Genomic DNA, 72089 nt, shown 5'->3' with positions numbered 1-72089 from the left:
ACTACCTTAGGATGGTCAATTTCTGATATTAAGGGTATTAGTCCAACAATTTTCATGCATAAAATTTTGATGGAAGAGTCATATACTCCTTATGTCGATCATTAGAGGTGGTTGAATCCCACCATGAAAGAAGTAGTGAAAAAGGAGGTTTTAAAATTTTTAAATGCTGGTGTAATTTATGCTATTTCTGACAGTAGTTGGGTGTCTCATGTTCAAGTGGTGCCTAAGAAAGGTGAGATTGCTGTAGTAAAAAATGAAAATAATGAGTTAATCTCCACACGAACAGTAACTGGCTGGCGAGTTTGTATAGATTATAGGAAGTTGAACAAAGCTACTCGTAAGAATCATTTTCCACTTCTTTTCATTTGCTATTACTGTTTCTTAGATGGTTATTCATGGTTAATCAAATTGCTATAGCACTGGAGGATCAGGAGAAAACTAATTTTATGTGTCCTTATGGCACGTTTTCCTTCAGGAGGTTGTCTTTTGGTCTTTGTAATGCACCGGCGACTTTTCAACGGTGTATGATGGCGATTTTTGCGGATATGGTGGAGGACATGATGCAAGTCTTTATAGATTATTTTTCTATATTTGGTTCATCTTTTGATCACTGTTTTCATAATCTGTCCCTTGTTTTGCAGAGATGTCAAGAAAAAAACATGGTTCTCAATTGGGAGAAATGTCACTTTATGGTTCAAGAAGGCATTGTCCTTGGACATAAAGTGTCATTACAGGGATTAGAGGTGGATAGGGCCAAAATGGTTGCAATTGAAAAGCTTCCACCTCCAAAGAATATCAAGGGGATCGAAAGTTTTTTAGGCCATGCGGGGTTTTATTGGAGATTCATCAAAGATTTTTCCAAAATCATTAAACCCCTATGTAATTTTCTTGAAAAAGATTCCAGTTTTATATTTGATAATGACTGTTTGCAGCCTTTGAGAAGATCAAGACGGCGTTAATCACAACACCTATCATGATCGTTCCGGATTGGAAAGAATCATTCGAGCTGATGTGCGATGCTAGCAACTATGCAGTGGGGGCTGTCTTGGGCCAGCGGAGAGAGAAATTGTTTAGAGCCATTTATTATGCAAGTCATACCATGGATGCTCCACAGCAAAACTATACCATCACAGAAAATGAGATGCTAGCAGTAGTTTGCTTTTGATAAATTTAGACCATATTTAATTGGAACTAAAGTTGTTCTGTACACTGATCATGCAGCGATTCGCTACCTGTTTGCCAAGAAGGATGCTAAGTCATGCTTGATAAGGTGGATTTTGCTTCTACAAGAATTTGATTTTGAGATCAAGGATAAAAAAGGAAGCGAAAATCAGGTTGTGGACCACTTGTCGAGACTGGAGCTAGAAGAAGTTAAGGAGGAGGAGAGCATAAAAGAAGTGTTTTCGGATGAACAGAACTTTCAGGTGAGTTCTTCCATTCCATGGTTTGTTGATAACGCAATTTTTTTGTCTTGTGGTGCTATGCCTTCAGATTTGAATAACCATCAAAAGAAGAAATTCTTCCATGACATCAAGTTCTTTCTGTGGGATGACCCTTATGTGTTCAAAATATGCAATGATCAAGTGATTAGGAGATGTGTGGCGGGTCAAGAAGCATAAGAAATCCTAGAACAATGCCATTCAGCGCCATATGGATGACATTTTGGAGCAACACGGACTGCTGCCAAGGTATTAAAATCTGGTTTTTATTGGCCTAATTTGTTTAAAGATAGTTACACCTTAGTGAAATCATGTGATAAGTGTCAATAACTGGGAATATCTCTAGAAAAACATGAACTACCCCTCACAAATATTTTATAAGTCGAATTATTTGATGTGTGAGGCATTGATTTTATGGGTCCATTTCCCCCTTCTTTTGGTTACACTTATATTTTACTAATAGTAGATTATGGCGAAATGGGTGGAAGCAATTGTCACATCTACTAATGACGCTCGTGTTGTAGTAAAGTTATGCAAAAAAACATTTTTACGAGGTTCGGGACTCCACGAGCAATAATCAGTGATGAAGATACGCACTTTTGCAATAAAATTTTTAATACCTTGCTCACTAAGTATGGTGTTAGGCATAAGGTGGTGTGCGCATACATTCCACAAACCAACGGTTAGGCTGAGATCTCTAACCGGGAAATCAAAAAAATTTTGGAGAAAACGGTTAAGAAAAATCGTATAGATTGGGCTATCAAGCTAGATGATGCACTATGGGCCTACCGCACTGCATTCAAAACACCTATTGGGATGTCGCCCTATAGGTTGATGTTTGGTAAGGCGTGTCATTTGCCATTGGAGTTGGAGCACAAAGCATTTTGGGCTGTCAAGAAGCTGAACATGGTTCTTGAAGTATCTGGAGAGCTGCGAAAATTGCAATTAAATGAGTTGGACGAATTCCGGAATAAAGCATATAAGAATGCCAAGATATACAAAGAGTAAACAAATAAGTGGCATGGCAAACACATTTTGCGCAGAAAATTTGAATCGGGTTAAAAAATTTTTGTTGTTTACTTCTCGTTTGAAATTATTTCCAAGAAAGCTGAAATCGCGATGGTCTGGGCCATTTATCGTGAAGACTATTTATCCGCATGGTGCCATTGAGCTGAGATGTACATATGGACGAACTTTCAAGGTGAATGGGCAGAGATTCAAGCATTACTTAGGCAACGAAGTACAACATGCGGAGAGCACAGTGCTCAAAGATCCTAACTAAATCTGGTGAAAGTCAGGCTGACGACTCTAAACCAAGCGCTTTTTGGGAGGCAACCCAAAAATTTTAGTTTTTACATCTTTATTTTTGTTCATTTATTAATTTTTGTTGTTAAGTTTAGTATTCATATTTTTGTGTGTAAGGTCCTGAAAATATTAAGTTACTAATTACGAAATTTGAGATTTAAATTCTGGAATTGGAAAAATATTCAATTTAGAAATTATGGAAATTAGAGATGTAATTTTCGAGCCGAAAGTATTTAATTTGAAAATTTACGGATTTGAGAATTAAATTTCGTGATTCTTAAATTAAAAGAATAAAATATTTGAATTGATTATTTATGGGATTTAAGATTTAAATGTTGAGTTTGGAATTAAAAGGATTTGATTGGAAGCCAAAAATGGAGTAAGGATTGATTTTCAATTATTGAGAGATTTATGGACCAAAGTGCAAAATTGGTAGTGCAAGTGGGGAAACCATACGTGGCCATATATGCATGATATATCAAGTTTTGTATTCATTCCACAGTAGATAATCGAGAAGAAGAAACAAAGAAGAAAAGAAATCGATTTCTTTATTCAAACTCCGATTAAACTCGATCCGGCCGATAGAATTTCAAATTGATCGTATATTTGCGATCACGGCTTCGAGTGCTACACTTTGACGTAAGTTTGGCTAAATTCTATCGTGTTTGAATTTTAAGATTTTGTTAGAATTAAGACTTGATTATATAAACGTGTTCTAGTATATACGACGATAGGATATTTACGTTGGATCGCGAAAAGATCGTCGTTTGAACATGTTTTCGATTTATTGAAGATTTTCAGAGAATTATGAAATTTATATGCTACTGATTTCGTGTGATAAGAATGAAAATGAGTTTGATATTTAGTTTAGATGATTGATAAGATATTGTTTAGATTTTGGAATTAGCGAATTCGAACCGTTACGCCGTCGGTTATTGTTTGACGAATTCTAAAAATTATGGACTGAAATTATTGTAACTAGGCAGAGAATGTAAAGTTACAAATGAGTTAACGTGGAAGAATAGATGAGGTTTCAGCTTTTAGATTTATCAAGTTCGAATCATTCGACGCCGGCTTTCGGTTATTTGAACAAGCTTTGATGTTGTTGTAACGAAATGAGATTGAATGATATTGGAATATTGTTATTGAATTGAGGTGTATGAATAATTCATTTTAAGATTTAAGTTGAAATGTATCTAAGTCGAGTCGACGAGTCCGGAAGTGACTTGAAATGAGCTTCAAGTTGGACACAACTAGATCTTGGAATAGCAAGAAGGTTTGAGCAGATTTTTGTGGAAGCTTGTGTGATCAGAAGTTACAAGAGTTTTGAGAAGTAGAGATCAAGATCAAGGTATGATTCGACATTAACCTTGACAGGTAGAATAACTCGAGAACGTGGTGGTTTTCGAGTTTATTAAATCACATACATGCATGATTAGTTGTTTTACTTAATCTTATATGATCTATAAAAATTACTTGACTTAGTTGATTTGGTTGGTTGATATATGAGTTGTTTGATTCAAACATGATTTTCTTTTTAAGATTGATGATTGATATTTATTTGAGATTAATGAGTATAGATTATTTTGAATTGTTGAGTTGTGGTAGATTGGTTATAGAGTTGATAGTAAACCTCTTGAGCCACAATTCTTTCGAAACCTTGAAAACATAATCGAAAATAAAATATTGGACGTGGTGAACTTGTATATGAGAGGCTAGAGATCTGATTTGATTTCTTTTTGCCACGGTTCTCAATATAGTGTTCATAGTCCAGGGAATATGAGATTATTACCACCTCGAGCGGGAACGTAGGTAGGAGGTTTGATTTTGGGCCTTATTATATTCCCGGGATCCCAACGAGATGATTTTTGAAAATATCGATTTTGTGAGACTTGAATCCTTTAACCCTCGACTTGTCTTTGGGTCTTTATGTTATGAAATGAATTTTCTTTGAAAGATATTTGACAGGTAAGGGTATAAGGACATGGTGATTGTGATAGTAGATTTCTTATTTGAATTATATTTACTTGATTTATATATATATATGTCTTTCATACTGAGATTTATTCTCACCGGAGTTATCCGGCTGTTGTTTTGCTTGTATGTGTACATTGCATCAGGTTGAAGAGTAAGCGAGTCAGACTTGACATGGAAGCGAGAGATTGAGAGATTAGAGTGGAGACTCGGGTGATAGAAGAAGTTTATTTTCTTTTGTAATGCCAAGCATGTTAGATTTGGAATCCAATGTGGATATGTTGAATTCATTGGTTTAGTTTATCCTTTCATGTTTTGATGTTTGTATTAAAGGCTTGAGACTAAACTTTAATCTAGATGTTTATGTTGTTGCTACATTTGAAATTTAGTTGAGTCACTTTTGTAGATTCTACATGTAAAGTTGAGTTGGTTTATATGAAGAAATGGAACTTATCTTGTTGTAGCATCATGCTCTCTTGGTTATGAAGATGCTTGTATTATTTATGTCATTAGCTTTGATATTATCTTAGAGGAGTTGGCATGAACATGTTCGTATTCTTTTGGATAGGATTATGTTAGCATTGGCATAACTTGTTAGATGTTCTAAATGGCTTGGAAAGGCTTGGACAGCAGCAACCAAGTGCTACATTTTTTCTGGACGATTGGCCCGCGCTCGGGCGAGCATGCAGCTCGCACGCACGCGAGCCAACCTACAGGGCTGCTGGCCCGTTGGCCTATGCTCGCGCGCGCGCGGCGCAACCTTGTTAAAAAAAAAAATTAGGCGCTTTGGATGCTTGCTTGATTGCTTGGTTTTAATTCATGAACTTGGATTAACCGTTTTGATTTGAGAGATTAGTGTCTGGGTCCCCACATTGTGTGCCTTCGAGTTTAATTTCAATAATTTTTTGATGGATTTTTCAGGAATTTCGAGAGCCTGTTCGTGACCACGACAAACACCCCCCCCCCCCCCCTTATTTAAGAGCGCCCGCTGATGAGTGCATTTTGTATGCATTATTTTGTGATATTTTTATGTTTATTGTGCATGCGTTCATGTTATTTTATTTATGTTTTCATGCATTTTAGCTTCACATCATTCCCTTGGTTTATTTACACAAGATGACGGAAACTCGGCGTTTTTGGTGAAGAAGAACGCTATTGCGATGTCCCGAAGGAAGATGAGTTGCTGCACATTATGTGATATGTGAATAATTGGGAGTGTTCGTGCGTTGGAGAAAGTTTTATGTTGTGCATATAAGAATGAAGAGGAGCAGCAGCTGCACCAGCCTTGAAGAATGAAGATGCGCAGATGAGTTGCGCTGTTGTTGAAGATATAGCGCGATTGCACTAGCTTGGTATGCGTTGTTGGCTGAGGAAATAGCGCGATTGCGCTGAAGAGGGGCGCAAGATGATGTGTTGTTGGAGTGAAACATGCGCGATAGTGCATCAAAATGGAGCTATCGCGATTTGGCATGTGCATGAGTTTTTCTCGAGGCAGAAAGTTACTCGCTCGAGCGAGAAAGATGGGAAACAAGATTTTTCGGAACAGAAGTGTACTCGCTCTAGCACACTTTGTGTCCGCTCGAGCGAGAATGACGGGAAGAGTTTTATTTTTGGAAAATTCCTTGGCCGAGTAGTATTCAATATTTTGAATATTTGGGCATATAAATAGATCTTTTAGCATTAGATTAAGGGTTCCGGACGCAGAGACCGCAACAGGGAGGCGGCTACAGGCTCCAAGCTTGGGAGAAGATTTCTACACTTTTTCTTCTTCTGTTCTTCTTTATTTTTATTTATTGAATTATAATTTTAATTATTGAGTAGTTTGTTTTCAACCAAGACGGTGTGATTGGGCCGGACAAATTTATGTAGAAAATTTGGATGTTTGTTTGGGATTTTTCAGACTTGATTTTATTTTATTGATTGTTATATTTATATTTGTCTTGTGGATAGTCTGATCAACTATTTTCTTGCATGTTAATCGGTTCCATGTCGACAGAGGAGGGATTGATTTTGATCACTTTAATAATCAACACATGGTAAAACCGATTAGAAATAGAATTCGGTTTCAGTGTGCGGTTTTGGGTAAAAACTGAATTTTCACAAATATTTAATGCACTCAAATTTAATTAGAATTATGAAAATTTAATCCGTCAATATTTGAGTAGGTTTGATTGTTCTAGAAATAGACCTTTGAACAAGTTAGGAGAATTTCCGTAATATAAGATTAAATCTGAGTCCTGAATCAGCTACATGTTACATGATTTTTCGGTACCTGCGTGTGTCTTGGTTGTCTCAATTTAATTATATTTATCTTTTAGTTATTTTAATTCTTATTATTTTAGTAATTAAATTTCTATTTAATTCGTTGCTTCCTTCTTTATTATTTTTGTCTAGATTAAGTAAAATAATTAATTCTTGAGAATTGACTACAGTCTCTGTGGGATCTATACCTGGACTCTCTATCCATTTTACTATTACTTGACCTAGTGCACTTGCTAGTAAATATCAAATTAAGTGGTCAAATATTTGGCGTCGTTGCCGGGGACTGTTTGGTTAATATTAGGATAGATTATTTTCTTGATACTAGACATATTTTTTTCTCTCTTTTCGTTCTTTTGCTTATTTTTTTAATTTTATTTTCTTTTTTTGTGAGGTACTTGGATATGGATCATCGATAGGTGTTCACAAGGTTTGGCCAACAATACTTGGAGTCTTTCTATGCTGCTTGGGGGAGATTAATGATTTGGCAAACAGATTTCGATGCCATGATTTTTTAAACTACACTCTAGTTCAAATTTTTTATGGTGGTTTGGATGCGAAACAAGGAGTTGGGTAGATTATGGAGCTTTTTCAATTGGCAGTCACTTGTTTCACAGAGATTACGACAGTGTTATGCACTTGTTAAATGATATGGCAGATTTCGACTACCATTGGCATTCAAACCAACCACCTGAGCATCAAGAAGATTGTATAGGGAGTTTTGAAGATCATGTGGCTCAGTTGGAGAACATTGTGCAACAACAGACAGAGATAAATCTAGGCATGTGATCCTGCAGCAGTAATTGAACTAGAGCAAGAAGAAATATTTTTTGAAGAATCTTCATGGGACGAGGAGCCTAAAATGAAAGTGGAGGAGGAAGAAACATACAAGGAGACAGATATGACATCGTCAATGTACTTTACATGCACACCATTAGAAGTTATGTTCTTTCCATTGACGTGAACTCCACAGTATTCCATCCTCTATGAGCTTCAGCCTAGATTTGGAGTCTCCTTCCATACTAATCAGTTCACGCCGAGTATTGTTGGACCGACGAGCTTCCCATGTCACTATCACGCCAAGATTGAGGGCGTACACATTCAAGACCCATACATAGAATCGTATGATTCTTACTATGGGCGGCAACCGCTCTTTGATGGTTGCTTCTGCATAGTCGGGCAATAGAATATAACTTTAACGCTGACTGGGAGACAACCCAGTGTTCTTTACTTTGCTTTTTAGTTTCTTTTTGCTTAGTTTTATTTTTATCTTTATCTTTATTTGTTCTTCTTTCACATTACAGTTTTCCGTGACTGACTGATATACCCAGTCTGCTACTATCACCCCAAAAGATGCTGCCGAGGAGGAAGATGAAGAGGATTCTTATGACCAAGGGAGTGTTGTTTTTGTTTTCATTGTGTTTATGCTTGTTTTTCATTTGTTCGTTTTGCATTCTGTTTATTGTTCTGAAGCATTGAGGGCAATGCTTTAAATACGTATTGGGGGGTGTTGTTTAGTTATGTTTTGTTTCGTTAATCATTGTGTTTTTTTGCATCCATTTGGTTTAGTTCATTGCATATAGTTCGTAATCATGCATGTCATTATATTTTGTGTTTGTGTTGTGTGAATAAGTAGAATGTTGAATGTTGGCCGATGATGATAGAGTTGTGAAAAAAAAAATTGTTTTTTTGAAATGGTTGCTTTCGATTGAACATGAGAAACTGTCGGTTGAATCGTGAATCATTTTAAGCACACATGTTAGACTGATGTATTGTAGCGACGTAATTGATGAAGTTGTGTTTGCTTGACCATTTAACGACAATAGGTGTTTGTTGATCATGATAGTATCTTTGGATTCCTGGTGATTGTCTGACATTGCATGTATGATCTTGGGCGCACCTATAAATTTTTTAAAAAAATTCTTTGAAATAATAACTTAACTCCATCCGGGTTACGAGCAGGATTAAAATCCTAATCCTTTGTTCGTAGCTAAGTATGCGGATTCCATGGGGTTAAAAATTTGAAAATTTTAAAAATAACAATTCCATCCGGGCTTGGAAAATGATTGAAATTCTACTCATTCTTCCATAGCTAAGTTTGCGGGCTAAATGAGATTGTGGCTCCATCCGGGCTATAGACGAGGGGATTGAAATTCGAATCCTATCTTACTTATAGCTAAGTTTGCGGGTAATTATGGGGGCTTAAGAAACAGGGTGCAAAATTCGGTGGTGCGTAATTTATCTCAAGAGGGTCCATGTTTTTGTTTGGGATTATTGGGATGAGAGAGTGCTGGAGTGTGACACTTGCATTGAGTTGTCATAGGTCGCCAAGAATTCTTAGGATAGATTATTTTGAAGTTGCATGAAACTTGAATGACATGGCCCACACACACGTTTACGTTAAACTGGCAGTGTATTGTGGACAATCAGAAGTTTGTGGTTTTTAGTTGTTGAAGTTCGAACTTATCTGAGGCTATGTTGTTCATGATTCATTCTTACTTATGTTGTTGTTTTAATATTGTTTTTGCATATCTTTCTCAAGGGCGAGCAAGAGTTAAGTATGGGGGTGTTGATGAGTGCATTTTATATGTATTATATTGTGATATTTTTATGTTTATTGTGCATGCGTTCATGTTATTTTATTTATATTTTTGTGCATTTTAGCTTCACATCATTTCCTTGGTTTATTTACAGAAGATGACGGAAACTTGGCGTTTTTGGTGAAGAAGAACGCTATTGCGATGTCCCGAAGGAAGATGAGTTGTTGTGCATTATGTGAGATGTGAAGAATTGGGAGTGTTCGTGCGTTGGAGAAAGTTTGTTGTTGTGCGTATAAGAATGAAGAGGAGCAGCAGCTGCACCAGCCTTGAAGAATGAAGATGCGCAGATGAGCTGCGCTGTTGTTGAAGATATAGCGTGATTGCGCTAGCTTGGTATGCACTGTTGGCTTAGGAAATAGCGCGATTGCACTTAATAAGGGCGCAAAATGATGCGATGTTGGAGTGAAATGTGCGTGATATCTCATCAAAATGGAGCTATCGAGCGTTGGCCTGTGCATGATTTTTTTCTCGAGGCAGAAAGTTACTCGCTCGAGCGCACTTTGCGATCGCTCGAGCGGGAAAGACGCGAAGCAAGATTTTTCGAAACAGAAGTGTACTCTCTCGAGCGAACTTTGTGTCCGCTCGAGTGAGAATGACGGGCAGAGTTTTATTTTTGGAAAATTCCTTGGCCGAGTAGGATTCAATCTTTTGAATATTTGGGAATATAAATAGATCTTTTAGCATCAGATTAAGGGTTCCGGATGCAGAGATCGCAACAGAGAGGCGGCTACAGGATCCAAGCTTGGAAGAAGATTTCTACACTTTTTCTTCTTCTGTTCTTCTTTATTTTTATTTATTGAATTATAATTTCAAATATTGAGTAGTTTGTTTTCAACCAAGACGGTGTGATTGGGCTGGACAAATTTATGTAGAAAATTTGGATGTTTGTTTGGGATTTTTCAGACTTGATTTTATTTTATTGATTGTTAGATTTATATTTGTCTTGTGGATAGTCTGATCAAATTTTTGCTTGCATGTTAATCGGTTTCAAGTCGACAGATGAGGGATTGATTTTGATCACTTTAATAATCAACACCTGGTAAAACCGACTAGAAATAGAATTCAGTTTCAGTGTGCGATTTTAGGTAAAAACTGAATTTTCACAAATATTTAATGCACTCAAATTTGATTAGAATTACGAAAAATTAATCCGTCAATATTTGAGTAGGTTTGATTGTTCTAGAAATAGACCTTTAAACAAGTTAGGAGAATTCCTATAATATAAGATTAAATCTGAGTCCTGAATCGGCTACATGTTACATGATTTGTTCGGTACCTGCGTGTGTTTTAGTTGTCTCAATTTAATTATATTTATCTTTCAGCTATTTTAATTCTTATTATTTTTAGTAATTAAATTTCTATTTAATTCGTTGCTTCCTTCTTTATTATTTTTGTCTAGATTAAGTAAAATAATTAATTCTTGAGAATTGACTACAGTCTTTGTGGGATCGATACTTGGACTCTCTGTGCACTTTACTATTACTTGACCTAGTGAACTTGCTAGTAAATACCGAATTAAGTGGTCACTCGCGCACTTCCTAAGCCAACACAGCAGGATAATTCGAAGCAGCTGCGCGCGCACCCCATCCAAAGTAAGCGCCCGCGCCTTGAAGTCCCATCAATTTCTCAAATGCGTATCTTAAGTGCGCCCGCCCAGACATACACCGCGCGCGCCCCGTTTGTAAGCCTTGTTTCACTCAATATGAAATGCTTCTGCGCGCGCGCCCCATACCCACTGTGCGCCAGTGCGTCTTTGCCATAGCCCAGATCTTAAAGTGCGTACTCTTTGCATGGCCGCTCCATCTAAAGCGTGCTCGCCCCGCTCACTTTTATACCACATACTCGTTTCTTCTTCACTTTCCTTTCTCACAATTGTCCCAATTCCTTTCTACCCCAATTCCCTTCAACCCGATTCCTGCATCTTCATGCCTCTTTTTCTTCTTCTAATCCTTCTATAACTAAAATTCGTCCATCGCATATCACCCTAACATACATATATTTTCCATCTTCCTACCTATCTTCAAGTGTCGGGGCGTTTCTTCGAATTCTGTAGGGCTACTCAAATTTTTGGTTAGTTAAAACGGTGGAGTGTTGCTTCATTCATATTCCTATCACGATCTTGAGTAAGTTTCTTCGTTGTTAAGATTTCCAAGTTCATGTTTTGTGGTGCTTGCATGGGTTTTGAATTTCTTGTCAGTGGAAGGTGTTGTTGTGTTGTGTTGTGTTGAGTACAAAATCGTGGAGTGGTGATTGAATTTGGAGTATTTTTGTAGTTTAGTTCAAGTTTTGGGGAGAATTTGTGCGGTTTCGTTCTCAATATTTGTTGTTATTGGAAGTGCATCCTACGTGTTCGACTAATGGCTCCTAAGAAGAAGTTGAAATCTGGTGCTTCTACGTCTGCATCTATTCCTACTCATGAAGACCAGCGCTTTTGGAATGCTACGGCTGAAGAACATTACCAAAGGTGGCTAAGCAATAATATCTTACCAGAGAGGGGTTTTGACATGTCCATGGGGTTTGAGCCGGGCCAGTTCTTGAATTTTATAGGCCGAACTGTTATAGCGCGTCAGTGGCATAAGTTTGTTAAGCAACCACAAGATGCGGTTGTTCCTTTGGTAAGAGAATTTTATTCGAATCTGAAAGTGAAACATGTGCAATTCAAAGTCCTAGTTCGTGGGAAGTTGGTACCATTTGACGCTCACTCCATTAATACCCTTTATGACCTTCCGCCAGTGTTTCATAATGAATATGTGGAATATCAAGATAATGAAGTGGATTATGTGGCGATTCTGCGTCGAATTTGTGTTCCGGGAGCTGAGTGGCGGTTGGGTCGTGAACAAATTCCCTCGAAATTGAAAAAGACTGTTTTGATTGAGGAAGCTAAGCTTTGGTATAATTTTTTCTGTGCTCGACTAAAACCAACAGATCATGAACATGAGGTTACAAGAGAACGAGCCATTTTAGTGTACTGTATCCTGGAGGGCAAATCGATTGACTTGGGTCTCATTTTCCAAGAAACAATCCAAAACGTGGTGGCTGGCCATACTAGTGGTGGTTTTGCATTGCCAGCTCTACTGACTGATCTATGTGAAGAGGCGGGGGTGGAATGGAGCCCGAACGAGGAATTACAGAAACCTACAACTGCCATTGTTTGCAATGAACCATTCCGTATGGTACCTACGCCTGAGTAGCGAGAGCGAGAAGAAAGGAGAGAGTTTAATGCAAGAGCTGTGACACGGAGAGGACTTGCACCCCAGCCTCGGGCTTCCACTGCTGCGCCTGATCGTGTTGCTATTTTGGAGGAGGAGTTAAGGAACCATCGACAGGAGTTTCACGCATTTCATTAGATGTCAGGCGTGTTTATGAATTATGTGATGGATTTCACAACTGCTCTACCCCACCATTTTCCCGATGTTGCTAGCTCTACGTATCCATTCAATCCGAGACCACGGTGGCCCCCGGTGTTTGGCTCTAAAGACCCTTCTGATCAGCCACATCCAGAGCATGATGATGAGGATGGTGGCGACCACTAACGGTTGCTACCCGAGATACATGTCCTTTATTTTTCTTGTCATATCATTGAAGACAATGAATGTACTTAAGTTTGGGGGGAGATTGGTTTTTGGTTTTTGTTTACAAATTTGATGAAAAGTTTTGCTGTTTTGTTGTATTGCATTTGTTTGCTTGGGATTTGATATGTTTTAGTGGTTGGCTTTTGTAATGGAAGTGATTGTTGTTGGTTGTTATTGAGTTGTTGTGTTGTGTACAATTGAGTTTAAGTCGTTGAGTAAGTGCTGTAAGAAATTAAGAATGAAGTGGAACGTGGCCAATGATGATAAAAAAAAATTTGTTTTGTAATGGAAATCCTTGAATATCTGCTTTTCTGACAAATTTTTGAACTGATGGAACCAATTAGACGATTGAACTCTTATATACTCTGTGATTTATGCTTGAATCTGAATTTTGAAACATACAAACATAGAGATGATTGAGGCATTTTTTGGAATCTTTGGGCCCGATTTTTGTTGAGAAATTATTTTTCCTTAGTTTCCCTGTTGAGCCTACACGTATATGAGTACATGAGATACAAAATTTGAAATTTGTTGAACATCATCATTTACTGTTGATGATTGTTATTTCTGCACTGATTGAAATTCTTATGATTTAATTGTGGATTGAGATATGTCTAGAACTATTTCGGACACCCTTCGACGCGAAATACGGGCATAACTGTGATTAGGAATGATTTAGGCAATTTTTTTAAAAATCGTTTGTGTCTTTCAAGCTACTCACTGAATTAACTGTTCCTAGTACCTTGTTTGAGCCTTATTGAAAAACGGATGGCATGCGTGCAAACATATGATAAACCCCCATTCGGCATCGTTTCAAGGTCCTATATTTACTACCTATGAATAGCCTAAACATTATTTCCTACTTTTAAGGGAGTAATTTGAATGTTAGAATTTTATATGCTCCTAGTTTATATTTGTGAATATGGAATGGTATGGTGGAAGAATTGAAAAGAAAATGGATAGTAGTGAAAAAAAAAAAAAAGAAACATGATGAAAAAATAAAGAAAATATGAAAAATCAATGGGGTTAAGAAAAGGTGTGACGTCGAATGAAAAGGAGTGCAAAATAGAGATAGAGCATAATTTACTCCCTCTTTTGAATTCTTATTCCTTCGTTTGTAGCCATGAGTCAGGCCTGACATTATAAGTTGATTAAGTCTTATTGACCGAGTCATAGTCGCCCAATATACTAGTGGAAAGGGGGTGCAAGAGTCTAGCCTATGGATTGTCGATTGACATTTTTAATGAGTATAAATTGTTGATCAAAATACGCACACACTATTTTTCCTTGAATTAACCTGATTGTGAGTGTTTTTGATTTAATATCCTTAACTTTGATACTATGCTACCTTGAAAAGTACTCATGCTCTATGAATGTTTGAATTGAATTTGGAGAAGAGTATTTTGAAACGTAAGTTGCGGAGTTTACAAGTTTATGAGATTGAGATATTTTTCTTGATAAACAATTTTCAAGTGTTAGTAGGTTAGATATGATTGGATTTGAATTTTTGAAATAACGCTGAGGCCATTGATCTATAATACTTCTTGATGATTCTTGTTGCTTGCATATATGTTATAAATTTTTGGAGTTTGTGTTGGTTTGTTTTGTTCGGGACGAACGAAAGTCTAAGTTTGAGGGAATTTGATAAGTGCATTTTATGCACTTAATTTGTTGATGATTTTACTTGACTTTTGTGATTTATTTGGGAGATATTGCGTGAGTTTTTTGTTGTTTTTGTGATTGTAGAAAGAATGGAGTTTGAGGGGTTTAAGTGGAATTAAGCCCAAAAGATTGGAGAAAAAAATGGAAATCAAGAGTTGAAAAATATAAGAAAATGGACAAATTCGAGAACAAGGCGCGGCCGCGCAGTTCAATGGGGCGCCCGCACTTTCAATGGAAAAGATGAAGAAAAGTGCGAGAGCTAAGCGCGCCCGCGCGATCCGAGAATTTTTGAAGAATGAATCAGCGTGAGTAAAGCGTGCTCACACAGTTTATTGCGCGCTCGCGCCGTCGCGTGATGTAGAATTTTAGTGTCCGAGTTTTTATTGAAACTTTTGGGATTTTCTTGGGCTTATTTTGGACGATCTTTAGGCCATATAAAATGAGTTTTTCTGAGCCGAATGCTCATCTATCAGCCGCCACACACATCAAACTTTGGAGAGAACAACATTGTGAGATTTTTGGAGATTAATTGTGATCGTGAATTGAAGAATTCCTTGGAACGAAGACGGAGGCTTTTCAACCGGACACGGAAGAAAGACTACAGCTTTCTTACTCTATCTTTATTTGTCTTTTAGTTGTTGAATTATGTTTGGATTATTAAACATGATTTGGTTTTCTTTGAATTTTACTATGAACTAAATTTTTTTAGTCTAGAGGTTGATGTAGCCTGGTTGAGACATGTTCATGAATCTTTGATTTTATTGAATTAAATTTCTCTAGATTAATTGTGTTTCAAATTTTGAAAGTCTTTTCAATTTACTGGTCATAAGTTGATTTGTTAAATTTATATGAAATACGGCACTCGGTTGAGGGGATTTTAAATAGGATCAATAAAAACCACATTATTAATTTTTTATATAACTCGGGAGAGTATATAACTTTAATAGATCCTTAAAAGAACATCGTTTTACATATATCACTACAACTAGATTTTTAATAGGGATATTAGAATTCAAATATAGTTGATACACTCTATTTGTTGCTCGAAAGTGGGAAATAGAATAATCTAAGTGTTCTTGGTTATTAATTGAAAGAAATTCATGAAAATAGACTAATTAGGAATGAATATTGTCGAGACCAGGTGAAATCAAAACCTCTAGACCATTCCTCTCTGATTAATAATCTCGTAAGAATTGTGTGTGTGTGTGTGCTTGATAAAATCTTCTATTTCTTTAATGTTTCAGAAAATCTCTAAAATTTGATTTTTTAAATAAAATTATGACTATTTTAATTACAAGTACTGAATATTTTCACGTTACTCCTCGTGGGATTGACACTCTATTTATCATTATATTAAAACTTTATAACTGTGCGCTAGCGAGCGTAAATTTCACAACAAGTTTTTGGCGCCGCTGACGGGGAGTAAATTGTTGATTTTGTTTAGTCTTGTTACCAATTAGTCTAAATTTTAATTTAGATTTTTTCTTTATTTTATTTTTAAGTTACTAATTAATTTTAATTCTTCTTACTTGCAGTTCATGCGACGATCTCAAAGCGCGAATTCTCTACTTTTTGATCCAGAGATTGAACGAACTGCCCGTGCTTTGAGAAGAGCAAGGAGATAAGAAGAACGCAAAACATGGCTGAAGAAAATCAAGCTCCCTTGGTGCCAATCAGAGATCATTTCAGGCCGACGATCTAGGCTCACTATTCTGGAATCGCTCGAGGGATGATAAATGCCAACAACTTCGAATTGAAGCCGGCGTTGATCAACATGGTTCAATAGAACCAATTCAATGGAAGCGACACAGCTGATCCTCATCTACACCTACGGACTTTCTTGGAGATAACTGATACGGTAAAGATGAATGGTGTTTCTGAGGATATTATATGCTTACTCTTGTTTCCTTTTTCTATCAAGGATCAAGCTAGAAGTTGGCTACAATCACTACCATTGGGAAGCATTACTACATGGGAAGAAATGGCGGTCAAGTTTCTTGCAAAATACTTTCCATCCGCCAAATCTACCCAATTGAATATTGAGATCAGCACCTTCAGGAAGATGGATTCTGAGCAACTTTACGAAGCCTGGGAAAGGTATAAGGATTTACTTAGATATTGTCCAAACCATAATTTTGCATATTGGGAAGAAATCGAGCTTTTCTACAATGGTTTGAACACGCCTACAAGGATGTCGGTGGATTCTGCAGCTGGAGGAACAATCTTTGCAAAGGACCATATTCAAGCTTATGACATGATGGAACAGATGACCATCAACAGTTTCAATGGCCATCGGAGCGAATGGGAGTTAAGAAGCTTGCTGGAGTATATAGCGTTGATCCTCTCACATCAATAACTGCACAATTATCTGCGTTGACTACACAAGTTGTTGTGTTAAATAAGGTGAGTGTAGCAGATCCATCAGTTGTGTCGGTTGCCATAGAAGAATCTCATCCACCTGAAGAAGCTCAGTATATCAATCCCAAAGGCTATGGAAATTATCGAGGTAATCCTCCCCCTAATACTTATCATCCTGGATTACGTAACCATGAAATTTTTCCTATTCCAACAACAAAAATGTGTTGAATCCCCCTCCGGGATTCAATACAAACAAGGGTGAAGGGAAGGCGCCTTTGTAGGATGTTGTCTCTACATTTGTCAATGAATCTAGCAAAAGGATGTCGAGAACTGAGACTCGACTTGGCAGCATGGAGACGCATATGTGTAGTTTGAGGGCTATGATGAAATCCATGGAAACACGGATTGGGCAACTTAAAAATGCTTTCAAGGATTAGAATCGAGGGCAGTTTCCTAGCAATACTGAAGTGAACCCAAAAGAGCAATGCAAAGCGGTGGAGTTAAGGAGTGGTAAGAAACTAGTGGCTGAAGAAAGAAAAAATGAGCACGAAAAAGTTAAGGAAACTGAAGATCCAGTGGTTGAGGAGAAATTTGTTGAATAGAAGAAGAAGGAACCTGAATCAAAACCGATGTACAAGCCACAGCTTCCTTACCCACAGCGGTTCAAAAATAAGTCACTTGATGAGAAGTTTTCCAATTTCATAGACATCTTCATGAAGATATACATCAATATTCCTTTTTCAGATGCTTTGGAACAAATGCCTAACTATGCTAAGTTCATCAAAGATGTGATGTCCAAGAAGAGGAGATTGCAAGACAATGAAGTGGTGAACCTGATACAAGAGTGTGGCGCAATCTTGCAGAAAAAATTGGCACAAAAGCTTAAGGATCCATGGAGTTTTACTATTCTTTGTTTTATTGGTGGTTCTAAAGTAAATAGAGTTTTATGTGATCTAGGAGCAAGTATAAATTTGATGTCTTTTTCTGTGTACAGGACTTTGGAGCTTGGGGAAGTCAAGGCGACTACCATTACATTACAGCTGGCTGACCTAAGTATCACGTATCCACGGGGTATTGTGTAGGATGTTTTGGTGAAGGTAGACAAGTTCATATTTCTAGTAGACTTTGTGATATTGGACATGGATGAGGATGAAGAAACTCTCTTGATTTTTGGGAGACCCTTTTTTGCCACTACAATAGCGCTAATCAATGTCCATAAGGGCGAGCTCACATTTAGATTTGGTGGTGAAGCTGTAATCTTCAACATTTATCACACCATGAGGGGACCAAACGAGCTGGTAAGTACATGTAAAGCATTGAAGTTATCGATTCTCATAATTCTATTTCATGTGCAGATATTAATGATCCATTAGAAAGATGTTTGGTTGCGGATGAGGCATTTTATAATGAAGAAGATTGGGAGAGACGTGAACAAGAAGCATTTCTCGAGGGAGCTCTAAAAAAATGGTGAGTCCTAAGGAATCTGAAGCATTGGAAAATAGTGCACCAAAGGTATCTGCTGAAACTCAAGATCTTAAATAATTGCCTACACATTTATGTCATGCATTCCTTGGTGAGAATTCCTCATGTCCTGTCATTATTTCTTCTCATCTGTTTGAGGTAGAAAAAGATAAGTTGTTGAGAGTCTTGAGAAATTTTAAAATTTCCTTAGGATGGTCAATTTCTGATATTAAGGGTATTAGTCCAACAATTTTCATGCATAAAATTTTGATGGAAGAGTCCTATACTCCTTATGTCGATCATCAGAGGCGGTTGAATCCCACCATGAAAGAAGTAGTGAAAAAGGACGTTTTGAAATTGTTAAATGCTGGTGTAATTTATGTTATTTCTGACAGTAGTTGGGTGTCTCCTGTTCAAGTGATGCCTAAGAAAGGTGGGATTACTGTAGTAACAAATGAAAATAATGAGTTATTCTCCACACGAACAGTAACTGGCTGGAGAGTTTGTATAGATTATAGGAAGTTGAACAAAGCTACTCGTAAGGATCATTTTCCACTTCTTTTCATTTGCTATTACTGTTTCTTAGATGGTTATTCATGGTTAATCAAATTTCTATAGCACCGGAGGATCATGAGAAAACTAATTTTATGTGTCCTTATGGCACGTTTTCCTTCAGGAGGTTGCCTTTTGGTCTTTGTAATGCACCGGCGACTTTTCAACGGTGTATAATGGCCATTTTTGCGGATATGGTGGAGGACATGATGGAAGTCTTTATAGATGATTTTTCTGTATTTGGTTCATCTTTTGATCACTGTTTGCATAATTTGTCCCTTGTTTTGCAGAGATGTCAAGAAAAAAACTTAGTTCTCAATTGGGAGAAATGTCACTTTATGGTTCAAGAAGGCATTGTCCTTGGACATAAAGTGTCATTACAGGGATTAGAGATGGATAGGGCCAAAATGGTTGCAATTGAAAAGCTTCCACCTCCAAAGAATATCAAGGGGATCGGAAGTTTTTTAGGCCATGCGTGGTTTTATTGGAGATTCATCAAAGATTTTTTCAAAATCACTAAACCCATATGTAATTTGCTTGAAAAAGATTCCAATTTTATATTTGATAATAACTGTTTGCAGCCTTTGAAAAGATCAAGACGGCGTTAATCACAGCACCTATCATGATCGTTCCGGATTGGAAAGAACCGTTCGAGCTGATGTGCGATGCTAGTGACTATGTAGTGGGGGCTGTCTTGGGCCAGCGGAGAGAGAAGTTGTTTAGAGCCATTTATTACGCAAGTCATACCATGGATGCTGCACAACAAAACTACACCACCACAGAAAAGAAGATGCTAGCAGTAGTTTTCTTTTGATAAATTTAGACCATATTTAATTGGAACTAAAGTTGTTTTGTACACTGATCATGCAGCAATTCGCTACCTGTTTGTCGAGACCATGTGAAATCAAAACCTCTAGACCATTCCTTTTTGATTGATAATCTCGTAAGAATTGCATGTGCGTGTGCTTGATAAAATCTTTTATTTCTTTAATGTTTCAGCAAATCTCTAAAATTTGATTTTCTAAATAAAATTAGGACTATTTTAATTACCAGTACTGAATATTTTTACGTTACTCCTCGTGGGATCGACACTTTATTTATCATTATATTAAAACTTGACAACCGTTCGCTTGCGAGCGTAAATTTCACAACATTCGGCCTCTTTCCCATGAGAATTTCATAAGAAGTCATAGTAAAACAAATCCTCGAGTATACTCTATTTGAAATGTGACATGTTGTGTTTAAGGCTTTTGCCCAAAAATGTTTTGAGATGTTTTTAGAACTTAACATCACCCTAGCCATTTCTTGCAAAGTTTTATTCTTTTTTTCCATAATGTCATTCTGTTGTGGGATTTTAGGAGCAGAGAATTCATGAGAGAGATACTTTTTTATCACACAAACTTGCAAAAGAAGAGTTTTCAAACACTTACCATGATCAATGTGAATTCTGACTACCGTAAGATTGTGTAGATTAACAATCCTTGTGAGAAATTTCTTAAAGGCATCAAAGGTATCTGATTTTTCTCTCAAAAAGCATACCCAAGTATATCGTGAAAAATCATCAACACAAAAAAAAGAGTATTTCTTACCTCCAAAGCTTTCCACATCTATTGGACTCATCAAGTTTATATGTACAACCTCAAAACCAATGTTTTTGGAACCGGACCGGACCGGCCGGTTCGACCGGGAACCGGTCGGTTCTCCGGTCCGGACCAACTCCAAAAACCGGAAAAACGGTCCAACCGGTCAAAACCGGTCAAGAACCGTTTGGACCGGTCAAGAACCGGAAAACCGGTTCAACCGGTTGAACCGGTTTTCCGATTTTTTTTTAAAAAAAAAAATTTAAGATTTTTTTTATTTTTAAAACTTTAAATTTATTATTTATATATATATATATATACATTATTATTTAGAATTTTTACTTTATTTAAAAAATTATTTTAATAATTATTTTTTTTAAAAAACTAATTTATTATTTAAATAATTTATAATTATAATTGTTATTTTGAATATATTTAAATGTTTATTTAGTTTTCAAAATATGTTAAATATATATTTTTTTGTCTATTTATATAATTTTTGAGTTTTTAAAATTTAAAATATATTATTTATTATATTAAATTATATAAACGGTTTTCCGGTTCGACCGCTCGGTTAAAACGGTCCGACCGGTTGGACCGTTTTTTCCAGGTAAACCGGTTCGATCACCGGTCCGGTTATAAAAACACTGCTCAAAACAACCTGTTGTCTCAGATTGACAACATCTAATGCAACACCCTGGTTTGCTTCCCCTTTTGACATGTCTCACACACAAATGGAATTCCATATTTTAAATTAGGAAAACCTCTAACGGCATCAAGCTTACTTAAATTCTTCATCGCCTTGAAATTTTCATGACCCAGCTTTTGATGCCATAGGTTGAATGCATTAACCTTTGTATGTCTACAAGCCATCTTCTCACCAAGTTGGTAGCAATTATCAGATGACCTTGTACCTGTCATGACAAACATTTTAGAATTATCAAAAACTTTGCACAATTTCTTATCAAACTGCACATTCAAATTATCATCACAAAGCTGACTTATTCTTATTAAATTTTCATTTGGTCCTTCAACATGTAGCACGTTGTGAAGTTTAGGTAATCCAGCAACATCCAGTGTGCCGTTTCCAACGTTACTTTCCTTTGATCCTCCTCCATAAATTACTTTCCCACTCTTCTGTTCAACATAATATATGAGAAACGTTTTTGAACCTGTCATATGACGAAAGCTTCCACTATCAAAGTACCAAGCACCTGAAACATTAGTTTTCAAAGCATTAGAAATCATATAAAAATGAATATCAGCTTTTGGTACCCAAACCTTTCTTACAACATATCTATTCCTGGAGATGTTGCGGTAGATGTTGGGCAACATCTGAGATGCAGAATTATTTCTGTAGTCTTCCTGCAGCTTGAAACATGAAGGTTTGATATGACCAGGTCTATGACAGTAATGACACAGAAACTTATGTTTTCTTTGGGGTAGTTTAGGAACAGAAGCATGTAGCTTTCATTGAGGCAGATTGGTTTCTGAGGTCTTTTTGGATGAGTTCAATGAACTAATGCTTTCCTTGACAAAAACATGGGTGGTTTTTAAGTTTCACCAACTTCAAACTTACTGTTTTCAAAACCTAATTGGTAGCGCTAAGTCGCATCACGCCCAAATTACCCAACTCAATAGATAAACAAGAATATGTAGTAGTGTGAGTAGGGATCGTTCACATGAGGAAAGAGAAATTTAATGTGTTCTAAATTAACTAAAGGGGGTTTTTGAGTTTTTGACTTAACTACTGAAATTTTAAACAATTAAAATTAAGTATTATCACTATCATGCAAGATTGAAAATTAAACTGAAAAAATCAATGAGAGACAAGCCTTGGTATCGGTCGACTACACCTTTGATATTTATTCATTCAATCATCGATTCCCTAAAAATAATTAATCCTATCAAATATTCATCATTAGAAATCAAATTCCTGTTTTACCTTAATCTTAGTTAATTAGACACCAGCGTTCTAGATTAACCTTTATCAATAAATTAACCCGGATTCCAGCGATCTAGATTTAAATTTAAGGTAACATTCAAACAAGTAAAACCGATGAATCTAGACAACACATGCACCAGCGGATGTATTTAATCTACTCAAGAGTTGTTCCTACGATTTAATAAATTCAACAGCAGAAAATATCAAACGTAGTTGCTTCGCAAATTAGTTGATTCAAACAATTACGGATTTGAATTCTAATTTAGCTATAGTTTGCATAGCAAAATCCTAAGATGACCAATCCGAAAATTTTGCATACAAACATGAAATAAAACAGATCAACTATTGATATTCAATAAGGATTAAAGCATGAAAATCGAATCTCGTGAATAAACAAAATCAAGGGCTTGTCTTCCTCAACCAAGTATTAAGGTTTAGCTACAACGATTCATGAAAAACCCAAGAAAAATTCAAAAGAAAGGAAGAAATATTGATGAAAGTTGGAATACAAAACCTAGCCGCCAAAGAGAGATGTAAAACGTCTGATGATAATCTCCCAAAAATGGAATAAAAGCCTAATAAAAACTAGAGTCCAAAATAAAAGAGTTTCTAAAAATAAGAACTCTTTCCCGAACAGCGACGCTCGCTCGATCGGTTAACATTGGCCGATCGAGTGAGCGCAAAAACATAACCTACTGTTTTACAAAATACGGCAGCCGCTCGATCGATTAGATCTTGCACTCACTCCGCTCGATCGGTTGAAAGTTGCAGATCGATCGAGCACTTCTCTTCAGAATAATTCCAGCCTTTCCATTGCTCCAAAGTTCCATCCATGCATCCGCTAAAACACACAACCTAACCACAAAATTGGGAAACACATCATGCAAACACAGAATATGAAATACGAACAAAATACATAATTAAAACACATAAACGAATGCAAAACAACAACAAAATGACATTAAAATATGAAAGAAAAACATAACTATCACTAATCCAGCCTTACCATATCATCCCATCATGAGTAAAGAATCAAGCTTGCTAGTGCTTGAATTAAACTTGGCTAGCGTGTCTTTAGCTTTCCCAAGATCTTTCTTTACTTGACACAATTCTAGATCCTTCTTGCTCAACATTGCTTCAAGTCTTGACACACCATCCTTTAACTCGGAATTTCCTTTTAAAGAATGGTGTTCATCTTGTTTCTTTAAATCCAGTCAGCATACAACACTTCATATAGCATTCGCACATCTTCTATAGACATTATTTCATTACCTGCATCAGAATTACTCACATTATCTGTAGTAGAAGAATTTAAACATACTTGACTTTTGGGAGATGTTGCGGCCAGGTGTTGCAACACCTGCAGCAACACCTAAAAGATTGACTTGCATCAGCTTTTTTCTATCCATCAAAGTTGTCAAGGCTATGTGACTTTCTTCATCAGTCTGTTCTTTATCTTCTTCAGATTCTCCATCACTCAAAGATGTGTTCATCCCTTTTCGAAGCCTATTTGCACATTTATTCGCATAAAGACCATGGCCTTGACACTCATGACATTGTACCGTGTCAATATTCTTTGCAGTGGACTTTTTCTTTCCTTCCAGCATAAGTCGAGGCTTTTCAGGATTAGGAAAAATCCTTAGTGATTGTTTAGGCCCGCCTATTCTCAGAGGTTTGTTGGCAGTAGGAAACATTGGAGATTTTAGTTTCTGATCAGACCTTTTTGTCTCTCTCATCTTTTTTAGATAATAACCAAAATTTTTAGTGATGAGTCAGATCGAGTTATCTTCCAAGTCTGACTGAAATACTTCTTGGCCGAATTGAACAAAATCCTTGTATGTATCATTTGAAACTTGAAAGGTATTGATTTCCCTTTGTCTTTCTTCTGAGCAAGCGTATTCAGTTTGAACACCTGCAGGATACTCATCAGTTCAGTGTGTTTCATCTTCAAAGTATCTTTCACTTCTTCAAGAGCCCATATTTTTCCATTGAATATTTTTGGTAAAAATCGAAGGGCATTATTGACCAGGTTCTCATTTGCAATGTGTCCTCCAATAGTGAAAGCCTCTGTGGCAATCTCCCTAATGTGCATGTCATAGTCTGCAATAGTTTCATTCAATTTCATCCTGAGATTCTCAAATTTGGTGTTTAGCATTTTGATCCTCGTTCTTCTAATACTCTCAATACCTTCACAATGTTCTTGTAGAGCATCTCATGCATCTTTGGCAATGGTACAGTCTGCGATGAGACCAAACATCCTCATGTCCACAATTGAAAATATTGCATTAATAGCTTTGGCGTTGTAGCTCGAGATTTGTGACTCCTCGGTGATCCAGGTGGTTTCTGGATTGAGAATGTAATCACCCTCAGTATCTAAGATCTTCGGAGGTGTCCACCCATTGAGGATACTCTATGAACGCTAAATTCGGTATCAACTAGCAAGTGCACTAGGTCAAGTAATATTAAGTGAACAATGAATCCAAGTATCGATCTCACAGGGACTGTAGTCAATTCTCAAGATTTAATTATTTAGCTTAATTTAGACAAAAATAATAAAGAGGGTTTAGATTGAATAAAAATAAGAATTAAAAATAGTAACTGCTTAAGAATTAAGAATTGAAATAGCTGAAGATAAATTTAATTAAAACGAGACAACCAAGACACATGAAGGTGCCAAACAAATTATGCAAACAAGTGGCAAATCTAGGATCCAGATTTAATCTTAAATCACGATGAATTCTCCTAATTTATTTAACAATCTATTTCTAGAATAGTTAAACCTATTCAAATATTGACTGATCAATCTTTCATAATTCAAATAAAATTCGAATGCATTGAGAAGTATGATAATTCAGTTTTCACCTAAAACCGCATACTGAAACCGAATACTATTTCTAGTCGGTTTAACCATATGTCAATTATTGGAGCGATCGAAATCAATTCCTAATTTGTTGACTCAAAATCAATTAACATACAAGTAAATAATTTATCAGGTTATTCACAAGAACAAAATATAAATCCAACAATCAATAATTTGAAGAAGATCTAAAAATTCCAAATCAAAATCCACATGTTCGGCCCAATCTCGTCGTCTTGGTTGAAAGAAAAAAACTACTCAATAATTGAAAACAATAATTCAAAAATAAAAATAAGAAATAAGAAGAAAGAAGAAACTAGAATGGAGCGATCTCTTCAATCTCCGCCCTAGCTTCTGCTCCGTCTCTGATGTGATTCGAACCCCCTCTCATGTTCTGATGTCTTCTATTTATATGTCTTTAAAATCCCATAAAATAAAGCTCGTAAAGTTAAGATTTTTAATTCCCAAAAATTCCAATTTCTGAGTCTGCGTGACACCTCGCTCGAACGGCAAAATGTTGTGCTCGAGCGAGCAACTTTCTACCCCAAAATATGTTTTTCCGCAGCACAAATCTCGCTCGAGTGGTAGAAAATTCTCGCTCGAGCGAGAAACTTTATGTCCAGCGCGCAGTGATTTTAAAAAATTTATATCCGTAGTTTTAACCTTCAGATCGAGCCGTTGGACAACAACTTTAAAATATCTTGGAATTTAATTTTAATGATTAAGATCGAATTTGATCTTTCTAGCATTAAAAATGAATTTTTTACCATTGCTGCTCTGTAATTCATGTTTGCAGCTTTTTTCTTGCTCCAAAAATCATGATTTCTTCACAAATTCCTACAAAAATCTATCCGGAGAGTGAAATGCACATGCATGAGATAAATTATAAATAAAACAAATAAAAACACACATAATACCATATGAATGCATGTCAAATAAACCTAAAAATAACACAAAATAATGCACACAAAAGACACTTATCAATTCCCTCATACTTAAAGCTTGCTCGCCCTCGAGCAAGACAAACAATGCAATAAACACATAAACACAAACAAAAGTAGAAATGGTTCATTGCAAGTAACAACCTCAAAGAAGTTTTATGTCAAATTAAAAATCATCCTAGTCTTACATAAGGCATAGTTTGTACCATCAAGAACCGGAGGTTTAGGAAGGAGTTTGGAGTTTTTGAATCCATAATATTCCTGTATAAAAAGAACAAATAGGATCAGTCTTAGTGCATCAAGATATGGCTCTGATGCCATTTGTAAGGAATTCTGGTTGTAAACAATCAGATTCAGATGTTGTCACTAGATGTTGGCAGCATCTGACATAACATGCAGCGGAAATATTAAAAAGCATGAACAAAACAACAATACATAAATAAACACACACGAATAATTAAGCACAAGTACAAAGTACTCGTTCATTGCCTCAGGGCAAAAAGCTTCACTAGAAAAATTTGTAAATATTCTTAATAAAATCAAATACTATTGAACAAATTAAAATTCAACTTTCTCAAAACAATTGAGAAAATAAAATAATTAAAACAAACAAAAAAACTCCTTAAACTTCTACTGAAAGTAGAACAAAAAAACTCAATAAACGAAGTTGATCCTTGATGCCAAAATACAAGAATAACACAAGCCTTTGACCAATCTTCAATGCTCTCAAATCTTCAAGGAAATCAAGTAAACTATCACCAACGGCTGTAGAAATGAGCTTCCAATATGATTCAGAAATCTTCTCAATTGTACGCTTAAGATCTCTCTTCTACTCTTCTCGTTCGGTTCTCTCTCTTATATATTAAACGTGTGAAAACTTATCGCCAATAAGCTTAATCTTGTTTTCTTAATTCAAACTTAACATTGATAAGTTAAGAGATCAAAATATATTATTATAAGTACATAATATCTCATATCAATTAATCAAGTAAATAAATCAACTGAGTATAAAATATTTCCTATTTAAAGATATCTCAATCAATTTAAAAACTTTAAGTCCAAGAAAGGCAAAAGACTTAAATAAATCCTTTCATAACTTTGAAGATATATTAGGTTAAAAAATTTCCTACAGAGAATATATGTATTTTGATATAAAAATAAGTATGTTGATGTGTAAGCAATGTATATTGCATGATTTTAAGATATTTTGAAGAGCACGATATAGAACTGTGAAACGTGAATCGTTCTTGATGTTTGGTTAAACGTTGTTGAGAAAGATGTTAAAGATTTTTTAGAAAGATGTTAAAGATTTTTGAGGAAGGTGTTAAATATTTTTGAGAAAAGATGTTTGAATATGAGTATTTTTTATGTATGTATTTTTAGTTTAAATCTTTTGAAGTTGTGATGTTTTTGATCGAATCATTTCAAGTTTTGAAGATTTTTCTCATGAGAAAATCAAGGTTTCAAAAAATGAATTTTTGTATAAATATTTTGAGATTTGATGAAAAATTTGTGTGTATTTTGAATGAAAGGTTCAGATGCATTTATTTTTAAGATGGATGTCTTTGGATGAATTTTTTTCGTACTTTCGAAGTTTTTCAAGTGTATAATCAAAATTTTAAGTAAGTGAGCAATATATGTTTGAATCGGAGGTGAAAAAGATGAATAAAGGAACCCAAATCACTTGTCTAGAGTTGTTCTCGCATCAGCCAGGCGCGTATGCGCTAGCTGTTGCGCCTGGGCGGAAGAAAATTCCGCCCTGACACAAAATGTTCTGCCCAGGAAGTTTTAGTACGTGTTTTTGAGGTCCTAAATTCATGTTTATGATATTTTAAGGTGTTTTAAGTATTTTTTTAAGAGTTCCTATGTAAAAAGTCTCAAGTTTTGACGTCTAGAACGAAAAGAACGATTTACGTGGATTGATATAACTATGTAAAATATTATATACTAGTATGTTCTCACGAAAGCTATGCTTCTTATGAAAAGCATGAAATGCTATGAAATTTAAATGGACTTGTTTATATTTATTTTATTTAGCATGCATGATTTTCAAGCATGAAAATATTTCAAGAGCATGACATGTCAAGTTTCAAGTTATTTTTCAAGGTTCATGATGACATAATGATTTTAAGATGTTTTTGAGTATGTTTCATGAACGATAAGAAGTTTTATGATGAAAATGTTTTATGATGAGAATGATGAAGTTATTAGAAATTTGATGATGAAGATGTTTATGATGAGAAAGCATGATGAAGTTTATAAAGTTATAATGATGAATGATGTTAAGTAAGCATGAAAAAATTTTGATGGCTTGTGTGGACTTGTGGTTGCAGTATGAGATTTGAAACGTCCTAAAACTCCTCCTGATTTTTTTTCTACTATAAAATAATGAATATAAATATATATATGCCCATACATATATATATATATATATCATACTATAAAATAAACTTTATTAAATTAAATATACATACACAATAAATACAATAAGAGTATACGCATTCAATTAAGTACTTAATATTAATTACTAAATAATCATTTATAAATATTTCATAATAAAATTTCTAAATAATAATTCTTTCACAAAAATCCATGCAAACTTAGAAAATAAATACTTAAATCTAAAATCCATGCATACACAAAAAATCTGACATAATAAACATGTGTGAAAACAAATGTTCTAAATCTTAACATAAAAATCATCATAGAGCAATGGTCACGGGTTCTAACCGCCTGGATACTCATACGCAGCCCCTAAATCCCAAGAAACCCCACGCAGCCCCTCCCCTGGAACAGCCCTTACTCCCCTTAACTTTCCGACCAGCTCCGGCCACCCATGGCTGGAGCTCCAACACCTGGACCACCCTAGGGTCCAGGGGAAACCCCTAGACCAGGCCTGGCTTGAGCCAAGCCTTGCATGGCTCGGCCAAGGCCCCTAAACCCCATGCAACCTGTGCAGCCCCCTTTTCTGGACAGCCCATGATCCTTTGCATGTTCCGACCAGCTCAGGCCACCAACGGCCGAAGCTTTGGAACCTGGACCACCCCAGGGTCCAAATGCATCCCTCGGACCAGGCCTGGCCCAAGCCAAGACTTGCATGGCTCGGCCAAGGCCCATAAATCAGACAGCTCCCTCTGCCCGCCTAGCTGCTGTCCTAGCCCCTTTTCCCTTGGTTCCAGCCCTTCCAGCCGTGAACCACCTTGCCTAAACCGACCCCTATGAATCCACCTAGACCCATGAACGATCAGCCAGCAGTTCGAACCAAGCCATGTCCAAAAATAGTGCAAAACCGAGCCATGAAGTGCAAAAACGTGAGGAACATGCGTGAACTTTAATGTTTTCTTTTCTAGATCATAACACATGAAATATCAGATCTTGTAAGCATAAAATCTTTGTAATATGATTTAAATGGTGAGCAAGAAGAGGAATCGAACGTGCCTTGATAATTATTTAGATGAAACGACGTAAACAACGCGTATCGGGCTTGCCGGGACGAACGGATCTTCTAAATAATCCAAAAACCTTCAAAGATCGGCTATGGCGCTGGGAAAACTCTGATGGAACGTGAAAATGGTGGAGAAGAGGGTGATGGAGGCGGCTAAGAGGTGAGGCGTGGGTTTGGGAGGGATTTATGGTATAATATTTAGGATAATCTAGGTTAAATAATTAATAGATAATCAGGATAATTAAATACTCTAATTTTAAACTTTAAAATACATTCTAATTTGCTAAAACTAATTAAATCCCGAAATTATAATTAATGGGATTTTTAAAGCTTAATAAATGTCATTAAAATGACTTATTTTGGGTAAAAACGGACATATAAATATACATATATATAAATACCATAATTTTCTTAAAACTTACATTAAAATAATATTTTAAGGCTCTTAAAAATCTCATAAAATATTTTGGGTGAAAACTAACATCTCGTCCGTCCACGGTCCAGCCTACGCGATCATAAAATAATTTTTTTTTTCAAATAAATTCATAAATCACATCATACAGATTTAAATGCTGAAAAAAATATTTAAAACATGCAAATAAATCACATAATTCACATAATAACACATAAAATTAATTTAACACATTTTCTCATTATTTTAAAATTATTAAATCTCCTAGTTATGCTTGCGGATTTATGTGGTGAATTTCTGGGCGTTACAATTCTCTCCCCCTTAAATGGAATTTTGTCCTCGAAATTGGATTTAATTTAATCGTCTAATAACAAATGACTAAAAATTTTCCAGAACTAATTTCCAAACTTAAATCCCAAAAACATAACTTAATTTGCAAATCTAAAATTCAACTTAAATATCCAAAATTCTAACTTGTCAAACTTAAATATACGATTCATAACTTAATCTAAAAATCTAAATGTCAAACTTGCATCTCATAATTATCAAACTTAGTTTTTTAAATGTATATCATTCTATCCATCCTCGTGTATAACACGTCTCAGAGGCATAATGTAATTTCCATAAATTCCCCCACGTAATCGCATTGCATAACTAAGTGTTTTTAACTTTAAGATTGTCATAACTTGAAATTCTCATTTCATACATCATTAAAACATAAGTCATGTGTCCCATGCATAAAACATAATTTAAAATATTTAAAACTTAAAAACTGGCAGTGCAGCTTCTGAGCTCCGAGAAGCAGGCTAGTCACCCTCCAAGGACCATGGCTTTGATACCAAATGAAACGTCCTAAAACTCCTACTGATTTTTTTTCTATTATAAAATAATGAATATAAATATCTATATGCCCATACATATATATATATATCATACTTTAAAATAAACTTTATTAAATTAAATATACATACACAATAAATACAATAAGAGTATACACATTCAATTAAATACTTAATATTAATTACTAAATAATCATTTATAAATATTCCATAATAAAATTTCTAAATAATAATTCTTTCACAAAAATCCATGCAAACTTAGAAAATAAATACTTAAATCTAAAATACATGCATACACAAAAAATCTGACATAATAAACATGTGCGGAAACAAATGTTCTAAATCTCAACATAAAAATCATCATAGAACAATGGTCACGGATTCTAGCCGTCTGGATACTGATACGCCCTCGCCGCCAGTCGAGAACACATTATCCTCATTAACATTCTGCTCACCTGCACCATTTAAATCTAGTGAGCCTAGAGGCTCAGCACGTTATATCCTTACATAACAAAATGAAACCACATATAAGCACACATCATATAAAATACGTGAATATAAATATACGTGCATGATCTTAAAAATTATATGCATATAAACATGAATAAATAATTATATTGCATCATCATCATGCTAAACATAAACATCATATTTAATGAATCTCATAAAATGACTTATCATGATTTCTTAGTTCTCAATAGGTCATATCCATGTCGGTAGGCGATGGCCTCATACTAAGCGACTGATCAATCTAAAAAACCAACGTACGCGGCGGTGGGGTTTCTACCTCTGTGCTGCCACTTCACCAGCCCTCTCAGCTGGATCCATAAGCTCATCATACTTATACATCATTAGGAAGGTCACCGGGCCCAGGTATCCCGGCCTCCAACCACATCACTTTCCACCTTCACTTCAACTTCCATAAAAATATTTTTCATAACATGCTCTTAAATTTATCATTAAAATTCTTAATGATGCATGAACTTAAAATTTTCATTTATTTCTTTATTTTATAAAAATTTGCCCGTAAATATATATTTAATTTATTTTCTTAAAAATCATACTTATATAACTAATAAAATACATGCATGTATTAAATATATATTTACGGGCCCTTTTTATTTTTCATGGACTTGTTCGAGCTGCTGACCACTTAACTTAAACCCATAAATTCCTAGACTGACTCAAAAACTCAAAAGCCCAACCTGACCTGACCCATTAAATTTCATGAGCCTCCAGGCCCATGGAAAACTAATGGGCTCACTTAAAACATAATTTAGACCAATCAACTTATTAACTTAAAGTTGAATTAATAAAATTATTCACAAACCATCAACTTATAAATTAGATCGATAAAATTACTAAACCCAACACAACTTGGCCCAATAATTCTCATGGATCACACGGCCCATGACAAATTAGTGGGCTCACTTCCATAATTAATAAACCCATTAAATTAGTCCAATTAATTAATTAATCAAGCCCAACCCATCAATTAACTACTTAAACTCTTAATTAATTAAAATAACAGACCCAAGCCCAAATAATAAAATCTAGACCCGGACTAAAAATATTTTGACCCATCAAGACTTGACCCAACCCGGACCCGGACCCAAAGACCCGAGCCCGACTCACTTGAAACCATAGAACCCGACCCTAACCTATCCTCAAACCCCCTTGCGGCAGCTGCCGCCTTAGCCCATTAAAAACCTTGCTCCGGCCACCACCGGCCAGAGCTCCGGCACCTGGACAACCCCAGGGTCCAGGTGCAACCCCAGCCTGGGGCCTGGCTCGAGCCAAGCCCTGCATGGCTCGGACACAACCCCTAAATCCCAAGAAACCCCACGCAGCCCCTTCCTTGGAACAGCCCTTACTTCCCTTAACAATTTTAGACCGACACTTGGACCATCCCAGGGTCCAGGGGCAACCCTGGACTAGGCCTGGCTCGAGCCAAGCCTTGCATGGCTCGGCCAAGGCCCCTAAACCCCATGCAACCTGCGCAACCCCCTTTTCTGGACAGCCCATGATCCTTTGCATGTTCCGACCAGCTCCGGACACCAACGGCCAGAGCTCTGGCACCTGGACCACACCAGGGTCAAGTGAATCCCTTGGACCAGGCCTAGCCCAAGCCAAGCCTTGCATGGCTCGGCCAAGGCCCATAAACCAGACAACTCCCTCTGCCCGCCTAGCTGCTGTCCCAGCCCCTTTTCCCTTGGTTTCAACCCTTCCAGCCGTGAACCACCTTGCCTAAACCAACCCCTATGAACCCACCTAGACCCATGAACGATCTGCCAGCAGTTCAAACCAAGCCATGTCCAGAAATAGTGCAAAACCGAGCCATGAAGTGCAAAAACGTGAGGAACATGCATGAACTTTAATGTTTTCTTTTCTAGATCATAACACATGCAATATCAGATCTTGTAAGCATAAAATCTTTGTAATAAGATTTAAATGGTGAGCAAGAAGAGGAATCGAACGTTCCTTGATAATTATTTATACGAAACGACGTAAACGACGCGTATCGGGCTCGCCGGGACGAACGAATCTTCTAAATAATCCAAAAACCTTCAAAGATCGGCTATGGGGCTGGAAAAACTCTGATGGAACGTGAAAGTGGAGAAGAGGGTGATGGAGGCGGCTAAGATGTGAGGCGTGGGTTTGGGAGGGATTTATGGTATAATATTTAGGATAATCTAGGTTAAATAATTAATAGATAATCAGGATAATTAAATACTTTAATTTTAAACTTTAAAATACATTCTAATTTGCTAAAACTAAGTAAATACCGAAATTATAATTAATGGGATTTTTAAAGCTTAATAAATGTCATTAAAATGACTTATTTTGGGTAAAAACGGACATATAAATATACATATATATAAATACCATAATTTTCTTAAAATCTTACCTTAAAATAATATTTTAAGGCTCTTAAAAATCTCATAAAATATTTTGGGTGAAAACTAACATCTCGTCCGTCTACGGTCCCGCCTACGCGATCATAAAATAATTTTTTTTTTCAAATAAATTCATAAATCACATCCTACAGATTTAAATGCCGAAAAAAATATTTAAAACATGCAAATAAATCACTTAATTAATATAATAACTCATAAAAACAATTTAACACTTTGTCACATTATTTTAAAATTATTAAATCTCCTAGTTATGCATGCGAATTTACGTGGCGAATTTCTGGGCATTACAAGATTGGCACCCCGGGATGAGCTCTTGGGAGGGCCTTTCCAAAAAGATCGAAAGTTAATGTGCATATCGGCGACGGTCTGTATGAGACGATACACATATTGGCAGGAGACTGGTATGAGTTGTACCAAATTATATGTTTGTTGTACAACGACCGTGATCACGAGACTCAAAGGATCTAATGTTTGCCACATTTACACATATTTCATCACCCCAAAGGAAGAATTTTATAATATATGTGTTTATGCATGACGTTTATGTTTAAGTCTTGCACGTCCAAAGCATGATGATTTTTATTATGTAATTATGTTGTATATGAGTAAAGCTTTTTGAATCTTTAGACTCACTATATTTGATTGATGCGGATTGAAAAGTAAGTGAATTAAAAGTTTTGGTAGGAAGGTTGAAGAGTCCAAGAGACGAAGACATTGCATGACACGACTGTTCAAACCTATGGTGTTTTAAAGCGATAAGCTTTGCATATTTTTATTTATATTTTGTTGTTACATTATTTTATGCATGATCTTTAAAAGTCAGTTTTGAGAAAAGTTTAGATTTAGTATTTTAAATGACAGATTCATAATGATGAATTTTAATAATTTTAAGTTTTAACTTTTATGTTGTTTATTTCATTACGATAGTTTATGTTCAATTTCACGAATGTTTCATAAAATATTTTTTTCGCACTAAGTTTATTTTATTAACATTCATGTTTCATCTACCTTTTTAAGATTTTAATTGTCTGTTTTGGTTTGCTATTTTAGTAGTAGTTTTTGGCGTGTCCGTATGAGAACTGATCATTTTTGGTTGGGTTGCATCACTGTTTCAAATATTTTTTTATTCACGTTGGAGTCATTAAATTTTAATTTCAATCTCGAGTTGTCGAACTTGCAAACGCGATGCATGCCCTGCACTTTTATATTTGAAACATTTTCACACTTTTTCGCATTTACATTCTTGTAAATATTTGAAAATATGAGACGTCACAGATGAAGATTCGAAAAATATGCAGAGAAATATGCAGTAGAATTGAGAGCTTTTGGAGCTTGATTTTTGATTGATTGTTTTTGAGTCTCCTCTCAATTGTTGTTTCTGTCTATTTTGCTTCAAAGTTTGGGCAACTACCCACTAATCCTCTTTCTCATCATGGACCACATTTCTCTCCACTATTTCATGATCTCATTTGACTTGGTCTTCAATTTTAACCCATATCATGTTGCCAATTTTTAGGGCTACAAAATCTCAATCTAGATTTTTTTTTTATGGGCTGAAATTGTTGGGCTGCAAGACTTTCAGGAACTGAAAACTGAGGGAATCATTTTATTTTGGACCGATAAAATGACCTTCAATTTTATGGGTTAAACAATATTTTATAATTATTCAAACATATACTTTGAATTTTTTTTAACTTATAAAAACAATATTTTTTTTCTAACGTAGTACCACGAGTGGTACCAACATGAGCTTTGCAAAATGTCAATGAATAATAATAATAACTATAATCTATTACTAATATGTAAGAGACATATAGTTGGTCTCTTGGTATGCCCACAAAAATATAGAATAAATATATTAAAAAAAAACACACACACACACACCATAAACCGTTTTCCTCCACTATCTCAATTTTTTTCATTTAACTATTTCTCCCATTTTTTCTCCTAAGTTTTGTATTTATTGTATTTAATATATATTACAATCATTTTATTTGATAGTTTTAATTAGAATATAATTTTATTATAAAAAACAGATTGTTTGCGTGCAAAAAGATACTAATCTATACTATATATAAAGCAAGAGCACCTTAGTGGGTATGCTCATTGTTAATTTTTGTTTTTTTAAAAAAAAACCCCACAAAATTATCAAATTACAAAAAAAAATAATAAAATTAAATAAAATATTTTAAAAAAATAAATTTAAATTATATACATGCACATCTATATCTATATCTATATATCTATATAAAAACAGAATAGTTTTCCAAAAAAAGTAACTAACAATTTTTCCGCCTAAAAATCAATACTAAAAATGGAAAGATAATTAATGATAGAAAAATAATAAATTATTGTGAAGAATATTAATTATTGACAACTATTTGACACATATTCATAGACAAAATAAATGAATGTCTTCTTGGATTTTGTATAGATGTTCAAACTATTTATCTTTTTTTTAAAAAATAATAATAATAATAATAATAATGTTTAAATAATATATAAATTAAATTTCATAATTTAATATGAGTTAAATAATTTTAGGATTTTTACGCTAAAATATATATATATAAATAATAGTAATAAAGTTTAAATAACATATAATTAAATTTCAAAATTTAATATGATTTAAATAATCAAAGGATTCTTTTGCTAAAAAAATATTTACAAAATAACAAATTTTCTCAATATTTATATTTTTTCACATCAATATTTAAAAATAAACAGCAAATAAATTCATAATTAAATGTTAATAAAAATAATTTTTTTTTAAAAAAAATGTTAATCAATTCCTTGAAAATAGAATTTTATATTTATGTGTTTATATTTATTATAATATATCATTTATTTTGGTCATCATTTTGAATTTTATTTTTAAAAAAATATTTGTTTTTGTAAAATTTTGAAAAATAAAATAATATAGATTTTTAAAATTAATTTATAATTTATTTTTATTAGTAATTAATATACTCACTCAAAATATCTATATATATATAATTTTTTTTGAACAATATATATAAATTATTTTATAGAATGCAATTATGACGTAATTAATAATATAAATAAAAAGTGCTATTAATTATGGTGACAGAATATCAAAAGTCATCATATAAATTTAGACTTTAAAATGCATGATACATGTTCCAAAAAGTTAATATATATAAGAAAGAATGTCATGTAATATTTCAAAAAATATAGATAGATATGAATACATAAATTCAAATTGATATTTTACAATTAAAAATACATATATTCATATGCATAAAAATATGTGATAAAATAACAAAAGTAAATTTGTGTCAAAATAAAAATTTAATGAAATAAATAAATATCAAGGTATATCTTATCATATGAAACATGAAATATTATTAGAAAAAAATAAATACGAAATAAAAAAATATGAGGTACTGTGGTTGAGTTTTATCTCAAATAACATAAATATTTTATAATAAAATTTAAATTTTGAATATTAATTATATTAGAATGATAATTTTAAATGTGTAACATTTTGTGAAATGGTCTCGTCCGTGAGACGAGTCAACCCTATCCATATTTATGATAATAAGTAATATTTTTGGTATAAAATATAATATTTTTAATTGATAATTAATATAAAAAACCGATCTTAAATGACCCTTGAGACCATCTCATAACAATTTTTGATAAAACATAAAACTTGTATGTAACATTACGTGATGCGTGTGATTGCGGGTGTGCGGTGCGGCCAGTAATAATAATGCGAGGAGAAGAACAAGTACTGGGAATTGCAAAACTGGACCAATGATAATGCTGAGCCGCCAAATAAAATAATAATCAGATCTGAAATTGGATAAGCGACATACTTCCAAACCAATCATTCAGTCTCCAACATTTGCGTATAAATTCACTCACCGGCTCCAGCAAATTTACGTTGCCGGATCGATCGATGTATTCCACGTAGCTGTTGGATGGCGGAGGGATCGTCGAGGGGGAAGAGTGGTTTATCGTCGGTGGATTCAGTTGATTCTCGGTGGGTGTATCAAGGCGAGGACTGGTTTGGGACTGTTACCGACGGCGACCAACAAGACGGCGGCAGCGGAGCTGAGGATCCTCCGCACCTGAATTCTGATGACGAAGACAGCGCCGAGCACAAGTTGATACGTACGGAGCCTAAGATTGATCCGTTTGACGTTGAGGCACTCGAAGTTCGTGGCGCTCAGAGGAATACTTTTGAGGTACGCGTGTTTTTTTAAGTCGAAGCTCTCAAATTTCTCCTACTCGTAGGTCTGTCAATCCTTCTCATCATGATTGCATGCCTGGCTTGATTTCAACAAATTGAATTCGATCAAGTATTTTTTTAGCCTAATTTCTATAACGATCGAGCTTATGCTACTGAATTTGAAAATTTCCACCTTTTGTTTTGCTGCTGATTTATGGAGTGGATTTCTGCTCAGCCATTAATTCAGTTCTGTACTCCTATTAATACGATCTTCACGACCCCTGTTTTTCATATGTATGCTGCCCAATGGTTAGACACGTGTCTCCTCCCATTTGTTAAATGTCAAAATGTTCCTCTAGCAAAGCTTCCTAATTCCTCTTAAACTTACTGAAATCTTGGTATGCCAAGAGTGAAGCAATGAATGTTTCGCTTTGAGAATTTGAAGCTTGACGACAGTAATCTCATAAAAATTATTCAAATGCTGTCCCCTGTTTTGACTTGATGGATTGGCGAATGAGAATTAGGCATCATAGTTTTTGGACTGGTGGAAAATTGCTCTGAGCTAGAAGGTTTGAAATCTTTCAATCTGAAACAGTTGCATTTGATTTTAGTATGATATTGTTCTTTAAGTTTGCATATCCTACTAATGTCAAACACTCTGGTCTAAATGGATGATACTTTGGTGTTTTATCTATTTCTAAGTATTGCGAGAACAAGCACTAAGTCCCTTAAATTTCTAGTTTCGGTTTTTTTTTTCTCGGGCATCTGTTAAATGTTTGACATTATTAGTAAACTGTTCTATTGAAATAGAACCTTGGAAATTAACCTTTTGATAGATTTCTTAATGTCCTGCTGTAGGCATAGAATTGGTGTTTTAATTTTGAAATCATATTTGCAGAATGTCACTTTGGGTAGGAAAATAGTACTTGGCTTTCTGACTCTTGGGGTTGTTTTTGGAGATGTCGGGACTAGTCCTTTATATACCTTCAGTGTTATGTTCAGCAAAGCGCCAGCCAATGGAAAGGAAGATGTTCTTGGTGCGTTGTCCCTGGTTTTGTACACCTTAATCCTGGTTCCTTTGATCAAGTATGCCCTTATTGTTCTTTGGGCTAATGATGATGGTGAAGGTATATCACCTTGCGATTGTTCTTTTACACCACTTACAAAACACACTTACCATGTACTTGTTAATGCATAATCTATATATGAATTAAACTTGTTGATGGACCTATTGTTGCAGGTGGTACATTCGCACTTTATTCATTGATTTGTAGGCATGCTAAAGTTAGTCTTTTGCCCAACCAACTTCCATCAGATGCTCGTATATCAATCTTTAGACTTGAGGTGCCATCAACCGAGCTGGATAGGTCACTGAGGATAAAGGAAAGACTTGAAGCCTCCGTGGCATTGAAAAAGCTTCTCCTGATGTTGGTTCTTGCTGGAACTTCTATGGTGATAGCTGATGGTGTTGTTACACCTGCTATGTCAGGTGCTTTTTACCAGATTCTTTTTTATGTTCAATACTTCCTGGATAACATAGTGATTTGGTAGTAAAAGATAGAAAGAGTTCTAGTGCATTATGCATTTCTAGTGAAGTATTGTTTTTTTATTTTTATTTTTTTATTAAAAAAAATTAAATTTAAGTTTATGGCAATCTGTGCAGTGATCTCTGCTGTTGATGGCTTAAAGATTGGAGTGTCTGGGATCAAGCAAGGTGATTGATATTCGTCTACTAATTACATTTTCCAAAATACATGAATCTATAAATCATTATACTATCCCTGTTTTTCAGATGCTTTAAAGCTATTATGATGTCAGTAAACTTCAATCCCAATTGTCGTTGTTTTGTTCAGTAAGACTCTGTTTGGACAAATACTTATAAAATAATAAACGTTTTTATAATAGCGTTTTTACTAATTTTTTATAAAATTCTTTAAAAGGTGTTTTAAGAATAAACGTGTTTGGACAACTATTCTATACAAACGTTTTTAGAGTTGAAAAGGTGTTTGGACAATTATTTTAAAAAACGATTTTTTAGTACAATACTATTCTATATAAACCTTTTATTTCTCGTTTAACACGCGTTTTTTTATTCAAAAAAACATAATAAAAAACACATATTTCAATTGTTATTTAGAAACTACACTTGGAGAACGTTTTTTCTAAAATATTTTCAAAAACATTCTACAAAAATCTTATCCAAAACATAATTTGAGTTTTTTCGCTTATAAAACACTAAAAACGTTTTTAAAGTACTTGGCCGAACGGAACCTAAAAGATTAATCCAGTTGTCATGAAATGCTTCCATACCAACACTTTAAGCCTCACAATGGTTTTGATTTTGTTTATTGAGTTGAGTCAACAAACTAATTATATTATCCACTGTGGTTTGGTTTGGACATTGCCCTTGACGGTTGAATAAAAGTGGAGGATCCATGTATTTAGATTCCACGTAATGTGAAGATTTGAGAGAAGAATAAATCTTATTTCCACCGAATACAATATTTATACAAGTAAAGGATACAAATCAATCACCACAAAATTAGGACTAAATCTTAGCTAAATTCCATAATTAATCTAATATAATCTAATCTAATCTACTCTATATTTACAGTAGAATCAATTCCTAACTTTGTTCCATTATTCTACACTCCCCCTCAAGCTGGGCATAGATATTGTACATGCACAGCTTGTGACTAATCAAAGTTAGTTCTTGGAAGAGCTTTAGTGAGTATGTCCGTTGTTTTTGATTTTGTAGAAGTATGGATCAATTGTATAATTGCCTTCTCAACTTTTTCTGAAATGAAATGTCGATCTATCTCGATGTGTTTCGTTCTATCATGATGCACAGGGTTCTTTGCAATGCTAATAGCAGCTTGATTGTCACAGAACATCTTGATAGGTTTTCGTGTAGATATCCCCAATTCTTCCAGCAAACGATGTATCCATATTCCTTCACAAACACCCAGAGTCAGAGATCTAAGCTCAGCTTCTGCGCTACTTCTTGAAACTACAGATTGTTTCTTACTTTTCCAGATCACAAGGTTTCCCCAAACATAGGAACAATATCCAGATGTTGACCGCCTATCTGATATGTCTCCTGCCCATTCTGCATCTGAGAAAACTTCAACATTTCTGTCATTATTCTTTTTGTACAACAGTCCTTTCCCTGATGTCATTTTCAAATATCTCAAAATTCTCTTCACAGCTTCCATGTGTTCTTCTCTTGGATTGTTCATAAATCGACTTACAACACTAACCGCAAATCCGATATCAGGTCGAGAATGTGAGAGGTAGATAAGGCGTCCTACAAATCTCTGATAGCTTCCCTTATCAACAGGTGCACTTTCCTCTTCGGTTCCCAACTTCTTAGTAGAGTCCATCGGAGTGTCTGATGGTTTACATCTAAGCATGCATGTTTCTTTGAGTAGATCTAGGACATATTTACGTTAAGAGATAAATATACATGCCTTTCTTCGATCGAGCCACCTCCATGCCAAGAAAGTAGTTGAGATATCCAAGATCTTTGATTTCAAATTCCTCGGCTAAATGTTTCTTCATTTTTGAAAGTTCCTCATCATAATCACCTGTTAAGATAATGTCTTCTACGTACACTATCAAGACTGCTATTTTCTTGTTTGATGATAACTTAACAAATAGAGTATGATCAGTTTGACATTGAATGTATCCTTTTTTCATTGCTGAACTTGCAAACCTGCCAAACTAGCTCGAGGTGACTGTTTAAGCCCATACAGGGGCTTGTTGAGTTTGCATACCTTGTTATCCTTGAAAGATGTTTCAAACCCTGGGGTACCTCCATATAAACTTCTTCCTCCAAATTTCCATTGAGAAATGCATTTTTGACATCAAGTTGATGTAAAGGCCAATCCAAGTTAGCTGCAAGAGAAAAAAGAACTCGAATAGTGTTGAGTTTGGCCACTGGGGCAAAAGTTTCTTGGTAATCTACTCCATAAGATTGAGTGAAGCCTTTGGCTACAAGTCGAGCTTTCAATCTCTCAATACTTCTATCGGCCTTGTGTTTAATGGTGAAAATCCACTTACATCCAACCGGTTTCTTTCCATGAGGAAGATCAGAGATAACCCATGTGCCATTCTTTTCCAAAGCTTTTATTTCTTCATTGACTGCCTTTCTCCATTCTGAATTCTCCAGGGCCTCCTGGATGGAATTGGGAATTTGTACACTATCAAGCGTAGTGACAAAAGCTTGATAGGAAGGAGATAATCCATCATAAGAAACAAATCTGCATATAGATGATTAGTGCACACTCTAACACCTTTCCTCAAAGCAATTGGAATGTTCAAATCATCAGTATAAGGTGCTGGATTTTCAAGACCAAACTGACCAGTAGCTTCTGTACCTGAGTGACTTTGAGAAGGACTTGAACTCGGCTGAGATTCCTGGTCAAATGTGGGAAGAGCTGGCTGCTCTATTATCCTCTCGGGTCTTCTTCTCCTCGTGTAAAAAATGAAGCTCATTATTTGCAGTTTGCGTTGTTTGAGAATGGCTAGGAATCTGATTTTTAGATGGGGTTGTAAAAAAATGACTTTCAGGTATAGTAGTTGCTGGAACGTCTGAAATTTTATCAATGACTTCAGATTGACCACTGTTAATGGGCAGAGAACTGAAAGGTGAATGAGTGGAAGATAATGGTGAGTGATCCTCAAGATTTATGGTCTCAAAAAACTGATATGCTCTCAAATTCTCCCCCTGCATAAAAGTTTTGGTATAGAAGGATTGGTGCTCAAAAAATGTTACATCCATATGGTTATAAACCCTTTTGGTAATCGGAGAGTAGCACTTATATCATTTTTGGTGTGAGGAATACCCTATGAAGATACATTTGATAAATTTGGGGTCCAATTTACTGCGATGTTACTGATGTATATGAACAAATGCAGAGCACCCAAATATTTTTGGATCCAAGTTTGAGATGATTTTTGAATGTGGAAAGACTTGGAGAAGGGATTGACGAGGTGTTTGGAAATTAAGGATTCTGGATGGCACTCGGTTAATGAGGTATGTGGCTATAAGAACTGCATCCCCCCAGTAATGTTTAGGCACGTGAGTGGAGAACATGAGAGACCTTGCTACCTCCAACAAATGCCTATTTTTCCTCTCAGCAATCCCATTTTGTTGTGGGGTATCAACGTAAGAACTTAGGTGGATTATTCCCTGACTCAAGAGGAAGTTTCCAAGAGCTGAAGTGAAATATTCTATGGCATTGTCAGTTTTCAAGACTTGGATTTTGAATTGAGTTTGAATCATGAAAGTGAAATATTGAAAAATTTGACCCAACTTCTGATTTTTCTTTCATCAAGAATGCCCAAGTCAATTTGGTGTGATCATCTACAAATGATACAAACCACCGAGCTCCTGTTATATATTTTTCCTTTGAGGAACCCCATACATCACTATGAATCATGGCAAAGGGGTGAGAAGGTATATATGAAATTCTGGGATAACTACTTCGAGTATGTTTCGCATACTGGCAAGTCTCACAACTGAAATATTTTGAATTTTTATTGATAAATAAAGATGGAAACAATTTTTCTAGATAAAAGAAATTTGGATGTCCTAGATGATAGTGCCATAACATGATTTCACTATCTTTATTGACATGAGGACCTAAGTTTGGCTGGCTCTTAGATGACACACAACTTGCATTTTGAGCTTGTCTTCTGCGAGGAGTGTCACCCTTGTGGAAATAGAGTCCGGAGCTCATCTCAGCACTGCCAATCATCCTTCTTGAATCCAATTCCTGAAATTCACACAACTTGGAGAAAAATTTAGCTTCACAATTGAGATCATGAGTTAATTTACTGATTGATAATAAATTACAATCCAGATTAGGAACATGAAGGACATAATTCAGATTCAGATCCTTTGCAACCATGACTGAACCTATTCCAGCAACTTTTGAAAGAGATCCATCAGCGATACGAACTGTATAATTCTCATTACACGGGCTGTAGTCATGAAATACAGTTCTATCTCCCGTCATATGGTCTGAAGCTCCAGAATCAATAATCCATTGTTGACCGTGTTGCTTATTCACTGTAAAGGCATTTGATAATTTACCTTTATGTGCCAACATTCCTGTTCCAGAAGTTAGATTACTCGACTGAGGCGTAGGATTTTGATGTAGGAGTTTCTGGAGTATATCAAGTTGTTCTTTAGTGAAGGGGCAGCTTTCAATTTGGGCTGGTGTCTCTTCTGCAGCAGTGGTATAATGGGCACGACTTTCCTTTTCCTTGAATGTTTTACGTGGCTTCCAATAAGCTGTTTTTCCATGAAGTTTCCAGCATGTTTCTCTATTGTGTCCAGGTCTTTGGCAGTTGCCACACCATGGTCTCCCCCTTTTGCTGGCGATTTTCACTATAGCTATTTGGTGAAGGCCCTCTTGCTGCAAGGGCAGATCCTTCAAGTAATGGGGCAGGGCTTTGAGTTCCCATCATAACCTTCTTCCTACTTTCTTCACGACGAACCTCTGAGAAAGCCTCCCTGATCTTTAGAAGAGGTTTGGTCCCCATTATTCTCCCTCTGACTTCATCTAGATTTTTGTCCAGTCCAAGAAGGAATTTGAAAGTGCGTTTCTGCTCCACAATTCTCCGATACAACTTTGTATCATTAGGACATGTCCAGGAGTGAACTTCAAGCAAGTCAAGTGGCTGCCAATGTCGAGAATGAGTGTTGAAATATTGGGTAACAGAGAGATCTCCTTGTCGGAGGTCATGGAGTGCAACTTCAATTTCAAATGTTTCTGAGGTGTTTTCGGAATCCGAGTATGTTTCCTTCACGGCATCCCATAATTCTTTTGCGGTTGCATAGAGTAGGAAATTCTCTCCTATATCATTATTCATTGAATTGATTAGCCAAGACATTACCATGTGGTTTTCAATCTTCCACACTCTGAATTTTGGGTCTGTCTTCTCAGGTGCAGTGACTTCCCCCGTAAGATATTCGTCCTTCCCTTTCCCACAAATAAACATCCATACGGACTGCGACCACTGGAGAAATTATGCCCGTTGAGTTTGTGACATGTGATAAACAGAGAAGAGTTGTCGACTCCTGTGTGGTTCACCGCTGAAGTCGGTTCTGTTTTGGAGGTCATCTAACGAGTTGGGCTTTTTGTTTCAGCGGGGCTAGGGTTTTGAGGGTAGGTTCTGTCTGATTTTTTACGATGAAGAAGGCTAGGGTTTTGAGGGTAGGCTCTGATACCATGAAGTTTTGAGAGAAGAATAAATCTTATTTCCACCGAATACAATATTTATACAAGTAAAGGATACAAATCAATCACCACAAAATTAGGACTAAATCTTAGCTAAATTCCATAATTAATCTAATCTAATCTAATCTACTCTATACTTACAGGAGAATCAATTCTTAACTTTGTTCCATTATTCTACATAATGTATTGAGTACTGGGTATTTTGAAAGATTCAAGGAGATGCTTACTTAGAAAATTTAGGATCGGTGGTGGTATCATTTGCTTGCTCTTCAAAAGTCAATTGGGGTACAGGTACTTGATGGCCTTTATCCCATGATCTCCACGACTCCACTTAAGCTGGGCTTATTCTAGAAACATCAATTCCAAATTTTGCAATTTAACCTAATATGCTATTGTAAACCACAAGATCTCCACGCTTCTACTCATAATTGATCTGATCAGAACCTTGCAATACCGACCTTTTCTCATCTCTACATACTAATGAAATATAGTTAGGTCTTATGTACAAATGCCAATGGCACTACTTTCTGAGTGATTTCTCGAGGTATAGAACTAGCTTCCTAAATGAATTAAAGTTTACTCATACCATTACTTGTCTAACGGCCATGCATTCATTTGACTGATGCACTATAGCTGATTATTGAAAGTTTTTAGTTTTCTGGATTGCAGATCACGTGGTGATGATCTCAGTTTCATTTCTTATAATTTTATTCAGTGTCCAGAGGTATGGAACAAGTAAAATGGGAATTGTAATAGGTCCTGCCTTGTTTATATGGTTTTGTTCTCTTGGTGCCACTGGCATATACAACATCATAAAATATGATTCTCAAGTTTTGCGGGCATTTAATCCAATTCACATATATTATTTCTTCAAGCGCAACTCAGCAAACGCCTGGTATTCCTTAGGGGGCTGTCTTCTTTGTGCAACAGGTATGTTCTGAATAAGGTCTTATTTTCATGTTTCAAGGGAACTCTGCAATTGTCTGAAGTCAGGCTAGCTTTAAAATGTTGTGTAGTATGAAATTCAGTTTTCCATCAACTTCTGTGACAATATTTTGTTTGGCCTTTATCCTCATTTATAATTCACAATATCGTGGGCGAACCATTAAATTCTTCGTGATTTTTTCAACTAATTCACCAAGATCATATACATTTGAATGCCAAAGGTTGTTTGACAAATGAAAGGTGATGGAATATGTATAGACTTCAGGGATGACTTTGAAGGGCTTCGAACGAAATAAAAATGTTCAATTTTGTGGGGATGAATCTAGAGAGAAATGTACTCTTTATTTTTGCCATTTTATTTTGATACAGAGGAATATGTATACATGTATACAGCCTTAGGGATCTATCCTTGGAAAATATAGTATCTATTCTAGAAAGGCTACAACAGAATAGCTACAGATCCTATAATAAAATACAGACCATATTTCTAAATCAGATCCACAAAATCGGCCGTAATTCGCTCTGTATAGCTGTGCAGAAAAAAATCTAATCCTGTCATTTCTAGTTTTCAACACCTCCTCAAGCTGGTTGGTGGAGCTCCGTCATTCCCAAATTATTTCTGAATGTATGATCTTAGCCCACAACTCCTCGCTAATTCCTAATGTCATTGATCTGAATTCACGTTGTGTGCTCTACCTTGACACCATATTTTGTTTCTTCTTCTCCATTCTACAATGTTTCCTCATAATATAGTAAAATACCCCGAAGTAAACCTTCTGCCTAACACTGCACCTACCCGATCCGTATCTGCATAGTCTTCCATTTCAGAGTACCATTCAGTAGAGAATTCCCCAGCCTCGATTTGCTTCCAAGTACTTGAATACTTCGTAAATTTATTGAAGGTGAGATTTCTTTGCATTGTGCATAAACTAACTCTTTCACTTACTGCGATTGCTAGATCTGGCCACATATATGAGTGAGATTAGATAAGCTTGCCCACCAACCTTGATATTTATCCAGGTTGAATTGGAGTGTCACAATTGCTTGAAGTCTATCATCCCAACTTTTAGTTGATCCAGACCATATTTTTGTTGTGAGATAAAGACCCTTTTTCCTTGAATGTTTCCCATGCTCTTTTGTTTTTTGTTTTTTTGTTTTTTTGTTTTTTTGTTGTTGTCTGTGGTTAAAAACCAACAGGCTTTGGGTGCTAGCTTGCTTTGATGAATTGTGTTAGAACTGCACATCAACGCTAAAGTATAGTTTATCAGAAATCCAACACACTCAGATTTCAAATTCAGCTTTGTCTTTATTATTATTATTATAATTATATTAAAGCAGCTAATGTGATTTATTTCTGATTATCAGTTTTGTGATTTAGGTTCTGAGGCAATGTTCGCAGATCTTTGCTATTTTTCTGTGAGATCAGTTCAGGTAAACATAAAGCTACTTCCATTATTCTTTTGGTGTTCCTTTTAGTGGGATAATATAGAAGATTCGTTTTTTTCTTTATTTTCTCACAAAGGACATAACTTGTTGTGGCAGCTCACGTTTGTGTTTCTTGTGTTACCTTGCCTTCTTCTGGGTTATCTGGGTCAAGCTGCTTATCTCATGGAGAACCATGAGGATACAACACAGGCTTTTTTCTCTTCCGTTCCAAGTAAATATGAATTATACTAACTATGAATAAGATGTATTTGATCATTCGATTTTGCATCAGTGTTTTCTTGATATTGTTCCCTCCTCCTGTCACAGTTTAGTGTTGTGAAATTTGAGATGGTGACAATTATTTTGAGGTTGACCTTTAATTGCAAGCTAATTCAAGATTTTTCTTGGGTATCTGCTGCAGCTCGAGTTTTCTGGCCTGTCTTCCTCATAGCTAATGTGGCTGCATTGATTTCCAGCAGGACTATGACTACAGCGACTTTCTCTTGTATTAAACAGTCAATAGCACTTGGATGCTTCCCACGTCTTAAAATTATACATACCTCAAGGAAATTCAGGGGCCAAATTTATATTCCAGTCATGAACTGGTTTCTGCTGGCATTGACACTGGTGTTGGTGTGCAATATCTCAAGTATATATGAGATTGGAAATGCTTACGGTAACTCTCAGACCACATCTATTTGGAGTTTGTTTATTTGCTTCGTATGATCCTCCCATTTCATTTTGGTTTTGCATTGCTGTGCTTGTATGCAACTAGTCTTCTGTAAAATTTAGACCTTTTCACATGGATCTTGAGAAAGGCCAATTACTTAGCATTTTTAGCGTATAGCTGTCAGGGCGCAACGCAAGGCACACCAAGGAACTGAGGAAACTTGGAGCACAAGATGCAAAAGGCTGGCCTTTCAATAAAGACATATGGAAGGAAAAAATGACATTTATTAAAGTGTTTTGAGTAAAATTCAAATTCAAGACAAAAACAATAAACCAATAATTACTTATATTTATTTCTCATAAAAATGTAATAACCTGAAAATTCCTTCTATCTGGTAACTATCTGGGAGCACAGAAAATTTATATGATGGATGTAAGTAATTTTTATAAGGTTAAGGTCAATTGATTTGTGTTGGCCCAAAACCTTCCTGAAATTGCTCCTACTGAGTTGGTTGGGCACTGATATTGGGTTTTGGGTTATGATTTTGGCATTTTTGCTTGCCTTTGGTCCCCCTGGTACGAAACTTTGAGAGAGCGGAGACAAGAAGTGACATGTTTGGTTTACTACAAAATAACCTGTCATTTTGTAACGACTGACATCTAACGACCAAATTTGAGGACATAATGTTCGATTGGATATAAGCTGGATTAAATATAAGTTTAGTTTTTCAAAACTCATGTTTAGATAGAGAAGCTCAAAAACGTAATAAAAAAAGTGGAAACCACAAGCGAGAAAATGTAGTTTTCTCAATTTTAGTTTCTTTTTAAAAATAGCTATTTTTCACTATTTTATCAAAACAAAAACTGCTTTTGTTTCAATGAAAAAACCTTAAAAAGCTATGTCTGAAAAGGTTGAGCCAAGTGCTACAGTATCCAAATTGATTTACAAAGCCATGCATTCAGATTATTCACTAGTATATTTGAAAATTTGTTGTTTCCAGCGCTACATGTTCTCACAATCCCTAGTTAGGCTTTGTGTTTGATCACCACTATTTCATCATTAAACCATTCAATCATTTGTCAAGCTAAACAATTTCTTGTATGTTTTAATAGGATGAGCACATCATTGGTGCTTCAGGCCCTGCTTTTTTGGCTGACTAATCTAGTGTTAGCTGCAGTGTTCTAAATGGCGGTCGAGGGCCTTTCTGTAGGCGGTCCGAGGCCATCCGGCGGCGGGGGGGGGGGCAAGCAGGCGGCCGAGACAGTCAATGATTTTAAAATCCCAGTCAACTATCAAAGTCAAATAATTTTAAAAATCAGTCAAAATCAACTTTAAAAATCTTAGATATCACTCTCTTTTGTATTTACTTTTGGTTTTAAATGTCCTCCACCATCAGCCACCACCTGCCTAAAACCGCCTCCATCCGCCGCTGCCGCCATCTGCCACCACCTTAATTATGTTGTTAGTTTGTATTTATATATTTATTTGCACTTTGTCTAGATTGTATATATTGTATGAAGCTTCTTTAGACATAAATATTATAATTACATGTATTACACAAAATTTTGACTATTCGTAATTACATTGCATGATTATACATAATTGCCTATTAAACATTGCTAAAAAAATCCCCCTCCCGCCATTTACAACATTGGTTAGCTGTCACATATTCATGTGACTTCTACCTTATAATGATCTGCTGGAAGATCTAATATGGAATTTTGTTAAGTTACCTCAGCTTATAATTGATGATTTTCAAAGTAGAAGTAGCTGCAGCTTCACGTTTATGATGCCATTATATTTTTGCCTACATGAATATGTGCTTCTACTAGGATCAGACAGGCATCTCTGTTCTAATTTGATTTTCTTACAGGCATTGCAGAACTTGGAGTCATGATGATGACCACAATCTTAGTAACTCTTGTGATGCTTCTCATATGGCAGACAAATATTTTAATTGTGCTGAGTTTTGCCATCATTTTCTTGGGTTTGGAGTTGACCTTTTTTTCTTCAGTTTTATGGAGTGTGGGGGATGGAAGTTGGATCATATTGGTGTTTGCCATTGTCATATTTTTAATAATGTACGTCTGGAATTATGGGAGCAAGCTGAAGTATGAAACAGAGGTGAGGCAAAAGATGTCCATGGATTTGTTGCGGGAACTAGGTCCCAACCTAGGTACCGTGAGAGCTCCTGGTGTTGGTTTGCTTTACAATGAGCTAGCAAAAGGGGTACCAGCTATATTTGGTCATTTTCTTACCACTTTACCGGCTGTGCATTCAATGGTTATATTTGTATGTATAAAGTATGTCACTGCATCCTTCGTGCCTCAAAGTGAAAGGTTTCTATTCACACGAGTCTGCCCCAGAAGCTACCACTTATTTCGTTGCATTGCTAGGTAACTTCTCTCTCAAGGGTGTTTCATAATCTTAGTTTTTGTGTGCTTGTGTCGTCCTTGAGCATGCATGCCTTCACTCATCGTGGCTGGGGGGTTGGTACTTGAAGATAACTGATGTTAATAAGTGAGAGGTTATATCACTGATTTGTTCTGGTAGTTCTATGGATATTTCAAAGTCCAATTGTGGAAAATATAGTGAGAGCTCATTCAGTATTTCAAAATAAACATCACTGTTTTCTGCCTTGTAATGAAATTAGAGCTGCGACGATTGGGGTAATAATTTTTGTACGGGGGTGAATGGTGAATTTCCCTCGTGGTTGGTTGAGCTTGTATTAAATGATTATTCTTAATAAATTTACAAGTCCTCTAAAAAAAAAATAAAAAAAGTGTCGATAAGACTACTTGTCTACTGGCATTCTATTGTGGATAATTTAATAGTATGTTGGATGGAATGATAAAAGTATGTATTGAACAAATTCAAATCTTGGTTTTTGTAACAACTTCAAGCATGCATTAATGTCAAGACATTTGAAAAAATTACTTGATGCTCTCTCTCTCTCTCTCTCTCTCTCTCTCTCTCATTTTGAACAAATTCAAATCTTGGTTTTTGTAACAACTTCAAGCATGTATTAATGTCAACACATTTGAAAAAATTACTTGATGCATTGTTGTTCACTCTTCGGATATTAACGCTTCTCAAAGTGGCATCTAGATAGGCAAGGTAGCATGTCCATTTCATTTGTTTTATTTGATTAGAGCCTCTCACAATCTGTTCTTATGAATCCTGAAGTTAAATCTTGTTCAATAATGCTTTTAGCTGAAAAAAAAGTCCTCAATGTTCAATTCACATGGATTTGGAATGTTAATTTGCAATTGAGACTTGAAGACAATCGTGCTTGTTAATTTGTTAACTTAAAATAGTGGACTTCTTGTTTTTAAATTCAATGTCATTGAATTAGTTCAATAATACGTCAGACATGATTTTCCAAAATATGCATTAGTTCTTCTTTATCCTGTCATTAACTAAGCCAAGTCTCGCGAATTCGGGGATAGTAGCGTTGCTTGTTGGTGTGACTAGTAGCTGATTTTATGAAGATTTTGACCACATGGTTCTCTGACTCTGCAATTGACAGATATGGCTACAAGGATGTTCGAAAAGAAAACCATGAGATATTTGAAAAATTGCTGATTGAGAGCCTTGAAAAGTTTATTCGCCGGGAAGCTCAAGAACGGTCGCTGGAAAGCGAGGGAGATGACTCGGAATCTGAAGAGGAATATTCTATGTCGAGGTTTTTGATAGCTCCCAACGGAAGCCTTTATTCGCTAGCTGCCCCTTTTCTGGATGAGTTTAATAACAGAAACAACTTCATTTCAGAAGCAAGCACCTCAGAAGAGGTAAAACTAGCTTCTACCGAGCCGGTGACTGTTGATGCTCAAGAAAGTCTTGAGATGGAGCTTTCTATTTTAGGCAAGGCGAAGGAGTCTGGAATCGTGTATCTTCTTGGGCACGGAAACATTCGAGCAAGGAAAAGTTCTTGGTTTATTAGGAAGCTTGTTGTAAATTATTTCTACGCATTCTTGAGAAAGAACTGTAGGAGGGGTACCGCCAATTTGAGCGTTCCACATTCACATTTGATACAGGTGGGGATGACTTACATGGTCTAAGCCCGAGAACCAGTTGATCCCATTTGGTGATTAGAAACTTTCATTTGGTGATCGGAAACGTCGTAGTCCGGATTCTGTGGACACGACAAACTTAAGGTGGCAAATTTCAGAGTTCAGGTAGTTCTAGAATCCAAGGTACTGATCCTCAGCTTATTTCAGACGTTATTCATTTATTTATTAAATTATTTCTGAAAATTTTGTAGTTATGGTGTATCTGTTTCGTGAGAGGTGGGAAGTATTGATATTTGATGGTAACATTTCAATATCACTATTTTTTAGTAAATGACTGGTGGAGAGGGCGATTCAGCATGGGTCTGAACCAATGATTTGCAGTTCTTTCAGAGGGCTATTTGTTCCACTTGTATTATGCGTCTCTTTGTTGGATTTGAGCATTTTCAGAATTCACCTATTTGTACTTCACTCTGCGTATCCGTCGATTTTAATGAAAGAATAATGTCTAGTGTGAAATTTACCTAGTCGAGGAGTGAGTGAAATGGATGTACATTTACCTGATTTATACCTATATCTTGAATTCAAATCGAGTGACGGAAAAGAGTCCAATAATAAACGTCAAAACCAAATCATAGCATAAAACATCAATTTTCTTCATTTCCTTTACAATGCAACCATGGCAACTTTTTACAATGATGCATATATAGTCAATAATACATACACCACTTTATTTCTTGTCACTTAATCATATCGGAGTACTACAGAATATTTTTGAGCATGATGTCACGTGTCAACTCATGTTTGAGTGCCATGATCCTCCAACTTATGTAATGGCAAATTTGTGTCACCGGTCGCCTTTGATGAATCCAACCCTAGCAGTTGAAGATGAAACTACATAATGTTTCACTAGTGAGTGTTTAGCACGGGTGAATGGTCAAAAGAGTATTAAGTTGGACTAGGTAGACAGATACAAATGAATCTCCCTGTGTAGAATGACATACCATTAAGGTGAACGGTTGTGACAAGAATCCCTTGTGTCCTACGATTGTGCATCTGCATCAATAGCTCCTTGATCAGTCGATATCTCCAGGAAGCTTACGCAAAGCCCCGACACATAACAAAATATCTGTCTACTAGAAAATTTAGAGGACAATCTTAAAGGACTAGTAGTCAGCTCTTCATTCCTTGGCTGAGAACATCAAAAAATGGCGAAACTTGACAACCCATCCCATTATTGAGCATTGGGGATGACAGGATAAATTTTCCAAGGCAGCAAAGAGCAAAGAGGAAAGGCAAACATAGTCACTGAATGTAATTCTGTATATATAGTTCATCTTATAGTCAATTTATCCGAGTTTTCTTGACAATTTCACAATTTCAATAGTTAGGAAGTTGCAGAAAAATTTCTTGGTCCGGAAAAGTTGTTTAGTAAATCATATGATAACCAATGAGCAGACATGGTTATGGTGACAGCAAAGTACAGTAACTGCAAGATCATTATAAGAACAGAGAATTTTCAAACCAAACGAACTGTCCAAAAAATTGATATGCAATTGCCAACCTCTGAGATTAGATTCGAATCCACAAATAGTCAAATGCTTCGCAAGAGCTTGCCCTAAATCCTTTTGCCAGCCGGGTTCAACCTTGGCATCAGACACAGGCCATACAATAGCTGTCTCAGTTGTGAGATTCACACTAGCCGAAGAAACTGGTTCCTGTCGACAGTTCAGAAAAATATAGCTCAAGGGTAATATAATCCTTCAGTGTCATAAGAAAAATACTCTATGGCTCAAATTTCTTTGCTGCTTTATAACTCGGTACATGGGGAAGCCTAAATTCTACTATCCTCTGGCTGTGATTCATGCCTCGGTTGGACACTTAGGCCTCCTCCGTTGATATATACCTCAAATGCTTGTCGTCCATGGCATTAAGCTTTTTTCTCAAAAACGTGAAAAACCATTCTTGCCAAACCACCCAAAAGATATTGTTCACTCACACAACTCAACAACCGTGCAAATGTCTTAATAATACATCACTCAAAGCTCGAGCAAACCATCAACAGATTATGTATAACAAGCTCCTCAAAAGTAGGCTGGCTGGCCATCAGGCCCGAAGTAAAGTGTTTTCATGTGTGACAAGTCTATGTGCCAGTGCTACTTACTTAAACACCAACTAATCGAAACAAAAGTTGATCAGTCGAAATTTAATAGAAGCAACATTTTATACGTGGAAATTTCAAGGAGCTTCTTGTGCCACACCTCTCGTAAATTGAAGCAGGAAAGTCTCTGAAAAAGTAAACTGAAACTGGAATGGAGGTGCAATTCCAAAAAACTAAAACTGGAAAAAGCAGGACCTTATCCAAAATCGTAAGCTAATGCTAATCCTTGGGGCAGACTCAGTCAATTGAATCATTGTTCAACAACACAAACAATGATACACAGAAGAAGTGAAACAAATTGTGAATTACAACTTCTTACTTGACTCTCTAGAATCCTCTGAACGCTGGCCACGCATCCCTCGCATAACATTCCCTGCCAGATTTCATTTAATAAGAAAAGAATGATTGATATAACGAAAATTAAACCGAAAGCTTACCCGTACGTGAAGAACAATAGTATCAGAACTCAAAGCAGCGGCATCTGAAGCACCGGCATGCGACTTCCAGTAGCGACCCTTGGCAGCAATCTGCGGCCGATCTGCTGAGGTTAAATAACCCGATGGAAGCCGGGTCAGCTCCGAGCAGCGGCGGTGAGTGAGTTGATTCAGGAGAATCGAGAAGAAGCGGCGGCGGCGGCGGATAGAAATGGAATTGAAAAGATGGGAGTTGGCAGAGAGTAATGCTGCGTCCATTGCTGCACACTTAGAAATTTCTGTGGCTTGCGAAATTCGGTGCAAAACTTACTTTTGTTTGTTTGTTTTTTTTTTTTAACATCAGGTCAGTATTTTATCTTTATATTGTTGAAAATATTATATATATATATATATATATTAAAATTAAATGTTGAATGTTGAATATTGAGTTGTTAAATGTTGAAAATTAGTGTGTGATGATGTAGATGATGATGTATTAATTTTTGGACTAATCTCCAAATGAGATCTATAAATAAGTCTGTCCATTTGTGAAGAAATACACAATTGAGTTGAGAGAAAAATATTATAAAGTGTAGAGTTTGATATATTTTGTGTTTTGGAGTTTTTACTTTTTACCATAAATTTTTACTTTTTCACAACAAGTTATGAGCACGATGGCTCGAAGGTTCTCTATAATTTTCGACGCTCCAAAATACAAAAATAAGTCAAAAATATTCAACAATACCACCATGTCAAATTTGGCAAAGATTGAATTCGTTGCGCTCGATATCACTGAAAAGAATTATATGCCATGGACTCTCGATGTAGAGATGCATCTTGAGTCATTGGGTCTAAGTGTACTATCAAAGAAATTAATATATCAACTTCACAATATAAAGCAAAGGCAATGATTTTTTTACGTCGACATCTTGATGAATGGTTAAAATGTGGGTATCTCACAGAAAAAGACCCAATGATTTTATGGAAAGAGTTGAAAGAAAGATTTGAGCATATAAGGAAAGTGATACTTTCGACCGCCCGTGATGAATGGAATACGTTGAGATTCCAAGACTTTAAAAAAAGTCAGTGATTATAATTCTACAATGTATCGAATAGTCTCGCAATTAAAATTTTGTGGACTTGAAGTCACAGAGATGGAAATGCTTGAGAAAATATTTTTCACTTTTCACGCATCAAATATAACTCTACAGCAACAGTATAGAGTGCGTGGTTTTACGAGATATTCTGAACTTATTGCATGTCTTCTTGTGGCGGAAAAGAACAACGAATTGTTAATAAGAAATCATCAATACCGACCCACTGGATCAACGACATTTCCTGAAGCAAATGTCGTAATGAAAAATGAAAACCAAAATCAAAGGCATAAACAAGATTTTGGTCGTGGGCGAGGATGAGGAAGTGGGCGTTGTCGTGGACGTAGAAATGATCACGGTCGTGGTCGAGGCCGTGGATATAATCGAGATAGTTACTTCAATAACTAATCTCAAAAAAAGGTCACAAATCACCCACCAAAAAGGCAGCATGAAAACATGAGTGAAAATGAAAATCACTCAAAAAGAACTGAGGAGTGTTTGTTATAGATGTGGCACTCCAGGACATTGGTCACATATTTTTCGAACCCCTTAGCACCTATGTAAGCTCTATAAAGAATCGACAAAGGGGAAAGGAAAAGAGACCAATTTTGTTGAAAATAGAAACCATTTAATTGGTTCAACTAGTTTCAATGCTGCAGATTTTTTGAATGATTTCGAAGACATTGATTAAAAGATTGGTGGGACTAGATTGTAACAAATTTGTATTTTTCATGCATTTTTGTATTATAAATCATGTTATATTTTGCATTTGTATTGTACTTAATTTTTCTTTATTGTATTTTTGTGAAGTTTGATATGGAAAATGCTATGAGCAAACATGGAAATAATATCATGGAAATTTGCATACCGGATAGTGGTAAAACGCACACTATTCTGCGAGATGAAAGATATTTCTTGGAAATAAAACCAACAAAAACAATGATGAATACAATATCAGGTCATGTAGACATGATTGAAGGTTGTGGTAAAGCACAATTTTTGTTACCAAATGGTACAAAATTTCTGATAAATGATGTTTTATATTCACCACAATCGAAAAGAAATTTGTTGAGTTTTAATGACATATATTCTCATAGATATGATACTGAGACGATAACTGATAGAAATCAGAAATATATGTGTCTTACCACATATAAATCAGGAAAGAAATATGTGGTTCAAAAATTATCAATGCTCTCTACTGGATTGCATTATACACATATAAGGCCAATTGAATCAAATATGATGGTTAATAATTCTTCAATATTAACCAATTGGCATGATCGATTGGGACATCCTGGTTCAATAATGATGCGAAGAATTATTGAAAATACGCATGGTCATCCATTGAAAAACCAGAAGATCTTTCAGAATAATAAGTTTCAATGTAAAACATGTTCTCTTGGAAAACTTATTATAAGACCATCGCCAGCTAAAATCCAAACAGTATCACCCATATTTCTTGAACGCATTCAGAGTGATATTTGTGGGCCAATTCATCCACCATGTGGACAATTTCGATATTTTATGGTATTGATCGATGCCTCTAGCAGATGGTCACATGTATGCTTATTGTCAACTCGAAATGTGACATTTGCAAGATTAATGGCTCAAATAATAAAATTGCGGAATCAATTTTCCGATTATACAATCAAAAAAATAAGACTTGATAATGCTGGAGAATTTACTTCCCAAACTTTCAATGACTATTGTATGTCAATGGGAATTACTGTTGAACATCCTGTTGCTCATGTTCATACACAGAATGGATTAGCTGAATCATTGATTAAACGTCTACAACTGATTGCTAGACCAATGATTATGAGAACAAAACTCCCTATTTCTATATGGGGACATGCAATTTTACATGCTGCGGCATTAATTCGCATCAGACCAAGTGCATATCATAAATTCTCCCCATTGCAGCTTGCATTTGGTAAAGAACCAAATATTTCTCATCTGAGAATTTTTGGATGTATGATGTATGTGCCTATTGTACCACCTCAACGATCAAAAATGGGTTCTCAAAGAAAAATCGGTATTTATATCGGTTATGATAGTCCATAAATCATTCGATATCTTGAGCCTCAGACAGGCGATGTGTTTACAGCACGCTTTGCTGATTGTCATTTTAATGAAGAAATCTTCCCAATGTTAGGGGGAGAAAAGAAACACATCGAAAAAGAAATCACATGGTATGTACCATCATTGTTACATTTGGATCCAAGGACCAAACAATGTGAGAAAGATGTACAGCAAATTGTGCACTTGCAAAGAATTGGAAATCAAATGCCAGATGCATTTGTAGACACAAAAAGGGTAACAAAATCATATATACATGTTGTAAATGCCCCTGCTCGAATTGAAATTCCAAAGAAACAAATTGAAGATTCTCATAATGTCATAAAACGCTTGAAGCATGGAAGGGCAGTCGGTTCCAAGAATAAAAATCCTCGGAAAAGAAAAGTCATAGAGAAACACGATGATCATAAAATAGAAAATGGTGTTCCAGAAGAAACACCTGATGATGAAAATGTTCTGTCAGAACCACAAACTGACGAGAATCGTGAAATCTCTATCAATTATATTAATACTGAAAAAATATGGAACCGAAAAGATATAGAAGATATTGATGAGATATTTTCTTATAATGTAGCTTTTGACATCATAAATGAAAATGAGGATCATGAACCAAAATCATTTGGTGAATGTAAAACTCGTCATGATTGGGCCAAATGGAAAGATATCATCTAGGTTGAATTGAATTCGCTAAATAAACGTAATGTTTTTGGACCTATAGTCCTCACACCTGAAGGTGTAAAACCTGTTGGATACAAATGAGTTTTTATTCGAAAGCAAAATGAGAAAAATGAAATATTCAGATATAAAGCTAGACTTGTTGCACAAGGTTTTTCTCAAAGGCCTGAAATTGATTATGAAGAAACGTATTCTCCTGTTATGGATGCAATTACGTTTCGATATTTGATTAGTTTGGCAGTGTCTAAAAATTTGGAAATGTGTCTTATGGATGTTGTTACAGCTTACTTATACGGATCACTTGATAGTGATATATACATGAAAATCCCTGAAGGATTTAAGATGCCTGAAGCACAAAGTTCAAAACCCAGAGAATTTTATTCTGTAAAATTGCAAAGAACATTATATGGGTTAAAGCAATCCGGCCGAATGTGGTATAATCGGCTAAGTGAGCACTTGATGAAAAAGGGATATGTAAATGATCCAATATGACCTTGTGTTTTCATCAAGAAAAAAACATCCGGATGTGTAATTATTGTTGTATATGTTGATGATTTAAACATCATTGGAACGAATAAAGAAATTCAAGAAGTTATGATGTACTTGAAGGAAGAATTTGAAATGAAGGATCTTGGAAAAACCAAGTATTGTCTGAGTTTGCAAATCGAACAAAAGGAATGTGGAATTTTTGTTCACCAGGCAAACTATACAGAAAAGATCCTTAAACGTTTTAATATGGATAAATCAAATCCATTAAGTACTCCAATGGTTGTAAGATCATTAAACATAGAAAAGGATCCATTCCGTCCATGTGAAGATGATGAAGTTATTCTTGGTCCAGAAGTACCATATCTAAGTGTCATGGTGCTCTTATGTATCTTGCAAATTGCACTAGACCTGATATATCTTTTGCTGTAAATTTATTGGCAAGATTCAGTTCATATCCAACAAAGAGGCACTGGAACGGAATTAAACATATATTCCGTTATCTACGAGGAATGACAGATTTGAGACTTTTGTACTCAAAAGACACCAATAAAAGTATCATTGGTTATGCTGATGCTGGATATTTATCTGATCCACATAAGGCACGTTCTCAAACCGGATATGTATTTACTCATGGAGGCACCGCGATTTCTTGGCGTTCACAGAAGCAAACACTCGTAACAACTTCATCAAATCATGCTGAGATTATTGCGCTACATGAAGCAAGCCGTGCATGTGTTTGGCTAAAATCAATGACACAACATATCCAAACTTCTTGTGGATTATCAGTAGACAAGAAGCCTGTGACGTTGTATGAAGATAATGCTGCATGTATTGCTCAAATGAAAGAAGGATACATCAAAAGTGACAGAACCAAACATATCCCCCCAAAGTTCTTTGCCTACACTCAAGAACTTGAGAAGAACAAAGATATTGATATATGTTACATTCAATCAAGTGAGAACTCATCAGATCTCTTCACAAAGGCACTTCCTACGACAATATTCAAAAAGCATATATATAACATTGGGATGCGCAATCTACGGAATATGTGAAGAATCACTTGTGTTAACATGAGGGAAAGTTTACGTGGCTGCACTCTTTTTTCCTTGCTATGGTTTTTATCCAACTGGATTTTTTCAAGTAAGGTTTTTAACGAGGCAACATAAAACACGTAATAAAGACAATCATCATATCACGGTCATCATCACAAGAGAGAGTGTTGAAAATATTATATATATATATATATAAATATATATATTAGAATTGAATGTTGAATGTTGAATATTGAGTTGTAAAATGTTGAAAATTAATGTGTGATAATGTAGATGATGATGTATTAATTTTTGGACTAATATCCAAATGAGATCTATAAATAGGTCTCTCCATTTGTGAAGAAATACACAATTGAGTTGAGAGAAAAATATTATAAAGTGTAGAGTTTGATATATTTTGAGTTTTGGAGTTTTTACTTTTTACCATAAATTTTTACTTTTTCACAACATATATGACTTTTTTTTTTTGAGGAAATCTTTATATGACTGAATCCAAATATATATATAATACATTAAAATAGAACTTTGAATATTTTAGTAGGAGAACTGTGCATACGAACATTGTTAGCATCTATATCTACCCAAAATTTGTAGTGGAAGTATCAAGTATGAGACAAGTTGTTCGCTAAACAAATATTAATTTTTCAAGAATACACTAAAAGATTTTGATAAATAATTTTTTATTTTTATGCTGAATTTTTTTTCATTTACAACCCAAATTATATCAGAATAATCTAAAAAGATGAGGTGTAGATTTAACTGGAACTTACACCATGTTTGAAAGAATTAAAAATAGGATTTGAAATTAGATTTAGAATTGGGGGTAAATTAATGGTTCAATCTCATATGTTTGACCTTTTTTTGGACCGTTCACAAATAATTTGGCATTCTCGATTTAGTTCTAAGTATTTATTTTTAAAAAAATACATCTTTGAGTCAATGTTTTTGTCAATTTAATAGTTAAAATTAATGGAGGAAAGACTCGGTTCAATCCAAGATGATTTACCTATTTCTCATTTCGGTTTCAAACATTTCGGATTTCTTGATTTAGTCTTAAATGTTTAAAATTTTGATTGAGTCCCAAAACGACTCCACTTGCTGTTATATCCTCTGAAAACGGATATTTTAATCAACATCAGCCGTCACAAAAACTTTTTATGTAGTTTAGTGTTCAATTTTTCCATAAAAATCGAAATTATAAAAAATCTCTTAATTCTAAAAAATTTCAATAACAAAGAAAAAAAATGAACAAGAATATGAATCCAACCAAATAACAACATATATCTCCAGAAAAACTGAATTTTATTTTTAAGAAAAACCCTTAATCTAAAGTTCTATAGAAATGTTCAAATTCAAGAAGAGAGAATGTGGTTATTGTGCGAGAGAGAAAGGTAGAGTTACTTGATAGAGATTAGTTGTGTGCAACATCGTCGATTTCATTATCAAGATTGAACAAAATTTCTTGAGTGTAATAGCAACGAGAAAAAAAAAATTTGACCATGCTCGAGTTGTATTGGAAATTAGCGCATCTAATTTGAGTTTTGGGGATTTTAGGGACGTGATTTTCACATGTCATGTATACAATCAATTTTTAACCATTAAATTGATGGAGTGACCAATCTGAACATAATTTGTAAATGTTTGGGACTTAATCGGGAACGTTGAAACATTTGTGACCAAACTGAAAAAAGGGGTCAAATATCTAGGCCTGAAAGTGGGTTTTTCTCCATCACATGTCATTCCTAACATTAGTCTTAGCCATTAATTTGATAGAAGGACTAGCTCGATCAAAATTTTAAAATATTTAGGGAGATATCGGGAACACCGAAACATTTGGGACGAACCAGGAAAGCGACCAAATATTTGTGACCGATTTTTACCCAAAAATTGGAATTATAATTGAAATTGAATTTGTAATCCATTGATTTAGAATTCAATTATGGTGGTTTGATCATTTTATTTAATAATTGTTAGTTAAAATTAATATTATTTGATTTTATTTTTTATGTTATTATTTTCTTAAATACCTTCTTTATTAATATTTTTTTTTTCAAAAAGCCGCCTGTTGTGGCGGGGGGTTAGGCGAACCCCTACCCGTTTATTGCTAAAATAATGAAATACAAGAGAGGGGGACTAGATCAAAACCTCCCAAGAAAAAACAAGTCCGTAGCAAACAAAACCGAATGACAAAAATTATTTTGACTTAATCCTAATATAAGGAAGGTCAGCTCTATCCAATCTGCAGATGCCTCGAAGTTTCCCCTGCACTTGCCCATGCAAACAAGCGATCGACTCAGCTAGGGAAAGGCCCATATTCGCAAGTTCATCAGCTGCCGCATTGGCTTCTCTATACATATGAGATTTGATAACTGGGTAATTAAAAATAAATGACTGGATTTGTGTCAAGATAGGACAAAGTTCCCAGCAAGTAGTGTCCGCATCTATAATGTTCAAAGCAGCTTGCGAATCAACCTCCAACCAAATACAAAAAAAATTAAATTCTTGACAAAGGGATAAGCCGCGAAGAATAGCTAATAATTCTGCCCTTGTATTTGAACCAACCCCGATATTTTCCGAGAAATCCAAGATATTGTTACCCAAGTGGTCTCTAGCAATGCCACCAATAGCAGAACTTCCATTCCCTTTAGAATAATCATCAGTATTTAATTTGAATCTACCAGCCAAAGGAGGTAACCAACGCACCAAAGTGATGGAAGTTACCCGGGTGCTCTCCAAATGAATCCCAAACAGCACCGGTAAATCTTCATATCCCGTCCAGTGAGCCATTCAAAATATTCCAGCTTTGTTTATTGCAAAAATATGATCATTAAACCATTTAATAACAATGGAAGCATTCACAATCCGACCCTTATGTCGATACCAGTTTATGGCTCGCCATAAAAACCAAATAATCAAATACGACACCATTTCCCTCACACGACCTTTTTTCCTCCACTGTGTCCAAACCCGCCAATTTCCAAAAATATGTGGATCATGAACCCCAAAGATGTTTGAGTAGTAGGGCCAAACAGCCGTTGCTAAGATTCCTGAGAAGAAAATGTGATCGAAAGATTCTGAACTCCGACAACAATGGAAAGTCGACGCAAGAACCACTCCTCTAGATTGAAGAATATCATCCACTGGAAGTTTGTGGAAAAACCATCGCCAACAGAAGAAGGAAATGGAAGGCCGCAATAGCCGAGACCAACATCCACCAAACCAATCAATAGCTGTATCCCTACTACGAATCACCTCCCATGCAGATTTAGAAGAAAAGGCTCCATTAATTGACTGTTTCCAGACTGCCCTATCCAAGTTTAGGGGATGAATTGGAACCTTTAAAATCCAATTGGCAATATCCGGTGGCACCACCAGCAACAAACGATTAGCATTCCAATTCCCATCTTCAATGAACCAATTAACTTGATGAGAAGGCAGCCCTTGAATTGGAATGATAGTAGCTAAATTTCCTTTAGGAATCCATGAATCAAACCAAAAGCTCACATCTCCCTTAACAATCTTCCAACCAATAAAGCTTTCAGCTCTATTACGAACTTTTATCATTCTCCTCCATGTAGGCAAGACAGCTTGTTTTAAACTGACCTGAGCCGGTGATTCATTACGACAATATCTCAGGAGAAGATACTGCTCCAGATGGAGTCACCAGTTTTAAACCGATACCACAGTTTGATCGCAAAGGCCGTAACAGAATCTTTAAGCCTTCTAATCCCAAGACCCCCTTCACTCAACGGCAAACAAATACAACTGTTGAAGATACCGGTACATCTTCTTACTCCCTGGGTAAATGGAGTACGTCGATGCATGAGCCTCTGTCAAGATCGCAACTCATAGAGAGTCACCTGCGGGCACACAAAATCGACCTCTATACTTCACAATACCGTCCACCACTGTATAAAAACCACTTCCTTCCGCCTCATCTCTATGTCTCCACTTTTTCATCTGCTCATCAACTGCTTTCTTGGCATGGATATGGTCAAATAGAGTGGTCTGCAAAGATAGTGAAGACAATCTGGGGGCTCTACCCCCTACATAGAACTCTAGACCAAACATCTGAATTTCATCCTGCAACGGCCTAGATGCTGTCAAAGAGGTAATAACTGCAATCTTCCTACTCAGAGCATCTGCAACTACCTTAGCTTTACCCAGGTGGTAACTAATGTCACAGTCATTATCCTTTACCAACTCTAGCCATCTCCGATGCCTCATATTCAACTCCTTCTGAGTGAAGAAGTACTTGAGGCTTTTATGGTCGGTGAATATTTTACACTTCTTGTAATGACCCTGCATAGAATCACCTACTAACTGACAACTAATAACATGCATTAAACTTAATACAACAACATTCTTAACAGAGTAAAAACATGCGGAAACATAATCCATAATTTACATATCAGCTTAGTAAAACAAGTTCAGGCTTAATACTGTAGTGATACAACCATATAGAAGAACTTTAAAAGTAAACATTATACAGCTAAACAAATCCTGCTGTATAAAATCCCCTGACAGGCTCCGGCTCTTTAGTCCTGCCTCGAACAACCGGCTCCATCCAACCTGCGACCTGTCCCATGGAATAGGGTGTCCAAGATAACAACTAGGACGTGAGCGCTAACGCCCAGTACATAAAAATGAGTAAACATATGTATATGATGCATGCAACATGATGACTAGTAAAGGGTCATCTGAAAATTCATGCTCAGTATCGGCGCCACATGAGTGCTGCCACCGCGCGGGTCAACCTCTGGGTGCAACCACACTCGTCTAGTACACCAGAGTAGTCAGACATACATGTCCCCGCCGTCGCGGTACTCTCAGTGACAGACTATCGAGTATAGAGCTTAGCGGCTCTATAATCAGGCATATCAAGGTATAGGCTCAACGTGTATATGCACATGACATATGAATATGAAAAATGGTAAATCATATATCATGCCATATAATAATGCCAAATAAATGCAACATATAAACATGTATACTCGCTGGAAATCTCAGTCATTGTGTACGTACTTAACACCGAAGTCTAAACTAAGCTGGAAAAAGACAACCCCTAGCTGTCCTAGGTCAACTCCCGACCAGACCTGGTCTCAAGCCTGACCCAACCCAACCTGGCCTCTTGGTCCGACCCCGAGCTCCCGAGCTACTCTTTCCCGAACTCCCGAGCTACTCCTTCCCGAGCAGAAATATGAAGTGAGATGGAAGTGGTGTGTCAATATCTGAACTCTCAACTCCTATTTATAGGGAATGGGCTGGGACAGGTGTCAAACGAATGCGTGATATCTTGACATCTGGCAGGACACTAAGCATTCAACTCCTTAGCTCTTGACACCTAGCATGTCAACTCATGCATTGATTCTGGTTCCGCCACGCAACATTCCCGACCCGACCACAATGTGTTCTTCCTATGTCCAAACACTAGCTTGACCAAGCACTTCACTTTCTTGAGCACCCTAGGACCCGAGCCATGCTTTTCCTTGACCAAGCCCCTCATGTCCAAACCCTCCCTTGGTTCACCATGACCGACCCGAGCCCCAAGGAAACATCCGAGCTCAAACCAAGCTGCACGCCCGAGCTAAATCCACCTCCACACCCGAGCCCTAGCTCAATGCCCGAGCCCTAGTGCCATGCCCGAGCCCTAGCCAAAGCCACACGCACATGGCCAAGCTCTTGATGCTCAACCATGTCTGGCCCGAGCCACTCATGACCGACCTGAGCCCATGGTCAAATCCATCAACCCTAGCTCATTCTCATACCATGGTTTCTTGATCTTGATTTGTGCTCTGATTTGTTTAATTAGTAACCCTTAATCATGTTTAACATATTATTATCTTAAAATGGAATCTGGGTTACTACATTCTCCCCACCTTTAGATATTTCGTCCGCGAAATAAAATCTAAAGACAAATTAAGATAACAATATGAAACAGAAAACCATGTTTTATTACAACAAATGGTAATTACATCTTTACATGGTAATTAAAAGTACAAAGCAAACAACTCAGGATATTCTGATTGCATACGACTCTCAGTTTCCCAAGTTGCTTCTTCAACACCTCGGCGCTGCCACTGTACCATCACAAGTGGTATAGTCTTGTTCCGAAGAACTTTCTCCTTCCTGTCTAGGATACGAAGTGGTCGTTCAACATAAGACAGATCTGGCTCTAGCTGAACATCAGTAGGCTGAATAATATATGATTCATCAGCTATGTACTGTCGAAGTAACGACACATGAAAACATCATGCATACTGGAAAGATATGACGGTAACGCCAAACGATATGCAACATCTCCGATCTTCTCCAGTATCTGGAAAGGCCCAATGTAGCGAGGTGACAACTTGCCTTTCACACCGAATCTCATCACCTTCCTGAAAGGTGATACTCGCAAGAACACATATTCACCAGGCTCGAACTGTAGTGGCCTGCGGTGAATATTAGCATAACTAGCTTTCGATCTTGAGCAGCTTTGATCCTTCTCTTGATCAAATCTACCTTGTCTACAATCTGCTGCACCAACTCAGGACCCTCGACTTGTCGTTCTCCTATTTCATCCCAAAATAACGGAGTACGACACCGTCGACCATACGATGCCTCGAAAGGTGCCATATCAGTACTACGATGATAACTGTTATTGTAAGAAAATTCGATCGAAGGTAACTGATCCTGCCAAAATAAACCAAAGTCCATGACAGAAGAACATAGCATATCCTCCAGCGTACGAATAGTGCGCTCTGACTGCCCATCAGTCTTCGGATGATATGCAGTGCTCAAACTCAGAGTGGTACCCAACGCCTGCTGAAAACTACCCCAGAAACGTGAGGTAAATCGCGGGTTTCTATCACTTACTATGCTCACTGGAACCCCATGCAATCGCACTATCTCTTGGACATATAAGCGTGCCATGCGATCATAAGAATATTCTCGGTTGTAAGGAATGAAATGTGCTGATTTTGTCAAACGGTCAACAACGACCCAAATAGCATCACACTAACGTGAAGTCATAGGAAAATGGGTAACAAAATCCATAGTCACGTGTTCTCATTTCCATTCGGAAATCTCAAGATTTTGTAGTAATCCACCTGGTTGTTGATGTTCAGCCTTGACCTGTTGACAAACCAAAAATCTCAAAACAAACTGATATACACTTCGCTTCATCCCTTTCCACCAGAATCTGGTTCGCAAGTCCCTATACATTTTCATGCTTCCAGAATGAACTGACAATCGACTCCTGTGAGCTTGAGAAAGAATATCATTCCTGAGCTCCGCAACATCAGGCACAACCACTCGATTTGATAAGCATAATAAACCATCTGTCTGATAATGGAATCTTGATGTATTAACTCCATTGGCTAATTGTGCCAAACGCTGAGTCTTAACATCAGATATCTGAGCGTCTCTAATCCGAGAATACAAAGCCGGCTCAGATAATATAGTATACAAACGAATCTCATTTCTTCCTTTCTTGTGCTTGGGTGTAAAACTCAGTGAACAGCACTCCTGAATCATATGAGATAATTCACAAGTCTGAAGTGCATAAAGTCTCACCTGCTGACTCAAGGTATCAGCAGTAAGATTAGTAGAACCTGGATGATATTTGATTTCACAATCATAATCCTTCAGGAGATCCATCCAGCCTATCTGTCGCATATTCAACTCCGCCTGAGTGAATAAATATTTCAGACTCTTGTGATCCGTGAATATCTCAAATTTCTCGCCATAAATATAATGCCTCCAGATCTTGAGTGCAAATACAATGGCGGCTAACTCGAGATCATGTACTGGATAATTATTCTCATGCGTCTTCAACTGTCGAGAAGCATAGGCAATAACATGTCCATGTTGTGTCAGAACACATCCCAACCCCTGACTAGAGACATCAGTATAGACAACATAACCTCTCGATCCAGAAGGTAGAGCTAGCACAGGTGCAGTAGTAAGACGTCTACGCAGCTCGTGAAATGACTCCTCACAATCCGAGGACCAAATGAAGAAAACATATTTCCGTGTAAGCTGTGTCAAAGGCCTGGCCAACTGTGCAAAATTCTCGATGAACCGACGGTAATAACCCGCTAGACCCAAGAAACTACAAATCTCAGCAACCGTCGTCGGACGAGACCAGTTCAACACTGCCTCTATCTTTCTTGTATCAACAGATATTCCTTCACTAGAAATCACATAACCGAGAAACACTACCCGATCAATCCAGAATTCACACTTGCTCAATTTCACATACAGCTGCTTATCTCGTAACGTCTGCAAAACAATTCTCAGATGCTGTGCATGCTCATCCTTGTCATGAGAATAGACAAGAATATCATCAATGAAGACGATGACAAATCTATCCAGATATTCTCAAAATATCTGATTCATCAGATTCATACAGACTGCCGGTGCATTCGTCAAATCGAATGGCATCACAAGAAATTCATAATGCCCGTATCTGGTCCTAAAAGCAGTCGTAGAAATAACTGAGTCTCGTACCCGCATCTGGTGGTATCCGGATCTCAGATCTATCTTAGAGTAAATAGAAGTATCCTGTAATTGATCAAACAGATCATCAATTCGTGGCAAAGGATACTTATTCTTGATAGTGACACGATTAAGCTGCCTGTAATCAATACATAATCGCATCGATCCATCCTTCTTCTTGACAAATAACACAGGTGCTCCCCACGGAGAAACACTCGGACGAATATATCCCTTATCAAGCAGATCCTGCAATTACTGTTTCAATTCCCTCATCTCTGACGGTGCCAAACGATAAGGTGCTCGGGATATAGGTGTTGTTCCTGGTATCAGATCAATACCAAATTCAACCTCTCGAACCGAAGGAAAACCAGGAATCTCATCAGGGAATACATCAGAAAACTCGCTGACAACCGGTAACTGATCGATACCCGGACTACTCGTGGACATATCAACTGCATAGATGAGGTAGCCCTCCCCACCTGACTCTAAGACATGACATGCCTTCAGAGCCGATACAAGTGGCAACGGAGGTCGCGCACCCTCACCATAAAAGTACCAGCTATCACCCTCATCCGGATGAAACTGTACCAGACGCTGATAACAATCCATAGTAGCATGATGCAAAGTCAGCATATCTATTCCCAAAATACAATCAAAATCTGTCATCGCTAATATCATCAGATTAGCCGATAGCACATTACCCTCAAACTCTAGAAGGCAACCCATCACAAGCGTGCTCTATCTTCAAGAACAAATTCTAGAACTTCCAGCTTCTGCTCTTCAGTACAATAAAAAGCACGAAAAGCACTCTCGAGTTTAGACATCCGACCTCTTGCTTGTTCAGGATTCTCACCTCCCAACAAGGGTTTCGGTCCTACTTTCATGAACTTATTGATAGTGTAGCGACGTCTACCCTCATGAGGACGATGTCGATCATCATGATGGCGATGGTGATGATGATGATGACCACCTTCCTGGCAACACTACCGTGACTCTCGCCATCCATATCCTGAAAAGAATTGCACATTAAAATCCCAAATGCGCAATAATTACTTAAGACTAGAGTAAATCCCAAGTACTAATCCCAAAATCTATGCATGCTCTGATACCAAAAATGTAGTGACCCTGCATGGAATCACCTACTAACTGGCAACTAATAGCATGCATTAAACTTAATACAACAACATTCTTAACAGAGTAAAAACGTGCAGAAACATAATCCATAATTTACATATCAGCTTAGTAAAACAAGTTCAGGCTTAATACTATAGTGATACAACCATATCGAAGAACTTTAAAAGTAAACATTATACAGCTAAACAAATCATGCTGTATAAAATCCCCTGACAGGCTCCGGCTCTCTAGTCCTGTCTCGAACTACCAGCTCCGTCCATCCTGCAACCTTCCCCATGGAATAGGGTGTCCAAGATAACAACTAGGACGTGAGCTCTAACGCCCAGTATATAAACATGAGTAAACATATGTATATGATGCATGCAACATGATGACTAGTAAAGGGTCATTTGAAAAGTTATGCTCAGTACCGGCGCCACATGAGTGCTGTCACCGCGCGGATCAACCTCTGGGTGCAACCACACTCATCTAGTACACCAGAGTAGTCAGACATACATGTCCCCGCCGTCACGGTACTCTCAGTGACAGACTATCGAGTATAGAGCTGAGCGGCTCTATAATCAGGTATATCAAGGTATAGGCTCAACGTGTATATGCACATGACATATGAATATGAAAAACGATAAATCATATATCATGACATATAATAATGCCAAATAAATGCAACATATAAACATGTATACTCGCTGACAATCTCAGTCAATGTGTATGTACTTAACACCGAAGTCTGAACTAAGCTGGGAAAAGACAACCCCTAGCTGTCCTAGGTCAACTCCCGACCCGACCTGGTCTCAAGCCTGACCCGACCCAACCTGGCCTCTTGGTCCGACCCCGAGCTCTTCCTTCCCGAGCTCCCGAGCTACTCTTTCCCAAACTCCCGAGCTACTCCTTCCCGAGCAGAAATATGAAGTGAGATGGAAGTGGTGTGTCAATATCTGAACTCTCAACTCCTATTTATAGGGAATGGGCTGGGACAGGTGTCAAACAAATGCGTGATATCTTGACATCTGGCAGGACACTAAGCATTCAACTCCTGAGCTCTTGACACCTAGTATGTCAACTCAAGCATTGATTCTGGTTCCGCCACGCAACATTCCCGACCCGACCACATTGTGTTCTTCCCATGGCCAAACACTAGCTTGACCAAGCACTTCACTTTCTTGAGCACCCTAGGACCCGACCCGAGCCATGCTTTTCCTTGACCGAGCCCCTCATGTCCGAACCCTCCCTTGGTTCACCATGACCAACCCGAGCCCCAAGGAAACATCCGAGCTCAAACCAAGCTCCACGCCCGAGCTAAATCCACCTCCACGCCCGAGCCCTAGTGCCATGCCCGAGCCCTAGCCAAAGCCACACACACACGACCAAGCTCTTGATGCACAACCATGTCCGATCCGAGCCACTCATGACCGACCCGAGCCCATGGTCAAATCCATCAACCCTAGCTCATTCTCATACCATGTGTTCTTGATCTTGACTTGTGCTCTGATTTGTTTAATTATTAACCCTTAATCATGTTTAACATATTATTATCTTAAAATGAAATCTGGGTTACTACACTTCTCTTCGTAGAGATAGTGCCTCCACATTTTGAGAGCGAACACCACAGCTGCCAACTCCAAATCATGAGTTTGATAATTCTTCTCATGCTCCTTCAGTTGCCTAGAAGCATAGGAAATAACTCTATCTCGCTGCATAAGCACTGCTCCTAGCCTCAACTTTGAGGCATCGGTATAAACAACAAAATCACTCTGCCCGAAAGGCATATCCAAAACCGGTGCTGTCGTAAGAGCTTTCTTCAACAAATCAAAGCTCACTTGACACTCCAGGCTCCACACAAACTTTGCATTTTTCTTATTCAATTTTGTCAAAGGCACAACAATGGATGAAA

The 72089-nt window shown here is 36.4% G+C and overlaps 4 protein-coding genes across 6 annotated transcripts in view; 2 read left to right on the top strand and 2 right to left on the bottom strand.

The window, feature by feature from the left end:
- Positions 1–2447, top strand: part of LOC140862385 (uncharacterized) — a 6384-nt gene extending 3937 nt beyond the window's left edge. The window contains exons 5-9 of the mRNA XM_073265407.1: positions 386–566; positions 735–810; positions 933–1153; positions 1311–1424; positions 2127–2447. Of these exons, the coding sequence (XP_073121508.1) occupies positions 386–566; positions 735–810; positions 933–1153; positions 1311–1424; positions 2127–2447 (913 nt within the window). The remainder of the gene's footprint in view (positions 1–385; positions 567–734; positions 811–932; positions 1154–1310; positions 1425–2126) is intronic.
- Positions 2448–37884: 35437 nt separating this feature from the next.
- Positions 37885–53009, top strand: LOC140860218 (potassium transporter 7-like). Its single transcript, XM_073263107.1, has 10 exons — positions 37885–38333; positions 39216–39444; positions 39558–39806; positions 39981–40031; positions 46237–46497; positions 47891–47943; positions 48055–48169; positions 48359–48613; positions 50481–51003; positions 52137–53009. Exons 1-10 carry the CDS (start codon positions 38067–38069, stop codon positions 52666–52668), a joined length of 2535 nt encoding a protein of 844 aa, XP_073119208.1. The 5' UTR covers positions 37885–38066; the 3' UTR covers positions 52669–53009.
- A 243-nt stretch (positions 53010–53252) lies between these two features.
- LOC140860219 (copper-transporting ATPase PAA1, chloroplastic-like) lies at positions 53253–55504 on the bottom strand. Of its 3 annotated transcripts, none has more exons than XM_073263108.1 (5): positions 55216–55504; positions 55098–55151; positions 54182–54335; positions 53622–53673; positions 53253–53511 (listed from the first exon to the last, which is right to left on the bottom strand). In XM_073263108.1, exons 1-4 carry the CDS (start codon positions 55468–55470, stop codon positions 53660–53662), a joined length of 477 nt encoding a protein of 158 aa, XP_073119209.1. In that variant the 5' UTR covers positions 55471–55504; the 3' UTR covers positions 53253–53511; positions 53622–53659. The 3 variants fall into 3 exon arrangements, with proteins under 3 accessions (XP_073119209.1, XP_073119210.1, XP_073119211.1); XM_073263109.1 differs by having other exon boundaries at positions 53253–53492; XM_073263110.1 differs by having other exon boundaries at positions 55222–55504.
- Positions 55505–63370: 7866 nt separating this feature from the next.
- LOC140862384 (uncharacterized) lies at positions 63371–64147 on the bottom strand. Its single transcript, XM_073265405.1, has one exon. It carries the CDS (start codon positions 64145–64147, stop codon positions 63371–63373), a length of 777 nt encoding a protein of 258 aa, XP_073121506.1.
- Positions 64148–72089: the final 7942 nt, after the last annotated feature.

This window comes from Henckelia pumila, chromosome 4 (assembly GCF_033568475.1).
Source record: "Henckelia pumila isolate YLH828 chromosome 4, ASM3356847v2, whole genome shotgun sequence".
NCBI lineage: Eukaryota > Viridiplantae > Streptophyta > Magnoliopsida > Lamiales > Gesneriaceae > Henckelia > Henckelia pumila.
The sequence above is the reverse complement of the archived record's forward strand: the minus strand, read 5'-3'. Positions and strand labels throughout refer to the sequence as shown.

What these genes read in the sequence shown, in the direction of transcription:
- LOC140860218 (XM_073263107.1), top strand. Translation starts at nt 38,067, where the DNA reads ATGGCGGAGGGATCGTCGAGGGGGAAGAGTGGTTTATCGTCGGTGGAT. An exon ending in AGTGTCTGGGATCAAGCAAG is followed by an intron (nt 40,032 to 46,236) that starts GTGATTGATATT and finishes TCTGGATTGCAG; the next exon opens with ATCACGTGGTGATGATCTCA. An exon ending in CTGTCTTCTTTGTGCAACAG is followed by an intron (nt 46,498 to 47,890) that starts GTATGTTCTGAA and finishes TTTGTGATTTAG; the next exon opens with GTTCTGAGGCAATGTTCGCA.
- LOC140860219 (XM_073263108.1), bottom strand. Translation starts at nt 55,470, where the DNA reads ATGGACGCAGCATTACTCTCTGCCAACTCCCATCTTTTCAATTCCATT. An exon ending in CTATTGTTCTTCACGTACGG is followed by an intron (nt 55,152 to 55,215) that starts GTAAGCTTTCGG and finishes GAAATCTGGCAG; the next exon opens with GGAATGTTATGCGAGGGATG. An exon ending in AGAGGATTCTAGAGAGTCAA is followed by an intron (nt 54,336 to 55,097) that starts GTAAGAAGTTGT and finishes AACTGTCGACAG; the next exon opens with GAACCAGTTTCTTCGGCTAG.
- LOC140862384 (XM_073265405.1), bottom strand. Translation starts at nt 64,147, where the DNA reads ATGATAAAAGTTCGTAATAGAGCTGAAAGCTTTATTGGTTGGAAGATT.